A 70,026-nucleotide genomic window follows, 5' to 3' on the forward strand; every position below is an offset into this window, starting at 1 on the left:
GTTCATCTGCCTTTTTTTCCTTTTTTTTTTTTGTAATTCCAAGATCTGGCTCAAATATTCAGGATTTCCCATCTATTGTACTGGAATGCAGACCTTTCCCATCTGTAAGCTTGTAATATTTGAGCTCCCCATGTCCTCACCCATTATGTTTCAAACATGTCCCATTGAATAAAACCTAGTAAGAGTTGTGTGAATAATGCAGTGGAAAAGATGAGTATCGGTCACCTCTCAGCCTCGCGGCATCATCCCCTGCCTTCACATTCCACTTAGGGATAGGCTCCATCTGTTCGTCTGTCCATCTGTCTGCTCAAGAGAACTTCATGCACTGATTTTAAAACTCCCCTCTACTAGCTGAACAAATTGTGCAGTTAATACTTGGCGCTTGATAAATGCAGTAGTGAATGTGGAACCGAGCCTGTCTGTATATCTGGTAGCTCTTCTCGCTTTGTTTTTACTGACCAGTATTCTGCCTAAAGTTTGCTTCTGTGACGGTTATATTGCCTAGCACACGTGGTTGTGAGAATAGTATAGCAAAAAGAAAAACCTGGTTATTGATGTACTAGATTTGTGTATGTCTTTTAAACAGTTCTAGTTTCACCTTACACGAAATAATCAGGAAAGTGTAAAAGAATTCAAAAGTGAATAATAAAAAAATTTTATCAGTTGTTTGTGCCTGTTGTGTCTGCCATCCTTCTTGTGGCAGTTGAATCACCACTTCCTTTTCATTACATGCTCAGATCTTGGGTTGTGTGAGTTGACCGGTGCTTTCCCAAAGGCCCTCATGCTTCACCCAACTGCATTCAACTCTTTGAAAGGGCAGATAATAGCAGGACAAGGGGAAATAGGTTTTAAGTTGAAGGAGGGAAGATTTAGGTTGGGTGTCAGAGGGTGGTGAGGTGCTGGAACAGCTGCCCAGAAGGGCTGTGGACACCCCATCTCTGGAGGTGTTCAAGGCCAGACTGAAGGGGGCCCTGGGCAGCGTGGGCTGGTATTAAAGGGGAGGTTGGTGGCCCTGCCTGTGGCAGGGGGGCTGAAGCTTCGTGATCCTTGAGGTCCTTCCAACCTGGGCCGTTCTGTGATTCATTACCAGCTCCTTTGCAGGGAGTTTTGTCCCTCGCCCTTCCAGCTCTGAAGAGGTTCTCTGCTTGAGGTCACACTTGTGCTGTGTTGCCACTGCAGGACTTAACAGAACTGCAACTATAAATCTCTTTTTGATTTACCACGATTTATCACGTCACTGCATATTGCATGGATGAACAATGTACACACTGAAGTCAGCCAGCACTCTCTGCTGTTGGCCGGCTACGCTTAAAGCTTTTTCCTGGGGGAAACTTGAAATTCATTCTCCTGAATGAGGGGTTAGCTTTCCAGCCGTGCCTCCCCCAGTCATTGCGTGCACTCCCCATTGCACATCGCAGCCCGCACACGCTCCAGTTAAGTCCTCAGCTGGTGGGCTGCGAGAGCAACAACGATGCGGTGCACGGCTGAGGAGGCTTCCTCCAAGCAGCGCTGGAAGGCACGGATAGCAGCATCTCAGTTTGGGGAGAGCTGGGGAGGCTGTTTGGAGCCCGAGCCCCGCTTGCTCGGAGAGCATCTTCGGCTCCTGCACCGCCGTGATCCCGGAGCGCAGCCGCGGGGCTTCATCTGCCTGCTGCCGAGGTGCTGTGCTGGATCGGGTGTGCTGCCGGCCCCGCGGCGCGGCTTAACGAAGCATCTTCGTTGCGTTTAGAGCTGTGTGAGCTCCTAAATAATTCTATAGTGAACACTAACTCTCAGACTATTACTCGCGCTAACGACGTCGTCAGCTCCAGAAAGGGACTGGCCGCTTATCCCCGCACGTAGAGCGGTGCTGAGGAGCTACGTGAACACATGTCGAGTCGTTCTATCTTTTGGGGAAGGTACAATTGTTCCGCAAAGAAGAACGAAGCCGTGCCGCCGCGCGGCGCTCGATGCGCGCCCCGACGGGAGCGGCGCCGCTCCGCCCCGGCACTGCCGCCCGCCCGCGGCTCCGCCACGACGGCTCTGCGCTGCGAAGGAGAACAGCGCCGGCTCACTTCGACTTCAACTGCGAGCAGCCGGCAGAGAGCAACCCTGCGGCCCGCAGCGGCACGGCGCCCGGGGCGGGGCGGGGCGGGGCGGGGCGGCAGCTGGCGGGGGGCGGGGAGGAACCCCGGGGAGGCGCGGCTCCGTTCCGCCCCCGGCGCCGCCGCGGGAAGAGGCGGGCGGTGGCCGCAGCGGTGCTGCGCGTGGAGCCGCCGGAGCGGTCGGTGTGAGTGTGGGAGCGGGGCGGGTTCCCTCGGCTCTCCCCGCCGGGCCGCGCTCAGCTCTCGGCCGGCTCCTCCCGCTCCCCTACCCGCTGTCGTTCCGGAGCTGCGGCGCTGCCCTGGGGCGGCCAGGCTGCGTCCGAGGGCTCGGGCTGCTGGCGAGGCTGGGGCCGCTGCTCTGCTCTGCTCTGCTGTGCTGTGCCCGTGGTGGAGGTGTTGCTCTGCGCACCTCCCCGTTGTCCGCAGAACGCTTTCGTGCAGCGCTGGGGTTCCCGAGCTGCGAGCACGAAGTGTCAGGGCGGGAGCTGCGCCGTTCCTGCGCTGATGGCTTCGGGTGCTGATTTGGGGCCGCCCGCAGCGCTGCTCCCCGCCTCAGCGCTCGTTGGCGTGGAGCCGCGCTGGCAAAGGGCTGCTTACTTAACTGGGATGAAGCTCCGCTTCTTTCCTCTTGGCCTTTGAGCGCTGGAGGGCCCGGGTCCGCGCCCGCAGTGTGCTGTGCTGTGGGCTGCGATGTGTGCCGGCGACTCCGGAGTGGTTTTCCCCCGTCAAAATATCCCCGCAAACCCCGAGCTCCCCCTGGTGCTGCCAACCCCGGAGGTTCTGGCACATCTCCTGGCCCTGCGGCAGCCCGGCTCCAAAGCAAGGCTGTCGCTGCTCCCTGCGGTCCCCAACCCACGCTGTGTGTCTGTCTCCCTCTCCAGCTGAGCTTTGTGCTTGACCATGAACGCCAGTGGCCCCGGCTACCCGTTGGCCTCTCTCTACGTGGGGGACCTCCACCCGGACGTGACCGAAGCCATGCTCTATGAGAAGTTCTCACCTGCGGGGCCCATCCTGTCCATCCGGGTGTGCCGGGACGTGGCCTCGCGCCGATCGCTGGGCTATGCCTACATAAACTTCCAGCAGCCGGCAGATGGTGAGCTCTGGAACACGGCCCTGCAGGGCTGCCCCACACCTGGGGCTCAGGAGGGTGTGGGAGGATCTGGGGTGGCAGCTGTTAAGGATACTGATACCCTCACATGCTGGGTTCAGGCCGTCGTTAATCCCTGTCTGCACTCTCTTGTGGGATGGTGACCTGTGTCTGCTCAGGGGCTGGGAGATGGTGCAGTAATTGGGATTTGGGAGGATTGGTCTCCTCCCTCTGAGCTCAAGAAGGGCATCCAAGCCCCTTCTGCCCTTTGCTGGGCAGCTGGTTGCCCGTTGGCTTATACCAAGCAGAAGTAAGGTTCCTCTCCCAGTTTCCCTCTGCTGACATCCCATCTCATCCTGCTGACTGCAGCAGTTCTGCACAGAATGGTAGAATTGCCTAAAAGGTGAAGGCTTTTCTGCCAGGTGCTTCTGGCAAGAGCTGAAGCTGTCTGCCTTGTTTAGCTTAAGGAAATGCTCAGCAGTGTCCCTGATTCCTGCACCTGTCTCAGGGGCTCTGGGACATGGAAAGAGTCTGTCCCTGTGACGATCCTCCCTCCTCTATGTTCACTCTTTGCCAGCTGAGCGAGCCCTGGACACCATGAACTTCGAAGTGATCAAGGGCCGACCTGTCCGAATCATGTGGTCGCAGCGAGACCCTGGGCTCAGGAAGTCAGGGGTTGGAAACGTCTTTATCAAGAACTTGGATGACTCCATTGACAATAAAGCCCTGTACGACACATTCTCAGCCTTTGGGAACATCCTGTCCTGCAAGGTACATCCCTGTCTGTGCTACTGTGGAGGGGACCTGCTGTATCCCCACATCCTTGGCAGTGTGTTACAACCAGCTAAAATTCACTTTCTAGTTTCACTTCTTAAGTTTCCTTTGGATTTCCACCTTTTGCCTGGATAGAAGCATTCTGGGGACAGGGGAGGCTTTTCTTCCCCCACGTTTCCTTTATTTCTTCCTCCTGATCCCTGACCTGCTGCCTACAAACACCTGAACACAGCTCTGCTGCATTGGGAGCGGGCTGTAAGGAGGGTGAACACTGGAAACAAGGGTGGTTTTCCTGAGACTTACTTATGTGCAAGGATGAAGAAAGCCACTCTGTGGATTTTCTTTTCCTTTGCTCTGCTTTTGTAGGTGGTTTGTGATGAAAATGGATCCCGTGGCCACGGCTTTGTTCATTTTGAGACTCAAGAGGCAGCAACTCGGGCCATTGAGACCATGAATGGGATGCTCCTCAATGACCGCAAGGTGTAAGTCTGCCCTGGGGCTGCCTTGGCACTGCTCCTCCATTGCTTGGTGCTTGCTTGTGAGCTAATGTGTGCCCTGCTCTGGCTGCTGCCTCCTGCCTTCAGTATCTCCTCTTTCCCCTTCACAGTTGAGCAATGCAGTTCTGCTTTCCAGAGCTAGAGCCACTTGCTATTTTTACTGATGGCAGCATGATAGTGGTTTGGAGCCCTTCCTAATGATGGGGGAGGAACCTGACCTGGGGCTGTGTTTTATTGTTAAGTCAGTGTAATGACTACCCACAAAGCAGGGCTGGTCCTCAGTCTTCATCATCTGGGTGATACAGTCTGGGGCAGGAAGAAGTTTTGTCCTGCAGCAGCACCCTGCTGGTGTGATGTCACCTCAGATCTTGTGGGCTACTCTCCTCTCTGTGGCAAGGGGCTGCCAAAGAGCCTGGGGCTGCCTTGGAGGAAGGGAGCTGCAATGTGGTGGCATCTGTCAATTTCTCTTTTGGGGTGAGACCGCCAGCTGTGCTCTTGGCCTGTACCAAGGCAGGTGAGCCTGTGCTTGTTTTCCCCCTGCAGAGGACATAGAGGGTTTTATGGTCCTCTGCTTGCTTCTGCAGGTTTGTTGGCCACTTTAAATCCCGCAAAGAGCGTGAGGCAGAATTTGGGGCTAGGGCAATGGAGTTCACCAACGTCTACATCAAAAACTTTGGGGATGACATGGATGATAACAGACTGCGGGAAATATTCTCCAGGTTTGGTGAGTGTTGTTGCTGAGGCCAAATAACCAAATGAGTTATATGAGGCATGATATATATATTATCATATATATATATTATATATATATATATATAATATTTATATTATTATATATATAATTATTATTATATATATAATATAAATAATATATAATATATATATAGTTATATATATAATTATTATTATTATATATATAATAATATATATATATTATATATATATGAGGAAGTGAGCTGGGGACCCCAAAGAGAGGTGAGGAACACTTGGCTGAAACAGAGCTCTTCTCTTGTGACCTGACTTACTTGAAACACCACGTGGCTGAAGGGCTGCAGAGATTTGCATTGTCAGGATGCTGTGTGTGCTTTCCTGTAATGATGGGATGCTATTAGGTGACCCAAGAAAAGTGTTGGTTTCCTTAGATTTCTGAGTAACAAATTGTTTGTTTTTGAAATTGTCTTGAATGCTGTCTGGTTCTAAGAACCATGGAATAAGAGATGTTGAGTTTGAATTTAAAGCAAAGGTGGCTTTCCCTGTTCAGTCTATTACTGGAGGGTGCTTCACAGCAGAGCTTGGTGCTGTGCCAGCTCATAGGCCATGCTTGCCTAGTGCAAGCTCAGCTCATCTGAGAATGTCATTTATATGAACCTGACATTTGTGTTGATGCATCGAAGAGATGAGAACTCGTGGCCAAAGAGCCTGAAAAGCCAACAGCAATGAGAGCAGCATACTGGATGGGAGGGATCATCCTGGCCTCCCACAGCCTCCTTTCCCCCCAGTGCAGCAAGGATCCGGCAGTTCCTCATGCTGTTTGCCTCTTCCCCACTGCCTCCCAGTCTTCTCTTTGGGCCAGTGTCTCGTGGTGGCTTTGTTTGGTCCCGTGGCGAGCTTTCTTTACAGCGATGTTCTCCTTCCCTCTTTCAGGAAAGACGCTGAGCGTCAAAGTCATGATGGACAACACCGGGCGCTCCAGGGGCTTTGGGTTTGTGAACTTTGAGAAGCACGAAGAAGCCCAGAAGGCAAGCAGCTCCTTGCTGTGGAGCTGGTGGGCAGCTTGGCTGTCTGCTGCCGGCTCTGCTCACCTCTTGGGATCTCCCCTGTCCTGGAGTGGGAGCTCCATGTCCCCACCGGCCACGGTGTCAGCATAGCTGCGGGAGCTTGAACGAGCAGCAGCTGTACAGCCAGCCTTTTGGCCAGGGAGGGGTGGGCTTTGTGAAGGCACAGCTCCTGCCTGCTTGCTGTGGGACTGGGGCAGCGGGGAAGAGTTCTGCCGGTCTCAGAGCTGCGTTCTGCTGACAGGCCGTGGCTGACATGAATGGGAAGGAGATCAATGGGCGGATGGTGTACGTGGGCCGGGCACAGAAGCGGCTGGAGCGGCAGAGTGAGCTGAAAAGGAAATTTGAGCAGATGAAGCAGGAGCGAGTGAGCAGGTACCAGGTAAGGGGAGCGGGGTGCTCTCTGGCACGTGCTTGCACTGCAGGTGTGCCCTCTACAATACAGGTAAGCACACAGAGATCCAGTTGCTATTCCCTAACATCCAGGGAAGCAATGTCAGCACAGAGCTCTAAGTCCAGGTTAACAAACTGCTCAGCTTTTTTTTTTTTTTCCCAAAATAAAATTTTATTCTCAAAATTGGGAATTTTTTTTGAATTCTTGGAAGCCACTTCTTAGCAGTTGTCTGGGTGTGTATCCCCAGGTGAGCAAAGCACATGTTCCTCTTGAAGTCGCTGATTTCATTGGGGTGCTTTTTGAATTCCCACCTGCTGGCTGAGCTGCTGATGAAACAACAGCTTTAAAACCTGCTGTAAATCTTGGGATCCTAATCTACTCTTGGGAGGAGGCCAAGCTGCTTTTTCTGCCCCTTTGCAGGGGGTCAACCTGTATGTGAAGAACCTGGATGATGGGATAGATGATGAACGGCTGAGGAAGGAATTCTCTCCTTATGGCACCATCACCAGTGCCAAGGTAAGGGGTTGAGGGTCCTTGGGCTTTGCTGGCTGGCTGCTCAGCCCTCGGAGGGATTGGGGCGATTGTCCTTTTGAACTACAGTTCCCTACTGATGGCTTGTATCTCAAGCCAAGCATGAAAGATTTGTCACTTGTATCCAGTTCTGATTCAGCAAGTCTTGTTAACTTTGCTGAGTTATCCAAGCCTCAGTGAAATGTAGGATGTGGCTCCTTAAAGCCAAATCACTCTGAATATTGCACAGCTGCTAGCATAGCTCAGGGCCAGTGTGACGCTGCAACTCTGCTTGCTTCTGAGCAAGCATCAGATGCTACAGCATCACAGAGTTCTGCAGGGCTGAGGGAGACCGCAGATCTTGAGATGGCCTGGGCTCTGACCTCTGCACTTAGCAAACCTGTGTTTTTCACACAGACACATCCTCTCCTTCCTTGGGAAAGGCTGGGACAGGTGGGAGCATCCTATAATCTAACCCTGGGTGTGGGTGCCATGGGGTCCCCCTGTCCCGCTGTCTACATGCAGGGGGGGGCCCTGACCATGTGTGCTTTGTGCGTGGCTGTGCTGATCTGTGGACTTAGTTGTGTTGTTCTAATCCAATTTTAGGTGATGACAGAGGGTGGCCACAGCAAAGGGTTTGGCTTTGTATGTTTTTCCTCTCCAGAAGAGGCTACCAAGGCCGTGACTGAAATGAATGGACGGATTGTTAGCACTAAGCCTCTCTACGTTGCACTCGCACAAAGGAAAGAGGAGAGAAAAGCAATTCTCACCAACCAGTACATGCAGCGATTGGCCACCATGAGGGCACTGCCTGGCCCTTTTCTTGGCTCTTTCCAGCCTCCCCCAGGGTACTTTCTCCCCCCCATCCCTCAGGTGAGTCCTTTAGGGACAGCCTTGCATGGGGACCTGAATTTGCTGTATGTGGGGAGGAGCTGGGGTTGGTTGGTAGGATTTGGGAGCGTGTCTCTGTTCTGCACAGACCCAGGTGCTGTTTAGTGTCAGTACCTGGCTTCAAAGTCAGTGCAGGAAAGCTGGCCTGAGGTGCTCCCACTGGGAGCTGTTGTTTGGTAGCCCTGGGGTGCTCCTTGGGTCACTAAGAAGTTTAGTGGAAGGGTTTGAGTGTGGAGATGGAATCTCCTAATGGAATGAGGGGAGCCAGGAGTGTTGGAGAAATGGAGACTCACATGGGGAGGAGTTAAATGGACTTGCTGGAGGAAACGCAGGCGGTAAGATTAGAAGCAGGTCTTTGGCTTGCCTGGCTGCTGAGATGCTCTTTGCCATACTGATCTGATATAGATCAGCTCCCCAGTCACCTCAGATAACTTGTTCTCCTCCCATAGCCGCAAACCAGAGCTGCTTTCTACAGCCCCAGCCCAGTTGTCCCTGTCCGTCCTGCCACTCGTTGGAGTGCGCAGCCCTCCCGGCCTCCCTGTGAGTGCATCCATCTGTCCCTTGCTGTCAGCTGGGCTGGTTCAGGGATCAGAACGCTCTCTTAGAGACACCACAAAGCATGTGGCCGTGGGAAGCTGTCACCTCGAGAAGCATGTGGTGTCCTGATGTAAGGCTCACTGGTGGCAGGCATTGGGGCTCAGGCTAACCACAGAAACATTCCCTGACCACGGCCACCTCCCAGCACATCTCCTCCTGTGCTTTTTTTTTTTTCCTATCAGAAACTTCACTAATTGTGCACCATCTGTCCAACAGCGTACCCTGCAGCCACCCCCATCCTGAGGGCTGCTGTGCAGCCCCGGCGCCTGGTGTCCAACATCAGCACCATGAGACAGGCGTCCACCCAAGTGCCTCGTGTGCCCCCCCAGGCGCAGAGAGTGGGTGAGTGCCACAGGGACCTGACTCTGGCCCTGCAGTAGTGGGTGTGCATGGGGGCTGGCTGCCCTGGGTCTGAGTGGGATAGTGCTTAACAATCTCTTCCTTCCTTGTTGCAGCCAACATAGGAACGCAGACAGTCAGTGCCCGGGTGCCTTCCTCGCCCACCCTGCGGGGTGCCCCGCAGTACAAGTACTCCCTGGCTGTGAGGAACATCCAGCCCATGGGCAGTGTGCCACCTGGGGCTCAGCAGGTAGTGCCAGGCTTTGGTTTTGGTCCTAACTGGTGTGATGGAATCCCTTCCTGAGCTCCAGGTGCTCATCCTGCAGCACTGTAGATGTGATGCCTGGCTCTGGGTTTCCCCAAAAGTTTGCACTGGGATACAAGCAGGCAGTGCCAGATTTTGCAATGGTGGCTCTGGAGGACAAAATGCCCCACTGCGCATCCTTGCATCCAAGGATCAGCACTGTTCCTGTAGGCCAACTCGTGTTTTGCTTCCAGTCTGACTGCTGCTCTTCTCTGCATTTCTTCAAGCAGGTGGGAGAACCTGCTGTGCACGTCCAAGGGCAGGAGCCGCTGACGGCATCCATGCTCGCAGCAGCGCCTCCACAGGAGCAGAAGCAAATGATAGGTGGGTGTCCAGGCTGCCAGAGATCCTCCTGTCTGTGTGTGCATGGGCAGATGGACTTGCATGTGCTAGGGAATGCATAGATAATAGGAGAAGCTCTAAGCCTGTGTTGGATTTCTCTGATATTATGTTGCTTTAAAAAGGAGGAGGAAAAAAAATTATCTAGGCTGTGTTGGAAGGATATGGAACAAGCAGCCTCCTCTCTGTCTGCATTCACTGCCTGGCAGTGGGGTGGACTCTGCTGGAGAGGCACTGCTCCATCCTGCCTGTGCTGCTCCATGCAGCTGTCTGACTTCATCTGACAGCTTCCCTTCATGTGAGAAATCCCTCTGGGCTCAGCAGAAGGCTGGGAGCAGAGCAGTTTGAGGAAGTAAGAGGGAAGCATAGAGTTGGGAGTGCGGGGGACTTCCACTGACATCCTCCCTGGTGTTTTGGGCAGGTGAGCGGCTCTACCCCCTGATCCATGCAATGCATGCTTCACTGGCTGGCAAGATCACAGGCATGCTGCTGGAGATTGACAATTCAGAGCTGCTGCTTCTGCTGGAGTCCCCTGAATCCCTGCACTCCAAGGTAGGGGGCATGTGGTGTCCAAACAGATAATGTCCCAAAGGGTGTAGTATTACTGCTGCAAATGCTAGACAAGAACTCTGGCCTTGGCTGTGGCTGAGGACTTTGATACCACAGAAAGATAAAACAGCTCCTTTTCATAGTGAAAGGAAAACAGAAAGAGCCCCAGGCTGATAGCATGCCTGCCTGTCTCCAGCAAGAGAGGTCAGCAGCTCTCTGAAAGCACAGCCAAGCTCTGAGTTTGGAGGTGGATAGGAAGCAAAAGGGGGGAAAAGTGGAGTGAGAATTGCTGCCAGCAATTAAATGGCAAATTGCCATTTAGTTTAGGCATAGTCCTAGTGAATGTTTCCCTTCTGTTTCCCATCAAAACAATGCAAGTGAGTTACTGCATATCCTTGCTGCTGCTTGGAGGCAGAATTCACTTTCACTATTCTGTTGCCATCTTTTTGGAGGAGCCTTGGCTCTGCTGGGCAGTGCCAGCCAGCTTCGTGTTGGAGAGGTGCGAGTTCTCTCTCTGGCCACTTGTGACTTATGGAAAAGGAGAAATGCTCCAGCCCTTCCTTAGGGAGGAGACAGCAGAGGTTTGAGGGCTGATCCATCTTCTGGCACGGGCAGCAGACTTGGATTAGTATTTATGTAAGCTGTTTACTCCCTTGAAATGTGGAACCTGGGCTACTGCAGTTCTTGTGCACTATGTTCCCATGGTGGTGCAACTCAGCATTTCCCCAAATGTGCTCTCTCATCAGATTGAGGAAGCAGTTGCTGTTCTCCAGGCGCACCAGGCCACGGAGGCGTCACACAAGGGCAGCACGGCCCCGTTCCTGCAGTGAGCCCTGGTAGGTGCAGCGCTGCTGCATGAGCTGCCGCCTGCTCAGGGTCTGTGGCTTGTGCCTCTGAAGCTTGGGAGCTGGGTTTCTTGTCCAGACCAAGTGAAGCTTGATGAGCAATTAGGGATGTGTGCAGTATTTCACTTTTTATCAGGTGATTCATCCTCCATTTTCCAGGCTTAACTGTACTGCAAAGACACAATTCTGCATGTGGTGTTTTTTCGTGTGTGTGGTGCTTGTTACTTTTATTTCCTCACGTGTTTATGATAGTAACAACTGTGCTACCAGAAAGGAAGACAGGGAAGGATCTTGCTTTCCTGTGTGTCCGGTGAAGGACTGGTGCAGCCTCCCTAGGATTTCTCCACTGTCGTTGCAGAACCTTGTGAGCAGATAAGCTTTTAAAATGTTGGAGCTGAGTGTGGGATGGATTCATTAGTAAGCAATTAGGACTCTCGCATACCTCTTTGAAGATGATGGTTTCTTGACTTGTAATCACCAGGAATCTGTGTGTTAATCCAAGCTCAGAGCTGACCTGTGAATTGCTGTCTGGATTAAACTGTTCTCTAGCGGATGAAAATTGTGTGTGTGGGTTCTTTGTGTTCCTTGTAGACTTCATGACTGAGAGTGAACCTTGAGAACGTTGCCTTGAGAACAGCAGCAGCCGCCTCACCTCACCTTGCTTTTGGAACTGTGCCCTCACACTGACCCTGGTTTGCCTTCAATGCCCCATCCTGCTTTTTGTGTGTACTGTGTGTCTTGCAGAACCACTTCCTCCTTGCACCGCTGTAGAAGTTAATTCTCTTCTCTTCTGAAAGCATCTTGTGAAATGTGACGTGGAACTCAGTCTGACTCAGTTGCCCAGGAAATGACGAGTGCAGATGAATCGTTGCTTCAGTGAATTTACTGGGTTCTGTAGTTTTATTTGTTCCTGCAGCTGATGCTGATAAAGAACTGATGCTTCCACTTCCGAAGCCTGAGTTAGCTTCCTTTGCAGAAAGGCAGCAAATACTCTGCCTTGGTTTGTGCTGGAGGAGAGACACGTGTCAGCTAGGCTGCTGCAATTAGTTCTTGAAGCTCGTGGAGTTGGCAGGGTGACAGTCCTCAGGGACAGGAAAAGCACCATGTAGGACTACACAGACTGCTGGCCAGCAGCTCTCCTGATCCTTCTACTCTCTGAGTGGGTGTCCTTAAGCAAATTTGGCACTATTCACGTGGATTTTATCCTTTCTAGGTAGCCCTTCTAAATTTCCCTGTTTTAAGGCACTGCTTCTTCCTGCAGCTCTTCTTTTTTAATAGAGTTTGTGTGCCTGCAGGAGTGCTGGGGCTGAGAACCTTCTGCCAGTCACTGTTCTGCATGTGGCTCTGTGGTGCAGGAGACCCAGCTTAAGTTACTGTGGATCAAAAGCTGCTTCTCCTGTGTATTTTCAGGCTGACGGGCTGAAAACACCAATAATTGCATGGAGGATGTTAAGACCTATCATTAATGATGTCTGCTCTTAGTATCTCCTGGAGCATACTGCACTTGCTGTAGTCATCCTGGCCTTAATGCTCCATTCTGCATTCAGGAGTGGAATTTCTGTCTCTAGTGCTTCCTTAGAATTACACCTGGGATTTTCAATCAATATGCTGACCTTATTTGACTGCTTCCTTTAGCTCACAGGAGTACACCTCCATCGGCACAGCCCACCTTCCTTCTGTCCATCTTGTGTTGGCACTGCTGTCTCATTCTTCCTTCTGTGCTGTATCACACCCTCCCCTCAACTCACTACTGATTCATCCCTCCTACCTCTTGTTTTCTTTCCAGCATTTTAATAGAAGCACTTACACATTTGCTCTTCCATGGCCACTGTTCTGCTCAGCTGGGACTCTTTCCTGGGGCTTTTCTTCTTTCCTGCTCTGAGCTCTTTAAATACTTTGTCTCTTCATAGAGGATGCCACAGCCTGAGCTGTGCACTGCTTAGACAATTCCTTATCAGTGAGATGCTTACTTCCTCTTGGTTATTTTTCCCCAGTGTGTAACTGGCTGGAAGCTCTTATACTTTTTCTCTACAGAGGAAAGTGCATATTGCATATGAGAAATGTATATTAGGAGCTGGGATGGAATTGTACTGGTGAAATTCATTCTGTTGCCTAGAGTCTGAAGCAGTTCTTCAGGCATGGCATACCAGTTTGGAGTGCCTGTTGCATCATTGACAGCACTAGAAATCATTTCAAGAAAACAGCTAGCAGTAGTTCAGGATGAGCAGAATATGGAACAGACAAAGAAAGGATATTAACAAAGTCCTTGAAACCTTGACATGGAAATGTAAACTTGCCACTTGAACACTCATGAGTCCAAGAAAATGCTGTAGAGTTCTCAGAGTAGCTCCCTGGTTGAACTCCTCAGGGAGGTCTCAGGCTTCAGCAGGTTGAGGCAGGAGCAGCAGTGCACATGCAAGTCTGGAGTCTAGTTTGGAATAGTCACTGGTGGTACATGAGCGAGGTAGATGGAGTGCCTCTGTGAAAAGCACCTTCCAACTGCCTGTGTGGGTTGCAACATCTTTGCCTGCCTGGAAAATACTTTGTGCAGTCAGCAGCACGGTTCTGGAACAAAAGAGGAGGAGAGGAGCAGAAGAGACCTGGGCTTGAAGCATGGCATCATTTTGCTGTGTTTGGTCTGTGTCTGCTTGGTGGTATTGCACTTTACTGGGGAAGGTCTTAGAGATAAGACAGCAAAAAGGCATTGCTGTGTTCAGACAGGGCGGAAGAGATAACGACTGCTGCTGCTTAGAAGCACTGTAACGAACTGTAGTTGGAACAGTGCAGGTGTCTGCCAGCCCTGATAACACAGGGATGTTAAAAGGAGAGCTCTTATTTGAGAGCAGGCTCTTAAATAAGATTCCTCCTGTGTTCAGAGACATTCCTCTGCTTATCTGTGTATGGCTGGCCTGTGCTTCACACCCTGAAGTCCATCATGCTTACCTTGTAACAGCCTGGGGAAAGGTGGGTGCAGGGTCAATGGAGTTATAGTGGTTAGAGGGTGGGGATTTAAGGAAGCAAAATTTGCCCGGGGGGGAGGTGTTTCAAACCCTGGTGGTATTGCAGCTGAGGGAGTATAACTCTGGGACTTACAAAGAGCTCCTTAATGTCAGGCCAAGATAAGTCTTTGTCTTACAGGAGTGTAACAGCATTAGTAATGTCTGCCTTCTGAATTCAGTTCAATGGAGCATCTGCCTGGAGTACTAACAGCTGGGATCATTACTGTAAGCTGTTAGATCACATCTAGTGTTGTCCAGCATCATGACTAAAAAAGCAGCAACAGAATGAAATAAAGCAGCATGAAAGTGTCCCAGTTCCCCCATGCCTTCCATCCCATACAAAAAATACTCCAAGAGTGAAAATAAACATCATTTTAATGTGAACACTTCCAACAGATCACAGAATAACTCCAACTGTTTCTTAATCTACCATTTTAACTCAGTGCCATCAGTACCATAGGAAAAAATAGATCAAGAAGTATAAACATGCATGGAAGTAGTAAGCCAGCCCTCCATTGGGATGTCCCTGTAACACCCTGTAGCAACTGTTCCAGAAGGCACAGAAAAGCTCAACTTTTAACAGAACAAAACCTGACCAAAAACAAGCTGCAGAGTGCCCAAGCACCTGTACTGTGACATAGTGCACAGCGGACCACGGCAGGCTGAAGATGCTGTTGGTTTTCTTATACGTGCTGAATAATTAAAGATAAAAGAAAGTTGCTGCTGTAAACGCCTGCCCAGTCACACCATGCAGCAGAAACTCAGCTGAAGGCCAGCAGGTGTCAGGTAGGAGAAGGAATGTGCTCAGCCCTGTGCAAGTAACAATGACTTGGTTTTAAGAGTGGTATGCAGTGCTCAGGCAACTGCAGCATTTCTTGCAGTGCTCCTTTAGCAACCCTACTTAATAGCAGCACAAATGAAGCACAACTGTCACCTGAATAAGGACTAAGAAAACTCTCAGTTTGTAACTTCTCAGAAAGAGCAGCACTTTGTGTGCATCTTGGCCAAGTGGATCAAGTCCCTGAGGCCAGCAGGTACAGGCACATGGACTTCAAGCAGGGAAGTTCACCCATATGCCTCCTTCTCAGGCAAGTGCATGAAGACTTTGCACGATCTTAGAACCAGATACACAAACTGTATATCAAACAACTAACAACGTTCATTGTGGTGGCACAGAATGCACCACATCTCAGCAGCAATTAAAGATAGATCTCAGTACCAATCCTGCATTCAGATTGGTCCCTGCAGCATCAGAAGGGAGAAACTTCCTTCTGCAGCAGAAGCTTTCCTTGTTGCTTGGTTACCCTAGGCTCTGTTCAATTCTTGCAGTAGTCTCAGTGCAGCTGTGTTCTTTGGTTCAATTTTTAACAAGCTGTTGATGTCAGCAATACTTGATTTGTAATCCTAGAAAAAGAATTTGTAAGTGTTAGTGCACTGAAAATGCAGTCTAAGACTCCTGCTGGAGAACTACACCCAGTGACAGAAGCAAGGCAACACAACAGCCTGGGACTGTTTTTTGAGCTGCTTTTGAGCACCAGAATCAGTGTAGCTGTTCTAAAACGTGCTGAAAAGCATTAGCAGGCTCCTACCTGAAAACTGGTCGAAAACTCCTGACTTACCTTCAGTTCTTTAAGTGCCTGAGCACGTCTGTAGAATGCCTTAACGTTTTTAGGATCTAATCGCAGAGCTTCTGTGCAGTCCTGCACTGCTTCCTTGTGTTGCTTCAGAGTCAAGTAACAGAGAGCTCTGCAATACAGACACCTGGTTGGAAACCTTTGGTTAAAAGCAGTATTTACGGCTGCAATGCAGAGAACTAGCCACAGCACAAAGCTGGACTCCCAAACCAGGGAGTATGCTAAGGAATCATTGATCAGAGCTCAATGCTTACGTTAAAAAGAGCAAAAAATAGCAAACAGTTTATCAGTCTGCAAAAAAAAAAACAACCCAGCATTTTTAGAGCAACATGCTCCTTGCTCTGCCACTCTGGAACATGCTCTGCTCATCTCAGAAGTGCACTCTGAGTACAGCAGAGTGCAATTTGTGGCTCGTGGGGCAGCAGACAAATAACAAAATGATACAGTCCTGGCAGACAAGCATTAAAGGGATGAAGCCTTTAGCAGTCCTAGGCTGAGTGGCTCTAGGGCTTGTTGCAGAATCTGATCAAAGAACATTATACAAAGTACAGGGCAGATTGTACTTGGGGGAAATGTGTGGGTGTTTTGTTGTTTGTTTTTTTAAAATTCAGTTGTCTGGAAAAACCACCAGACAGCTGTGTCAGAAGTTCCAAAGTGGCTTTTATAAAATGCCAAAAAGCACTTGGGCAATACCTGTTGGTGTAAGTTGCACATTCCTGGTTGAGCTTTAAACTCTCACTGTACTTCTCAATTGCCTTTTTATGGTTTCCTTTCTTTACGAGTTCATTTCCTTCTTCCTTAAGAGTTCGAGCTCTCTCTGTGCCAGCAGCAGTCTGGGCTGGAAGGGCAAAAAAAAATACAGAACATATAAAAGCGATAAGATCAGACCGGCCTCTCAGAAGGCAAACAGCCCCATCCCAGAGGCAAGATGCAGATCAAAGGATCCAGAACGAGCGGCCAGCCCATGTTCCTGCAGCTCTGAGCCCCAGCTACGGACACCATGCAGGCACGGCAGCCTGCCTCGCTGTCTGCAGCCCTGCTGAGCTGAAGGGCTCTCACCTGGGTCACCCTGTGGTGTGTTTCCAGGGGGAGCATCTCCTGCGGGGGCTCCTGCAGAAGGAACACCCCATCTTCTCTGGGCATCAATGGGGACTGTGGGGATGGGTGGGAGCTTCTCGCGCCAGTTCGTGCCGTGCTTCTCCAGCAGAGCTTTGGTCATCCTGGAAGAGATGGCTGGTGGTTGCACTCCTGCTGGTTGATAGCATAGGAGCTGGGGGGACTACTTTTTAACCTGACTCATGCTGAGGACCTCCTCTTCTCACTGAAAACTTTACACGCATCTCAACTACAGACAGGGTGTTAAGGAAAAGTGTGTCTTCATGTTAGCAGGGCCAAAAATACCACTAGACAACGGCTGGGACTGTTAATGCTCAGCTGGGCAAGGGATGTTTGCCACTCCTCAGCGAGCAGTGAAGTGAATTGGACGCCTCCAAGAAGACAAAATGACTCCAGCAGTCTGCAATCCCATCTGCATGGGGGGCACAATGCACAGGACACCAGAACTTGTAAATTATTTTTCTTTTAAAATAAGTACTGGGCAAAGCAAGAAATCATTCCCAGGCCTCTATCATGTGCCAGCAGCCTGAAAGGAGCTGAGGGCATTAGCACATGCAGGAAGCATGACCCAGCCTGCCCTCTGCACAAAGCATCAGAGCCTCAGCCATCTTGTTAACGTGCTCAGGACACAGCATGCTCCTGACACCGCTGCAGAAACAAAACAGGGCTCTGACTCATAGGCGGGGGTTGGAAGAGACCTTAAAGCTGATCCACTTCCAACCCCTGCCATGGACTGGCTGCCCCCTACCACATGCCCAGGGCCGAATCCAACCTGGCTTTGGGCACCTCCAGAGATGGAGCACCCACAGCTGTCCAGGCAGCTTGGAGCAGCAAACCAGACTGCAGCACTCAGAGGCAGAAAGCAGCGTGCAGTGGGGGTTACCTGTTGACCCCATCGTGGGCTGCCTGTATGGAGCAGTCCACCTGCAGGGCGGTCTTGTAGTCCACGTAAGCCAGCGCGAAGCTCTCCAGGGCCTCATAGGCAGCCGCTCGCCTGAGCAGGGGCTTGATGGCAAACGGGGTCAGGCTGAGAGCCCTGTGACAGGGAGAGAGAAGGTGACAGCGGGCAGAGAGGCCTCAGGGAGCTCCCTGCTGCCTGCAACTGGACGTGTCCTGTGAGAGCTGAGCAGTGCAGGTCTGTGCTCACACACGGCGGTGCCAAACGGTGGGAAATGGGCTAGGAGCCGCTGTCTCATTTCCTACCGTAACGAACTAAAGGGGGAAAGAAGGGAATTTTTTCCTCGGGGATGGAAACCATAAGGGAAGGGCTGCAGCTCCGGAGCCGCTCCCGAGATCTCAATGCCCATCAACCCCAGGGGAGCGGTCTATTTTCCGATGCAGAGGGGACCAGAAGGACTCGCTCACCCGCAGCAGTCGGCGACGCAGCCCCGGCAGGCGCCGTCCCGCAGGTGGCAGGCGGCGCGGTTGGCCAGCAGCACGCTGCGCTCCTCGGCGGCGGCATCGCCTGCGCGGCACACAGAGGTGAGGTGCGGCGAGCCCGGCCCCGCCCCGCCCCGCCCGGCCCGGCCCCGCGGTACCTGCATCCTCCAGCATCGCCAGCGCGCGGCTGTACAGCTCCGCGGCCGCCCCGTACTGCCCGCGGCGGAACTCATCGTTGCCGGCGCGGCGCAGCTTGACCGCGCTCTCCATCCCGGGCCGCGCGGCGCCGCGTGAGGGCGGCGACTTCCGGCGGCGGGCGGAAACGGCGCGGGGCCGCGATGGAGGAGTGAGGGCGGCGGGCAGGGAGCGGCCGTTCGCGGCGCTATGGAGACGGTGCAGCTGAGGAACCCGCGGCGGTGAGGACGGGGCGGGGGAGCTGGGACGGGGCTGAGGTTGAGGGCGGCGGTCGGGGCTCCGGGCGGGCGGGAGGCGGCGGGGGCCGGCGCTCTCGTCCGGCGCTCTCGTCCGGCGCTGTGCTCGGGCTGGGGGCGGCGGAAGCGGGACGGCACGGCATAGCACAGCATAGCGTGACACGGCACGGCATGGCACGGCACGGCACAGCATAGCATGACACGGCACGGCACAGCATAGCGCGGCACGGTACGGGTGACGGTAGCGCTGCGGGAAGCGGCTGCCTCCTTCACTCGGCGTTTCGCCACTTCCTGACTCGCCGGCACGTTTCCTCCGCTGCAGGAAGCCATTGTGCGCCCAGCCTCTGCACGGCGATAAAAAGGGGAGAAAAGTGCATGTTTAGTGAGGAGCGCAGCGAGTCTGTGCGGAGCGGCGGTGTTTACTGGCAGTACAGTGGTCTGCTGTAGTGTATGTGTGCCGTCTGTCCTTGTAACATTTTCCTTAGCGCCATAGAACGGCTTGGGTCGGATGGGACATCAGCGATCATCGCGTTCCAACCCCCCGCTGTGCTGCCCAGGACCCGACCGGCCCGGCCTTGAACGGCCCCAGGGCTGGGGCATTGCCTCCCTCCCCCCAGTCTGGGCAGCTCGTTCTGGCGCCTGACATCTGAGCTAAACCTTCCCTCCTTTCATTTTAAACCATCCCCCCTTATCCTGTCGCTATTCACCCATGTAAAAGAGTTGTTTTCCCTTCTGTTTATGATCTCCTTTTGGCTGCATTGAGGTCTCCCTGCAGCTTTCTGTTCTCTGGGCAGGACCAGAGGCTCCTCCAACATGTCTTTATAGGATATGTAGTGCCTTTTATTTATAAAGATACAGCGCTCAGGTGCCGTAGGAAGTTTCTTGGTGAACAGCTATCAGCATAGCAGAGTGAACTGAAACAAGTGTAGTTGGTTTCCGTGTTGTTTTGTGTGTGGGATCTCCATAAAGTTGTACTGGGGATTAGGTTGATAAGCGAGGGGTCGCAGTACAACTCCAGCTGGCTCTTCCCCTTTTGTGCAGTATCTGTCTAGGCACAGAACCAGTGGTTAAACTAATGTCATTAAAGCTGTACAACTGAGATTAGTGCAGTACTGCCTCCTTCCTCAAAGCAAACATCTTACAGTATGTATGGAACGCATCAGACAAGGCTGCCTTCCCCTCTGCATGCCCTGCGTTCCCTTCTGCGTGCCCTTAGTGTAGTGTACTTTCCAGACAGAACTGTGAACATTAGCAGTATGGTCAGTAGCTGCAAGAGGCTGCTGTGCTGTGTTAGGGTTTGGCCACCAGCGTGCAGATCCCTTAGTGTGTTCTGCAAAGAAGGACTGTAGATGTGTGTCTGTGATCAAACCCTGTGCTCTGTAACTCTCGCTCCTCTTCTGATGTTAGATAACGCTAATGTTTGGTCTTCTGATGATGGGAAATAAACTTATTTGATAAGCAACCTACTTTATACTGAGCCTTTTGTAAGTTTAAATGGCATTTTTAAATTTTTCTGTTTCAATAGAGCCCAAACTGCCATAAAATTAAGTGAAATTTTCTATTCTTACATACGCAGGCAGCTGAAGAAGTTAGATGAAGACAGCTTAACCAAACAGCCTGAAGAAGTATTTGATGTATTGGAGAAGCTTGGAGAAGGGTATGTGCTATGTGACAATGTGCCTTAAGTACATTTATCAAAGAACAGATGTGTGTAACTAATATGTGCTTGATGGGCTTTGATTTTTCACTTTCGATGATCCTATTACTGTAGAGGTATGTGGTAGTGTAGCAGCTGCAGTGACTCGAGGCATTGCAGTTCATCCCAGTACCTCTGTAGGAGGTCTGTGTGATGGCAGGCAGCTTCTGTTTCCTAGGGCTGCTTGTGTTGGGAGCACTAAATAGTATGTTTACCACCTTAAGCACTTCGTTTATAAAACAGAGTGGGAATTCTTCCTAGCTGCTGTAAGAAGGTGGAAATAAAGTAAACAGTGTCTGATGAGTGAGTAGAGCTTTCTGACCTGAGCTGTGGTTTTTACCGTTGCTCAGTGGTACCGTGTGCCAGAGAAGGAGAGAACTGGCTTTATTGGATTCTTCCAAAGCTGTGGGCACGTAATGGTGGTTGGCTCCTTTCTGACCATCTCAGCATGCTGCTGGTTGTTACAGCGTGTGCAAGCTGTGGGTTGATTATGTAAATAAATTGAAAAATTCTCTTAGCAGGAGGGTGATTGTTTTTTCCTCTCAAGTCTGCAATTGCAATTATCATGCTTTTTGTGTTTTAAAAATATTATTGTATTCACTATTTGTTTAATATTTTGTTCCCAGTTCCTATGGCAGTGTGTTCAAAGCTATTCATAAAGAGACTGGTCAGGTGGTTGCAATCAAACAGGTTCCTGTGGAGTCTGACCTGCAAGAGATTATAAAGGAGATATCCATAATGCAGCAGTGTGACAGGTAAATGTGTACTGCAAAACCCATCATCAGTATGCAAAGAAAGTATTGACTGTGATCTGGCATGTAGTCACATAAAAGCGATGATGTTGCCTTCAATGTTTTTTGAAAGGCTGGACTTGTACAGTCAAGTTACCCCGTATCAGCTGAGTCATGTTTGGGTAGTGTTAACCCAAGTGAAGGTAAGACAACAACAATTTAGCTTGCAATGTGAGAGCATTAAGCTGACTAAGTGAAATAACCTTGCACCTGCTGCCAGCACAGAGCAAAGCGTATGAGCAGCTCCTGCAGTGCTCCTGATGCACCTTAACTTCTGGGCAGCAGTGATGAGGTTGTGTGTTAGACCAGTTCCCCTGTCCAAAGGGGCAGTGAATTGCACACGAGCTTCGGGATATGAAAACGCTAGGAGAGAGATTTTTTTGGTTTATTCTGTTTTCAAGGGGCATGTGGATGAGAGCTGCTAATGCATGACTGCTCTTGCATGTGCGCAGTGTACGTGCTGTCATCTGCTTTAGGTGGCAGAATTGTACTTACAGTGCAGGTTGCAGTGCGTGACAAGCTGTCTGCTGATGTTAGCATGCTGAGAATAACTTATGGGCTGATGTTTGGCTCTTTGGTTGTCTGCATGTTTCTTATGGAAAAAGTCATTTTATGAACTCAGCTGGACAAGGGCAAGGGCTGCAGAAGACCTTCTGTCAGTGACTGAAGAGTAAAACATACAAATTTCTTCCTGTGGTTTGAGTCCAGCCTCAAGAAATGCTATTTTGAGGAAGTTTAGGCATAGAAAACCATTTAAAACAAATGATATTAGCAATATAAAACTATGTTCCTAGTCATTCACTCTATTGCTCTTCACTGTCACTATTGTTAAGTGAAGATAATTGGTGGCAGCTAAGAGAATGAAACTTCTAACAAATTTAGTCTTGTGAAGTCGTACTGTGTGAATCAACAGAGCATAAGATTTTCTTCTCAAACATTAAGGAATACACTGGGGTGGGACTGGCTTCTCAGTGTTGCTCGTCTTGAACTTCTTCATTAGAAAGTATTTGGCAGACCTTAGGTTAAGTGCACTTCTGTTCTTTAGCTTTGTCCTCATTAAATCAGAAGGGTTCTCTCTCTTAGCCTTTTTGCTTTACCTTTCCCAAAGGATAAATGGTCGTTCTGACTGTGCTGTACTTTGCTGTTCACCCTCTGGGCAGTCCAGTAGTTGACTACAAGGGAAAGATTTAGGTTGTACTTAATTCCTAAAATAACTTGCATTTCTGGACTGAATAGTAGAAATAAGAAGGTGAACATTCCTCATAATCACCACAGCGGTTATTTTCCAGCTTTTGACCTTATTTAATCTTTCTGTTTGGTTTCAGACACTCTGTAGCAGCTTTACCAGGATCTTGCCGAGGTCCGTTTTTCATTCCATTGATGCCCTGCCTACTTGATGGCCACAGTTCAGGGAGCAAAAGCAGACTGAAAGCTAATCTCTCCTTGTTTCTGCAGGATTTACTTTCAGACGTTTTAGCTCCCTGAACTGCTGTTGTGACAGGTCACGTGGACACCACTGCTAGGACAGGCTTGCAGGACTGTGGTTGCTCACTGCAGACTCAGGCTGGTGCAAAACACTTGGTCAGGGCTTCAGTGGCACTTCCATGTCTGAATTTTTAGAACCTGCTTAGGGAGGCTGCAGTATTGTTCGCCTTTGCTTATTCAGTTGTGCTGTTCTCCAGTATTTGACCCTTTGTTCTCATTTTGTCACGTTTCATAGCCCTCATGTGGTGAAATATTACGGCAGCTACTTTAAGAACACAGACCTGTGGATCGTCATGGAATACTGCGGCGCTGGATCCGTGTCTGATATCATTCGGTTACGAAATAAAACTGTACGTACTCTTTCTTCTGAATGCTATAAATGGGAAGCAGGAGTGGTGGCTCAGGAAGCTGAGCAGCACATTCAGTGCTTTTGGTGTAATTTTCATGAGGTGTTCAGTGTCTGAAACAACCACGGGCTGCCACTGCAATGTGGGTCCTTTGTTCCCCTGAAGATAAGAAGGCTGGTTATGTTGATCAAGTTTGGGTTGTTTGGCTGATGTAATGAGCTTGCAAGGTTTTGGTGAGGTGTTTGGTTGGCATTCCTGAAAACCCAGGCAGGTTCTGAATGACAGACTGCTTTGCCTTGCTTCTGGCTTTGCAGGGTAAGAGTTACTAGGTGTGGAAGGCTGTGGTGCAGATGTGCAGGTATGCTGGTCAAAAGCTAATTCTCATATTTAATGCTGAAGGTTGCTGCCTAGAAGTATGCGTATTCCTCTACTAGTCAGTATGGCAACCTTTCATAAAGGCAATTAAATAACAGTCTATAAATCTTAGGGAGGTATAAACTGAAACACCACTGTGTTCCATCTCAGAAACCAAGAGGTTGACAGTAACGCTTCTTTTTAGCTTACAGAGGAGGAAATTGCTACGATAGTACAATCAACGCTGAAAGGGCTGGAGTACCTGCATTTTATGAGGAAAATACATAGAGATATCAAAGCTGGAAATATATTGCTAAATACAGAGGGACATGCTAAGCTTGCAGATTTTGGAGTGGCAGGACAACTCACAGTAAGTAAAACCAAGATGGTTATGTACCCCTCTGGTCTTCTTTCTAATGTCGTGTGCTTGTGGAGACTTTGAGACATTCAGAAGTGTTTTCAGCACTTTACATCAACATAATGAGACACTATGACAGCAGCAGAGCTTCCTCTGTGGGAGCTGTTAGACCTAAGTAATGGTTTGTAATAACATTTGCTGTTTGCTTCAGTTCATGTCTGATGTCTGCAGCATATTTCAGTTTCTCTCTGCAGCTTTCCGTATCTTTGTCTTGCTTAACCTGGTAATATATACATGTGCAGATGGAAGATAATTAAGATTGTAAATCATTAATGAATATTTGTAGCTAATAACAGTTGCCATGGTCTGGATTTTTATCCTGCTCTTCTTCTCAGGATACCATGGCAAAACGGAACACAGTTATAGGGACCCCGTTTTGGATGGCTCCAGAAGTGATTCAAGAGATTGGATACAATTGTGTTGCAGACATCTGGTCACTGGGAATCACTGCAATAGAAATGGCTGAAGGCAAACCACCCTATGCAGATATTCATCCTATGAGGGTGAGGACTGTGACTTTTTAAAATGTATTGCAGTGCAAAATCTGTGATTTGCTACGACAGCTGGATGAGTGACGTATCAAGATGCCCTCTTGTGTATAATTTAGAGAAAATGATTTGCTTTCTGTCACTTTGTTGTACTGTTGATTAAATGTAAAATGGAGAAGGAAAGTCGTGATCCTCATCTATCAAGGCACGGCTGAGTCTTCCAGTGTTGAGTGTGAAGAAATATATTTTATGCTGTGCATTATACAAAATGTTTTTTTTGTTTTCAAACCAGCACATATTTTTAAGACTTTAAAATGGCAGATTCACACCTCTTGGTGCAGCTAATGGCTCAGACAGACGTGTAAGCTCCTAGTCAGAAAAGTCTGATTTGTTGCTCTATCCTCCCTCTGTGCAGTTTAATATATAAAATATTGGTAGAGACTCTTCTGAAGCAGCAAACTTAAAACATGTATCATTCTTTAGTGCCTGTATATGTTTTTATGTATTTATGTGAGGAGATTTTAAACTTGGTTTAGAAACCTGGCATATCCTTCTGCTTTTAGGCAATTTTCATGATTCCTACCAATCCACCTCCAACGTTTCGGAAACCAGAGCTCTGGTCGGATGCTTTCACAGACTTCGTGAAGCAGTGTCTTGTCAAGAGCCCTGAGCAGCGTGCTACTGCAACACAGCTTCTGCAGGTCTGCCTCGTCTTGGGAGAGCGTGAACTCTAGAGCAGGCTTGCTGTAGTGCAGGCAGTGCTGTGCCCCTTGGGCTGATGTCATTTCTTGGGTTATCCTTCTCATTACAAATTTCACTCTCTAATAGTGATCTAAAAACCTTGTACCCAACTTCAGCCTTTCAGTTCTTCCCTAAGATCTGATCTGATTTCATCTTCCTGTCTTTGTGGATGTGCTTTTTTTTTTTCTTTTTCTTTTATCCTTCAGATTCTCACCAGCAATGCCAAGTACCTGTCTCTTAAACCACCAGAAAGCAACTAGATGAACTTTAAGGTCTCCTCCAACCTAAGCCATTCTATGATTCTAAGTGAAAGTAACTGCTCAGAATGATGTATGCATTTGTAGTTGGTTGTTGACAGTTCAGTTGGTGAGGAGTAAGTGGGGCTTGTGGGTGGGGAATGAGCCCAGGTGTCACAGCAGTGGTGCCTTCAGAGTGTGATCTTGTCTGTGCGGACAGGTCTCCCTCCTGCACGATGCAGAAGGTTTTTTGTTTTGTTCTGTTTTTAGCAAGGGACTGAATTAAACATCAGTTTTGATTGGAAATGGGCCACAGTAGCAGTGTTTTACTGTCACGTGCTGGTTCAGGTGCAATGCTTACTAACTTTAACATACTACACAGCACCCATTTGTTAAAAGTGCCAAAGGAGCATCAATTCTGCGCGATTTGATTAACGAAGCGATGGATATCAAACTGAAACGCCAGGAGGCACAACAGCGTGAGCTGGATCAAGAAGATGAAGAAAATTCAGTGAGTATTTCATAGCTCCAGCATACAGAGTTCAGACTCCTGGACCTTGCATAATGCTAAGCTGCTTTGGTCCTTATTTTTGTAATATTTTGTTTAAGTGCTCAAAGGTTTTACGTAGCTCTAGAGTTTTGTACTTATGGCTGCTTAACTTGATATTTGAGCTCTGCTCTGCCTTTGTGTTTGAATGGAGCAGTCAGCAATTATGACTTTGTATTTAGCTCAAAGTGTAGCTAAGACCTGCCATTGGCTGTGAGTGTGTAGTAGCACATGCTAAAGACTCAGTACGGGTTTCTAATTGGATAATATTATTTATGCAGCAGTGAGAATGTTTCACAGTAGAGTCAGATCTTACATTGCTGTCAATACAAACGAATATCTGTGATGCACTATGATATAAGTGTGTTATGTTGTTTCACTGTTGTTGTGCTTTAGAACACCCCTTATAGAAACTTTGTACTACACAAGAGCAACCGCCAGAAGTATGAGGTGAGGGCATGACAAGTGTGCAGGGGATTGCTGTGAATTTCTGTCCTGGGTGCCTTGTTCCAGTGATTACAGCATGTGAATATGGAAAGCATGTTGAAAGCTGTCTCGTGAGCCTCTGCTTGCTTCAACCTGAATAAATGACACAGGCAGCAAAAGGCACTGTGTGCCACAGTCCTTTCCAGAGGTTGGACACGAGGAGTGTGTTGCACAATAAAAAAGATGTATGCTGTTATAGTTTTCCAGCTTAGGACTGCATATTTATTCAGCGTGGAAGTAATTTTATTGGTTCTGTTGCCATGATGTTGACCTGAAGAGTATTGTCCCAACTGTCTCTCGTTTGTTTCTGGGGTGCAGAGAGATGGCGTCTCTGTAGAGGAGCAGAGCGGTCTCTCTCTGGGCCTGTTTGTTTTCCTGAAGCTTCTGTACTCTGTGTCTGCTAGCAGAAAAGTGTTCTCAAGTGCTTTCAAAGTGCTGTGGAAATTTCTGCAGTAGTTCTTTGTTAAATGATGTGTAGCAAAGGAATTTGCTACTTCCTCTCACCCACTCATCTCCACATAAAACATACTTCTATTAGCTTCTTATGGAGTCTTTCCCTCCTCGTGCTGTTGGCTTTGAGATTGGAGATGCATTTATATCGACATGCTTAGCAGAGCAAAGAAAATGCATAGAACACCAGAATACACCAGAATGTGAAAAGGTGTTCTTCCTTCTGCCAGTGACATGGAGATAGGTCTGCAAGATGTAACACTGTTTTCCCTCTATCAGTAATTCAGATCAGTAAGGCCATGTTTGCACATAGGTTAAAGAACTGTGAACTTAATTCTCAAAACAAAATATGAGCTTTATTTTTTTTATGTTTTCAAGATGAGATGTCCAGAAATTTGTTCTACTGGATTTAATAAGTACCACTGCTGTAAGCCTAGGAATTGGTTTCTGTTGTTCAGCTGCACATTGCTGGTAAATTAAGTAGATCGTAGTCATTCTGACCTCACTCTTCACTACTACTACAACTTGTTTCAGAAGTTTCTTTTCCTGCAGGTTCTGCCACTTGAATTTTGGCAGCAATAATTCAATTTCTGCAATACTGATACACCTTAATAAATGTTAGGGTAAGAAATAGTTTTCATCTGAAACAAAAAATGATTAGGCTTTGATAGTTTAATTCCTTCTTGGTTCAGTTTTCTTCAGTGCTTCTGAATTTTATAGAAATAAAATGACCTAAATGTTGAAAGCAGACTTCTAAAATGGAGGGTAATGGCTTTTCTTTGGTATGCCACACAAAATACAGACTGAGGACTATTGCAGTTTTGTAATTAATACCTCCTTGGTGAACTGTATCACTTAAGACAGGGTTTTAGATCAGCTGTTACCACTGGCAGAGCGAATAGGAATATTGATGCCTGAATGAGTATTGCAGTCTGTCTAGGGCTGGCTCACCAGGTCAGCAATGAGATGCTGGTTCAGTTGAGAAACTTCCAGTGATTCTTTCTGTTTTTATTTCACACTTTGGCAGTATGAACAGCTTTCCTTACTCATTTGGAGATATCAGGGAGAGATCTAAGGGCATAAAACAAACTGCTGCTGGTTTCTGTCTGTGTCTGTCAAGATCTCTGAGTTAATAGGATTTTCCAGTGTCCTTGAATGCAGCCACTTTTCATTGGACCTCACCACCATCAGTAAAAATGTGCTGCTGGTATCTCTGTACAGGAGGAAGATGAAACTGATTCAGGTACCATGGTGAGGGCAAGTGGAGATGAAACTGGTACCATCAGAGTGGTCAACACAATGAGCGATGGAGCCAACACCATGATAGAACACGATGGCACCTTGGAATCCCAGTTGGGTACAATGGTCATAAACACCGAAGATGAAGAGGAGGAGGGCACCATGAAAAGTAAGAACGCACCTTTAACTTGAGCAGAATTACTGGTGGACTGACACAGTGAATGAAGGGCCACACTTACAGCAACAGATAGCTTACACGTTTCAAAGGCAGCAGGACATGCAGTGTGACGAGCTAGCATCTCTAGCATTTGCTCATTTTCTTAAAGTTACTTTTGTTAGCAGGGGCACTTGAACAAACCGAGGCGCTCAAGTTGAAATTTGTTCCACCCCAATAGAGAAAAGCTTGATGAGACTTATCACAAGGTGTAAGATTTAAAATGATGCCATGTTGATAGCTGATAGTCTGTGTAAGACCTCAGAGCATGATCTGGGGGAGAGTTGAAAGTGTTTATTTAAATGAAAAGCTGGTAAGGAGAATGAATCTCCTTGGCAAACTACGAGTAGAAGGAAAAAAATCTTGTCAATTATGAATTCTCATAGAAATCTGTGCCCACAGAGTTGACAATCACCTCTGCCTTAGACTCTTGAGGTCACAGATGGTTCGGTTGGCCGGCATGGATGTTTGTTCAGGGACTGAGTGCTGACTGGGGGCTTGGTGGCTGTGGAACATGGCTATCATAGGCAGGGCTTGTTCTTTAGACTCTTGCAGTGTTTCCAGAAGCTGCTTTGGCTAGCTGATTTTTAAACTTCAGCTATGATGGGAAGGGAAAAAAAATTCTCAGCAGAAGTTCAGAAAAATAATTTTCTTATGAAATTTTGCATTGAATCCTTTTTCTATGTGGGTGCACTCTAGGGTTTGTGAGGGGACACTGCTTTCTCCTAACAGATGAAGCTTCAGCACAACCTGCTTCAGGGCTTTTGCAGACTTCAGCAAACACCGTTTCAGTGCTTTAGAAATGGATTAGAAATGGAGGTGTCAGCCCATGCAGCAGAGCCAGGGGAGTAATGCTGTTGGGTGTTTGTGGAGTGAGGTGACCAGCAGGAGGCAGGTGGATGCTGAGAGGACTTTAAAACTCAGCGAAAGAGAACAGGACTTGTTAGCACCTCTATATCAAATGAAGTTACTATTTCTGCACAAATAGAAACAGTCTGTGCTGTTCTGTTTCATGATTTACAATAGCAGAGGCATTATCTGTGGAGCTCCTGCGGTGGCCATCAAAGCTGTGCCAGCAAAGCAACGGTGCTTCAGATGATCTGTGTGCTTAATAGGTGCTTATTTTCTCATCTTCTTTTTAAGAATGCGCATAACTCAAAAGCTCTGGTGCTTTCTACAAGCTCGTGTGCAGAGCTTTGAGGAGACACTTTTGATAACCTTTCCTTTGCAAGGATTTAGAGTAGAATCAGGAGTATATTGCATATTAATATGGTTCAGCATCGAGCCTCGAGAGGGAGCTCCAGAACAAGCTCTAAGAGCGTAGCTCTGCAGCTAGGATTCGCAGCCAAGCGTGGAGCAGAAGTGCTTGAGCAGCTCAGCATCCCACAGGAGGCACTTGGAGGCCCAGGGACCGAGTGCTGTGTGACACTGGTACCACTGGGGCCACAGTGAGACGTTCTGCACAGCGACGTCCAGTGACACCTGGCTTGCTCAGCATGCTGCTGAGGGTTGTGCTGCATTGCTGTAACTGATAGATGTGATGCTAATGAATATGATTGTTCCAAACTGAAACTTAACTTTTCCTTAGCACGTTACTCTCTTTCTCCCCCAGTACCATACGCTGACATTCTTGCTTCTGCACACAGAGTTTCTGCAATGGTTTCTTAGGCACACTGCAGAGCAGTGTCTTTTAGCAGCTTGCAGATGTCTTTCACGTGAATTGCCTACAGCTCTGTGTTTCAGCCATCTCCATATTCATGTTTGCTTAACATGCAGTTAAATTGATTTAACTGTAAAGCTCATCGGCCTGCTGCAGAACTCTCTGGAGCAAATTCTTTTTGTAATCCCAAACATAAAAGTAATAATGGTATTTGGAAGCAGCTGAATGTGAAGAAGCCTCATTGATTCATGTTTTTAAAGAAGTCAGTGTTTTACTTGGCAGTTTGTGTTATGACTCACAATAAAACCTGCTTTAAATCAATAAAGAAGTACAGACATTTCTTGCGTGGCACTAGCAGGAGAGATGAGCTTTCCTGGGCGGCTGCGAGCCACCTTCCTGACTGCGAGCTTCTGAGCTACGCATTTTGCTCTTCTGAGAACAAAAATCTATCTTTAGCAGCTTTGGCTTTTTTTTTGATGTGAAAATATTTGAGATGTTGCAATACAATGCTTTGGACAGTGTTGTCTTAGAAATCTCTAGCTAACAAGTTCTGATGGCCTCCCAAGTGATTCTTGCTTGAATCAGCTCATGACACTTCAGGCTCAGAGGAAAAGCTTCCTTATGTTGTAGCATTGTACATAATGCAGAGAAGTTCTTTTTGCTTTGAGTCGACTGAGCTGTGCTTCCATTTGCTTAAACTCTTTCTTTTGCTTGGCTTTTTTTTTCTGGACGCTCAACATAAACATTCAGGCAGCATTGAAAATGTCACCATGACATTCTCTTATGCATTTCCAAAGCACTCAAGTGATTGCATGAAACTGCAGATACTAAATTGTGCTGTGACACATTTTACTTACAAATCAATAGCTACCGGATTACTTATGGATTGCAGTTCAACTGTTCTGTGAAGACTTGAGCAGCAGCTGAAGGACTGCAGGCAAACAATGATTTGCAGTGAGCCATTTCCATTGTGTTTGGCAGTGCAATAAGTTTGAGCTATGGATATGCCTGCAATCATCTTTTTAATTATTCTGTGTGAGGAATATATGGTGCTGGTAAACTCTGCAGCATGTTCTTTTACTCCACTGTTCCTTCATTATTTGCTGTAGGTCTTGAGTAGGTCTGTAGGCGTGAGTTTGTCTTTTCCATTGAAAGAGTGGAACATAATTTTATAATAAAGCAGATGAACATACTGCCTTTTTGGACTGTAATGTGATTTGATCCGAGAGGAATAGGGTCTGGTTTGTCTAGTTCTTGAATCTGTCCTATTTTCATTGTTAAAGTACCTCTTGTTTAAGCACGAGGTAGCACTGCAGAATGAAGAACTGTCAGCAGAGGTGTGAGTTGAACTGTTTGGTTTTGGGGTTGAGAGGAGTGAGGGACTGGGAGAGGATGGAGTTGTGGGTGTGGGGTTTGTTGTTAACGTGGCACACGTGGTGATCATCTGGTGTGGAGATGGACCTGAAGCCCTAACAGCACTGGTAATACTGCCCTACTAATGACACGTGCAGGTGAATGTTCTGAATAGCAAGTGTTTAAAGTAAAATTGCTGGGCTCAGCCCTTAAAGTTAGGGGTGGTCTTGGTTTTGTTATGCTTTTACCATATTCACACTGCTAAGCTTGGTTGTGTCCTCTAAAAAATGTCTTCTTTTTGAGGGGAGATTGGATTTCATTAGCAAATTAAATGAGCTGAGATGCAAACTTGGCAATTTCCTATTAGAAGAATGATCCAGAATAAGCTTGCTAGTCTTGGTGGATTTGCAGGGCGTACAGTGGATGATGCTTAAACTGGAGAAGTGTTGCTGCCAAGGTTCTGGAAGCTTTCCAACCCTCAAATTAACCTGTAATTTGTCATATAAAGCGGTGGCTGCTTTAGCAGTAACTTGAAATGAACGGGAAAATGAATACAGATAGCGAAGCGTTTGTGATTGCGTTAATATAATATTCAAATAAATATGAATGGAAAGCAGCTGAGGTAGCAATAGGTGGATCCATGCCAGTAGTTGACTGAGGTGGTTTGGGTGCACGTTACCCAGACGGATAATGCAGGTATTGGAGAGAATAGCTTCGTGTTTTATCAGAGACACTGGATATGTGTTGCATCCATTTCCCCCTGCAGACATACCAGCTTCGTACTACTTAGCATTAGTAATGTCCAGTGGTTTTGTATCTAAAATAAATGGGTCCATTTAGGCCAAATTGGACCATAAAGCATTCTCCGTGTTCTGCATTTAAATAGCACACTGTTTATAGAAACACCTCCACTGATTGAGTTCTCCTCTCACTGTAAGAAGCATTACGCTGTCACTCTTGGGTTGTGGAGAATATAAATCTCCCCAGATAAGTCTTCCATACGTGCCTCTTTTTTTTTACTTTCATCTTAATAGCAGGCTTGCTGGCAGGCTTTACATTAAACAGCAGGCTGCCTCATTTGTTCAAGAATATTAAGTTGAGTGGACACGAGGACAGTACTTCTGATCAATGGGAGGAGTTGTATATACTCTCATTTTTAAGGAATTTTATTTTTCCTTTACTTGTACTGGCAGACTGTTGGACTTGTGTATGGCCTTCGCTAGTAAAACAGTGGTTGTGTTCAGACTGAAGCATCAAGAAGTTACCTCTGGGATCGGAGCTGGATGCTCATCCATCTTCAATTGCTGTGTGTGACAGAGCTCTAAGATGAATCTGATGATCTGTTCGTATTTTCAGACACACTGAAGCTGGAGAGAGAGATGCATGTGTGCAGCACAGCTGTTCTTGCTGTTCGTAGCTTATTAAGCACTCCTGCATTGATGATGGCGGGGGTTTGAAAGCAGAAGGGATGTTTCGTTTGATGAAGATGGGAATAATGACTAAGTATTGAATGGCATATAGAAGGTAATACATTTCAGGAGACTCAACCACAAGGCAGGGTGGTAGTGCACCACTCAAGTGCATCTGTCTCTTATGCCCAGGTACATTTGCACATACATACAGGAAAAAGGTGACCTACCTTTCTCTTCCAACAATAAATTTCCTTCCTGCTGGGTCAGAATAAAGCATGGGGAAAGCTTTCCTCCCAAGCAGGAAGCAATCCCTCTGTAAATTACTATGCTTCTTATTTGCAGGAGTTGAAAAACAAATGCTTTTTACCTGCAGCCTTTGAAGCTTTGGGGAAAAAGTGTTCATTGCTATGTTGTTCTGTGCTCTCTCTAGATAAGCATGAGTTCCTAGGTTATGAACTGAAGTGGTGGTAGCAAATGCTTCCTGGTTATGTGCCATGTGGGGAGCCTGAGCTGCTGCTCGTTGCCCTGGCACTAACACTGTTTCTTACTGAAGTTCATCAGAACTTGACCCAGGTGGCGTGGGATATGAAATGTGCACCTTTTGCACCTTCACAGTTCACTGCTGGTGTGATGTAATGTAGCTGGTGAACTAAATTAGCAATTCAAGCATATGAGATTTAAAGATACAGGTGTTCACTGGAAATCTGTGGAGGAGGAGAAAGGAAGCTATAAATTTGTAGTATTTTTGGATTTTTTTATGTAACAGAAATTTTAGGTATCCAAGAGGAGGCAGTCTGGTCTTGAAACCCTCACGGTAATGAAAACCTTTTCTCCTCTTTCAGCAAGAGTCCTCAATACTGTACACCACAGATCAGAATGAGTGTGTGGGTGCTCTTTTCCTTACATGTCTCCGCCTTACATTCATTACAAGGGATGATTTAGGATAGCCAGCATTGATACTGATGGTCATTCAGGAGCTTCCCCGTAATCACAGGGCCTGTCAGACACGTTCTGCTTTGATTTAGTTTGAGAGGGGCCATAATTATGGGAGGACTCATCCTCATAAGCTTTGACATGTATCAAGTGTTATGCAGTCTGCTTTTAATGTGAGGAGATTTCAGCTCGTATTGCCACGGGTTGAATTCGTTAGTGATGGAGCACTTTTTGCTCTGGTTGAATAAATTGGCATCTCTCTGCTGTGCTGTATGAAATGACTCAGTCCTATTCATACTGTACAAATTATGCTGTCCAGCTGCTAGCGTTCATCTGTGATCTTGAAGAAGTAGCCTGAAGCAAATAAAACTACAATTCCATTGGAAATGTTAATATTAATGAAGTGTTGCTTGCACGTAATGATCAGGCACTGTCTTGTGCATCTTAGATATGTGAGCAATTTGTGTCAAAGTTACATAATTCAAAACAAAGCAGGCAGAGAGTGCTAAGGCTACAGGGAACTAAGGCTGTGAAATGAGAGGTCAGTGAAGATCTGTGCTTATTTTAACCACATAAATGGAGGTTGAAAACAGACGTGAGAACTATTTAAATTAAAGGAAAAAAAGGGGACAGTGGTAAGGAGAGAAGGTGAGCTCTATAGAGAATAATATTTTGACTGCCTGAGAGTTGAGACTTGCTCTGGAACACATGCATGTGCACAAGTGACCAGTAAAATTTAGACTGAAGGTGAGAGGGCTTATAGCTCTAGCAGAACTGCAGGTTTGTTGACAGCAAGGACAAACCAAAGCGATTGCCTTACAGTACATCTCGATCCCTCAGTGAAAGGGTCTGTGTAGTTGTGTACATGACAGCAGTTTCTCCCAGGGGACTCTGTGGCCTTAAGTATGACAAAAGACAGCTGTAGTTTTGCTTTCTTTAGAGTTAACAAGAGCGGTGCTCTCTGTGGCTGTGCAGAGCTCGGTTCTGAGCTCGTGCTCACAGGACTCATGGAATCATAGAATATCCTCAGTTGGAAAGAACCCGTAAGGGTCATTGAGTCCAATTCCAAGATGGCTTGTCAGCCTGTGGGAGCTTGCTAACATCATGTAAAGAAAGAACAAACCCATGTACTCTCAAATTCAAGAGTATAATTTGTTATATGAAAGAATGTAATTCGTTCTTTGCAGTTGAAGAATTACAAATTGTTTTTTTGTAAAAGCATCTTCCTGAGCTTTTTTCAAGGAGTTGGTTGTACTTTCCTTAGTGCCAGTGAGTTGGTTTAAAACGTTTGATCTCATTGCTGCTGACATCCTGTTAAAACACAGGTATCTTCCAAAGCTGACAACAGTTGTCTTGTTTCAGTTGTCTAAAGATTGCAGCTTCCTGGAATCTTGACAAATACATGTTCATGTACCAAGTATCTGATTTTAGTTTGATATTGCTAATATAGTAATTCATCACTTCATGGTTGTTGATTTAAATTACCTTCCTTATAGATGAATGTTCCCCTTATGAAACTGTTAGGAGTGCTGGTTCTTAAAATCTAGCTCGATCCAACAGTAGTTCAAACCATATTTGTGGTGGGATCTCCTGGCTGCTCCCAGTCACTGGGCTGCTTCCATTTCTGTGAGAGAAGGGATAAATCTCTCACTGTGGCTTCAAGAATAGGTATTTTAATTAATGCATATTAACCTAAGTGCCTTGAGTAAAGAGTGAATATGTTCCTGAGGTTAGGGTTCTGTCTCGTGGTAGGCTGTTTGATTCTAGAATTTACTCCAGCTGGTGATAGGTATCTCTGTGAAGAGTAACAAAACGAGGATTCTTCTGCTGTCAAATTGAGTAGAGAAGAAATCTTACAGAAAAGCAGAAATTATAGTTTCATTGCAAGTTTCATTCACAGCAAGCTCCTTCAGTCAGATAGAAGGATTATAAATCTACTTTCCTTTTGAAGGTTTCCTTTGAAGCTCATGAGTTTCTGATATTTTTCGATTGTGAGAGCTAATTTGGCAAAATCAACAAAATGAGTACTTTCGTTTCTGGGGCTGGATGATACCGAACGATCTGGTTGCACTGGCACTCTTTGCTCTCGGAGGACACGCTAGATCTTGTGCTGGTTTAATTGGCTGTGCTATTTCTTCTTTATCATTTCACATTCCCTGCAGCACCGTATGGAAGCACTGATGCCTCCTTTGTCCACTCTTGCTCAGTGTGAGAGGTCTGTGTGCTGCACTCAACCTTTGTCATCTTTTGGCTTATCTGGGCTGATGTTTTTCTGGTATTATCTAAATACGAGTTGATACCAGGCAACACTGGTGCAAGGAAGGCTTTATGGCATGTATAAGGCTTCTGTCCATTACTGTAGGGCCGATCTCAGCGTGGCTGTACGAGTGCCGGGCGCTCCGTGTGCCCAGCCCAAACCTGCAGTTCTGCAGTCGGCTGGACTGTTTCCAGCAGAGCTGTGGTGTTCCATTTGTGTAATTAATACAGCTCCTAAAAGATGACTGCACATCTTGATGGCAGGCTGCTAATGGCTCCAGAGAGCTCTCGCAGCACAACCGTATACGCTACTCCTCAGCTTTCGAAATAAATGCCCAGAGAAGCCTTTCTTGTCACTGCAGGATGACCTTCTAATAAAAGGTGCTTTTCTGCCACAGCTGTGATCTCACTTTCTGTCCATTATTTGTATTTTAGTCTAACCTTACAAACGTGGAAACTGAAATGCTTTTTGGCACAGACGTGCTTAGTGCAGTGTCATCTTGGCAGCAGCTGATCCTGCAAATAGCGGCAATAGAGTTTTGTCTTCGGCTGCCTGGCTCATCTGTGAAAAGATGGCTCTGCTTAGATGACAGGAAGGCCTCTCCGGCTCCTGCAGGGCTTTAGGAGGCCTCACTGGGCTTCTCCTGCCTGGTCTGGGCTGAGCAAACTCACAGCTGTTCCCCTCCATCCCAACTTCCAGCCCGTTGTTGCTGCACCCTTCTGCTGTGTCCCCTTGGTTGCTTGCACTGATGAGGCCAAAAACCTGTGGTCCTCTCAGGATTATAAACTGCCACTGCTGCTTTGTTTTCTTCCTTCTTTGCCTGTTTCGTATCAGTGTGAAATCAGAAGTTTTAGTAAATAAAACTTATTTTCAGATGCGCCTTGCAATAATTCATGGAATCATTAGGGATGGAAAAGACCTCTAAGATCACCAAGTGCAATCCCAACCCGTGCCACATCTCCATGGCTCTGGAGCACCTCCAGGGATGCTGACCCTCCACTCCGTGGGCAGCCTGACCTATCACCGCTCTTTCTGAGAAGAAATCTTTCCTGATATCCAAGCTGAACCTCCCCTGGTGCAACTTGAGGCCATCACCTCTTGTCCCATCCTGACACAAATATTGCAGCTATGGGTAAAACATGAACGTGGGGAACTGAGAGTGATTAAGTCACACAGTTATTCTCTGGTATGAAACAACAGTCGTAAAGAAACTGTCTAATCCAAAGTCACTTGTGTGGGGCATTTGCTTTCAGATTCTCCCGTGCTAACAGTTGTTTTGTAAGTGTGCAGTGCAGGCTTAATGTAGATGGCTTTTTCATCTAGGAAACCCAAATTAAATTTGAGACCTAAGCTGGCCCTTGGTAAGCTGTGTATGGATTAGCCTGGGTCATTAGGAATTCCTTTATTTTGATAAGCTTTGTCAGTGCTAAACACTGCCACGATTGGCTATAGCATTGACTAACCCCTGCTTTATGCCGGCTGGGCTGCCGGGATGCAAGTGGTGTATTTACTTAGCTCTAAATAAATGTTTTATCACTTAGCTGTAATTGGATTGCTATTGTATTTCAGTAATTATTCCCTATAGCAGATCTGTTCTCTCCTTCGCAGACATTTCGTGGCTGACCTTCACGCAGTCTCTGTCTGAAGACGTCTTTCTTGATCTAATCCTGCACAAGTTATTTTTTGTTGGGTGTGGGTTTTCTGTTTTTGTTTTTAAAGGGGAATTAACGCTAGGGATAGGTGAGATGTGTTCCCTTTAGCATGTCTGCAGACAAATAACTTGCTAAGTATTCAGTGGCTGAACAAGGAATTGGTACACTTGTATGAGGCTCAGACATCTTGCCAGGGGAGTTCTGGATCACTGAATGGCAATTTTATGCTCAGGAGTGATATTCTGTGATTAAATCTTAATGGATTTCCGGAGGAGGTAATAATTTTTTTTGAGAGGAAGGCAGTGCTGAGTCGCTTGCAGCCTGGCACCTCTTTTGTGATAGTCCTGTCTGCACACCCTGCTGTGCGCTGTGCGGACCCAGCGAGCCGTTCCAAGGACGGCTCTGTTTTCTCTGTGTACTTCTGGGACTCTGAAGAGCTGGTTGGGTGCCTGCCAGGCAGATGGGGTTTACTTCAACTGAATGGCATCTGGCAGTGAACCTGTTCTCACAGTCTGGAGTTGTGCACGTGCTCGGCAGTTCTGCTGCCTGCTCCTGTTAACTCTGGTCCTCAGACCCCCAGTCCTGCTTTCTGAAAGTTACGGTTTCTGCATTGGCTAAAAATAAGTTTTAAATAGGTGGACCTACTCCCCGGTCTAAGAACAACATTTTACTGCAACAAAAACACTTGGTATTGTCACACCTCACACGCTCACGGGTTTTTATGAGGCGTTTTATTGTGAAGAGGAGCATAATGGCATTCAGTTCTGGGTAGTTTTAACTGCATGTTTGGTGCTGGAGGCATGTTGCTTGATGGCTTGCTAGGCTCATTTGATGTAATGGTGTACTGAGGCGATAGGAGTAGGGGTTCAGATTGCATGAAGGCTGGAGGAAGTGGGAGAAGTGCTCGTATCCATGATCTGACCAACTGTATGACATCCCTGGTTACCCAGTGGGACTACAATTGTGCAGGTTCACTGCTCTTAATGGTCAGCAGTCGTCTTCCTTTTGTTGCTTCTGCTTGTTCTAAAAGATGATTTAGAAAGGCTAGAGCAAAGTGAACCTCGTGCTGGGACGTTGTGCTCATGGCTGTCTGCTGTGCTGCCCTATGGGTGAATGCATTTCCCTGTTACGGTGCTTGGGAGGCTTGGGAGGCTGCTCTTCCAAATCAAAGTGTATTCAGGCATTTACTGAGACTGTTCTGTTTCCCTTTGTTTCCTTACCTATTTGTTACTGACCCAAGTTTCTTAAATGTGGTCTGAACTTGGACAGTTAATTTATGTATATGGCTTGTTCGAGTAATCCAGTAAGTTCAGGGGAATTAACTTTAAAAAAACAAAAGCAAAACCAACGAAGCAGGACAGTTAACTTGATAGCTTACTGACTGTATCTAAAAAGAAAGCTACGTATCAAATTAATGAATACTTTCTACCCAAGAAAACTAGAACTTAACTTCTCCTACCCAAGACAAACTGGGACCTGTTTGTGAGGCAGATGTGGCAAGGCTTGCTTTTGTACTGCTCCATTCATAAATATAAATGTGGGTTGGTTCTTGGAAAATAATGCTGTTCAGTTTTGGCATGTGAGTATTTGCAGCCTGCAGCCTGGCTGGGATGTAGAACTGCAGCAGCAGGTGGCAGCTTCCTTGCAGCATTCAGTGTGCAGAGCTTGGTTACCTGGTGGCATGGTTTGAGGGACAGATTGCAGCTGTAGGGCCCGAGGTTCCAGTGCTGTCATCACAGGTGTGGTGGACCTTGAGCTTCCCTTCTGCATTTCTGGATGGTTCAGAATAGCTTTCTATCTGAACAGCTGCTGAAAAATAGTACTTCAGCAGTACTGTGTGATTTAGTGTGTGCTAAACAAATGAACTCGCTTTTGGGTGCCATACAAGGCAGCATAACTGAAAGTATATTTTTAAAACTACTGTGCTTTTTTTTTGCTATTTCCAGGGAGGGACGAAACAATGCAGCCAGCCAGACCATCATTCCTGGAATATTTTGAGCAGAAAGCAAAGGAGAATCAAGTCAATAGCTTTGGGAAGAATGTATCTGGCCAGACAAAAAACTCATCTGATTGGAAAGTACCACAGGATGGAGACTACGAGTTTGTAAGTCTATACTACGAAATTCAATCAATGTGACAATCTTTAAGAATTTTAGTGAGAGCTTCTGTAATGTTACTTCTTGTTTTGACAGACTAATGGGAAACCTGAGCAGTTTGTAATTGCCAGTGCATTTGGGTGGGTCATTTTGAAAAATTCATTTTCTATAGGTATTTCTCAGTTATCGTAATCAGCCATTATCTGTTTACTTTTCTTGCTGAAGAACAAACAGGAAAAAGAAAAGCCCGAAGACATTAAGGTAGAAACCTTGATGCCTTCATTCCTCTTCATTTAAAATAAAGTAGAAAAATAGGATTCAGGATGGTAGTTGGAAAACGTAAATCCTGAATGCAGAGTGTTTGACAAACAAACAAACAAATGCAGCCACAGTGTTACAACCATTGAATTTCCTTGCTTTTCTCAAGCTTCAGTGGTAGATTTTGGGTTACGATGTGAACATCAAGCTAATCTTCTTTTTTCTTACAAATGTGCAGTTTCATTCTGATCACTCGTACCATGGATTTTCAGGAAGTTTTCAGAAGTCAGAAGAAAGTTCTGCGTTGCATTATTTATAAGCTTTATGAGGGAAGCGTTCTGATGTGAGCTAAAATGCCAGAAGAAACGTGGTCTGCTGAGCACCACTCCCCACACCGCGTTTCCTTTCAGCAGTGCTTCAGTGCAAGCCCTCCTTGCTCTGTGTGCATTGCACACCCTCACAGCCGTGCTGCTACCTCCTGTGATTCAGGTTGTCACGCTGCACTCAGCCCTTGGTGAGCTTCGCTCCACCTTCACAAAGCTGTGCAGGAGGCAAACTCCTCTGCTCGTCACGACGCAAGGCAGCAGAGGAGGTGCTTCACTTTGTGCCTTGAGCAGCAGCAGGAGCCCTTCGTTCTGGTTGTACAGGTGGGCAGGCTGTTGTTGTTATGTATGTTCTGTAGTTCTTGCTGCTGCATCTCTGGTTTTGTTATTAGACTGGGAAGAGCAGCTGGCAGAGGGGACCTGCTGCACTCTTTCTCTGTAGTCCTTTGCACTACGTCACGCATAGCCTGAAGGCTCAAACTGACTGCGTGGACATGCTTTGCAAAAATAACCTGCAAGCTGCCTTGTCAGCCTGTGTGTGGCAGGGGCCGAGCGCGCGATTCCGGTCTAGCGAGGTGCCCGGTATGTCTCATTAACTTCACATTCTGTAACTTAATTTCATGATAAGTAATAATTTTTTGATGTGTGGCGTTTCCCAGGAAAGACAGAGTCTTAAAATTTTTTTGTGGTCTGCAGAAGATATGGCCCAAGGGAAAATGTGCTGTAACTGTTTTGTCTTTCTAATTTGGGTGATATTCAGCAGTTGCCCTTGTTTCCAGCAAGAAGGATATGCTCTACCCTGTACCCAGTGAGCTGTAGGTGCAGGCTATAGGATGTGCAAAGCAGCTGTTTGACACAAATATGACCTTGTTTACTCATTTCCATTAGTGCTGAAGTATTGCCACGTGCATAGATTACCAGTGTGCTGTGAGCAATAAAAGCAAACCATAAACTGTAGGAATAAATCAGGCCTTGGGTCACCTTCACGTCATAATTTGTAGGCAGCTGTGTGTATTTCTCTGGTTTGACTATGAACGTGCCGGCCTGTCCTGCATGCAGATCTTGTAATGAAGCTGCCTTCACATCTCATTGCTTCCTTTTTTTGTGGAAGGAAAAACACTTGAAAACAACCTTATTTAATACACACAGGGTTTAAATGGTCCTTCTCTGGGCTGTGGAAGTGATGACCGCATGGTGGAACCTCATTCAAGACTTAAAACTGAGCAGTTTCTCCTGTTTGGCTAAAAGGGATCCATGTGATGGCTAGCAGTGGGTAAAAATCATGTTTATTAACACTCAATAATTGAAAGCATCAATGCAATAGGCTTTGCAGAATAAGAAGGAATACAGTCATTAGGTGCTTCAGGTACATCTGTCCTGGACTTGGCTGCAGCTGTAACTTATTTCTGCACTGCCAAGGAAAATAGGTTTGTGCATTGTGTAGAGAGTTTGCAGGATTCCAAGCAGACGAGATCAGTGAGGTGCTCAGTGTGTGCGAGTGCCTCCAGAGCCTCAGGAAACCATTGAAATATTACTGCTTTGTGCTGCTGCAGCCTAGACAAATATGCCTTGTCTTTTGTTATGAGTTCCCCTCCTTCCTCTATGAGTGACATCTGGGGTCTCCGGTCTTTAAAAAAAAAAAAGAAAAGAAAAAAGGAAAAAAAAGGACAATATCAAATTACTGAAGATTTTTCTGTTTTCCACTGTGGTAAAACCATTTGACCTTTTGACTAAAATTGTTGCTCTGAAGCAGGCAAATAAGAAGCTATTTATATCACAAGGCAACGTCATGTTAGATAAGGGTTGGATCAAGCCCCGTGTGCTGTACAGCAGAAAACCCAAAGGTCCTGTTCTGAAAGGTGATGAACTGTGTTACCCCAAAATACGGTGCTCTAACCATGCCCTGCTGTTCCTCTAAGTTGGCATCAGCCGGGTGTATCTGCAGCCTCAGATTTCTGAGGTTGAAATTAGGGATGAGCTGATGCCCGGAGTTGTTATTGCTTCTCCCCACTGAGGGATCAACAGGGATCTCTAAAGATTTTAGCCCTGCTTGACTGCAAGAAATGTTTTTGAAACATCATGATTTTTACCATGGACAAAAGTTCTGATTAAGGGCTGGACTTCCTGCTGTGAGAAGGAACACAGGAATAGCTCCAGTCTGAAGGTGCTGCAGGGTGGGCTGCTGATGGGCAGGCTGCGTTGTGCGTGCAATTCCAAACTGCCATAATCACACCTCAGCATTTTTGATGTTGAATTTCATTTTGCCAGGGCACATTAGTCACATGTATTATAAATTAATAATGCTCCAAGATTTGTTTAGACAGTGTCACACAGGTTTTTTTCCATTCTAATCTTTCAGTGGTACCACAGTGTAGCAGAATTAATTGTGTGCTGTTTCCTACTCTTAACCACTTCTGAAGGGCTATTTATTCCTAGTTTTAACTGCTCTGAGCAGACCAGTATTGTAGTGTTACTTGTGACTAAAGGGGGATCATTTACTATTATTATTACCATTCATTTTAATATTGACCTGCTCAAAAGACCCTCCTTCTCTTCAACCCTGCTGTAGCAGGTTCTTATGGATCATTCAGGCACTATAGCACCAATCACTTTGTTGGAAGTCTGTTTCATTAGGAAGTTATGGTTACAGCCATTCATGTCTTATGGGACCTGTGACAATCCTGAAACCTTTTTGGTTCCATTTAATGATCCCAATTTCACTGGGGAGAATAAGCAGCAGTGAGTGCCCCATCAGTCCTCAATGCTGTCATCCAGATGTGACTTCTTGAAGGGAGCATATAAACAGGAGGGGAAATGGGTGTTCATGAGGGTGGATAGTGATAGGACAAGGGGAAATGGTTTTAAACTGAGACAGGTGAGGTTCAGGTTAAATATTAGGAGGAATTTTTTCACACAGAGGGTGGTGATGCACTGGAACAGGTTGCCCAAGGAAGTTGTGGATGCCCCATCCCTGGAGGCATTCAAGATGTGGCTCTGGGCAGCCTGGTCTGGTGGCTGGTGACCCTGCACACAGCAGGGGGTTGGAACTGGATGATCGTTGTGGTCCTTTTCAACCCAGGCCATTCTGGGTTATTGTTAATGTGTAATGCACTAGAGTGAGAGCACAGCGTGCATCACATCATTCCGCAGGCTTTACAAAAGATGTTTGCTCCAAGGCTTTATGATTCCATCACTTGTGTTATGGGTGCAGCCTGTAAGGCAGTCTGTCAAGAGCTGCCCTGGTGCAGGTGCCTCTGCCAGGGGCTGCCTGGAGCAGGAGGCTGAACTGGGAATGTGGAGCTGTGGACACCAGAGGGTGAACAACAAACGCCTTTCACATTTGGGGTTGTGATTTGCTCAGACAAAGCATTACTCTTTTGGGGTAACTGTCTGGGAAGCTGTCAAGGAAGTGTAACTTTTTTTTTTTTTTTTTAAATAAAGTACATTTTCTGGAGATGTATTCACATCTCTTGGAGCTCTGGTATTATCTGCACTCCAAGAGCTGGTGTCCCAACTACAGCCTCTTCTATGTAATTTTGTAGGCTTCAGATTCAGAAGGCGTTACATCTATTTCTATTTACCTGATAGAATGTGTCTCTATTTAAGCTGGTTCTAGGCAGAGCTATTGCTTACATCTTCTTACAAGTATAACAAATGAAAGCATCCTCTTCCTAAATGAGGAAATAATTCTATTTGCTAAAGTAATAAAGAAAACTTAAATTTTTCTGTGTATTGAGATAGCGTGCCATTACACTGCTCTTATATGGTATGCGCTGTTTTTTAACAACATCCTCATTTCTGCCCTTCTGGTTAACATGAAACATTACATTGGAAACAATGATAAAAAGACAGAAACTGGTCTTTACCAGCAGAAAAGCATACTAGTGTCTCATAAGTGTCTTCAGCTTGTTCCATTGCACATCAGGCTGTTGGTTGGTGATACAGTCATAGAATCAGTCATAGGGTCATGGGATGGTTTGGGTTGGAAGGGACCTTTAAGATCATCTATTTCCAACTCCTCTGCTACAGACAGGAGCACCTCTCTGTGATCATGTTGCTCACAGCCCCACTAAGGAAAAACCTTTCCTTCCAGTTTAGGGGAATGACTTAATGTTGAGTTGGCAAGAGCATGTGATTCTTACAGAAAAGTGTATAGGAAGTGTAATTCTTTCAAAAGCAAATCAAATCACAGAAGGATCATGATGTATTGGTCAGACTGATACCAACCTAGAGATGCCTGCAGATCAGGATCTCCATCTGCACATCAGGGATGGTGCAGCAGGAAGGGTGCTGGCCACGATGGCTCAGTGTGGGCTGCAGTCATAAGCCAGAGAGGTGCAGCAGCTGCTGTGAACCAAGCTCTGTGCTCTGCTCAGCCCTGCTATGAGTTGCTGCTGAGAACTCAGAGCTGGGGCTCATGCCTCGCCCTGCTGCTTCTGCTGTGCAGCTGCAGGAGGGCAGTTTGACGTGCAGCTGCTGGGTGCTGTGCTTCCTCTCCCAGCTCTGCGCTGAGTGGCTGCGTGCTGCAGCCATCTGTTTCTTCCTTTGGAAGTGATTTATAGGGAGGAACTGCTAGGGGGCAGGTGATTTATTGTTTATCAATAACAGTAAACACGTTCTGCTTTACAATGACCAAAGGCTCTAATTTATTGTATTCTGTCTGTGAAGATGTTATTTGTCTTGTGAACAGCTTGTTGTCTACCAATACCTGGAACATTCAATGCCTGTGGTTTCTCTGAACGTTCATTTGGATAGCATTTATTAGCCATCTTATGTTGGTGCTTTATGGCCATGCTGCCTGCTGTCTGTCCTTTCTCAACTGATTAAAAACTTGGGACTATTTTCTGTACAGTTGCAGGCTTTGAAAACAACAGCAGACTCAGTAATTGGTCCTTGTTTCATTGAAGCTGGTCCTTGGGTCTCTTCTAGCAATAGGAGAAAGGGATGCTGAGGATATGTGGGTGAGGCAAATGCTGGAAGGAAAGAACTTTTGTTGTATGAGGGAACTGCTGTTGGGTGACTTTTTACAGTTTATCAGTTTGTAATGTTTCCTGCCTCTAAGATGATCCAGCAGGCTTTATCTCCTTCTTACTTACCACTGTCTTTTAAGCAGCTTGGTTTAGGTGTCTCTGCACTAATCTTTTTGTTTTCCCCCACCCAAATTACTCAAGTGAATAATCTGAGCTGGTTGCTGAGGCTCCAGAAAGTCTGTCCACTAACAAAAAATCCTTCAGAGCATGCAGATCTGCAGGTCATTCAGAAGTTCATTGAGAAGCAACTAATCTCAACTGCTATTGATCTGTGAATCTTGTGATACACTCCTTATTTTCTAAGGAAGCAAGTTTCTCTAACCCGTGCGTGACGAATGAGGGTTGGTTGTACCAAAAATTAGCTTAAATATATATGGTTTTGTGTAGAATAAAAGGGAAGTTTGGTTAAAGCCAAAAGAATTGTTAAAAAGAATTAAAGAATTGTTTTTTATTGTATCATTTTCTAAGGCTGTTGACCAAACACTCAGTGAACCTTCAGAATTTTCTGTTCAAGAGTTTCTCCCCTTTGTGTGCTGTGAGCTCCCCTTTTCCCAGTTACTTCTCAAGCACCCATTGATTCAAAATGTCTTACTTCAATCCTAAAGTAAACTTATTTACTAGAATTTGGATCAGTTTGAGAGGGAAAGCCAGATCTGGGATGGCTGATAGGTATTCCTGTCCGTGTTTGCCAGACCTACGGCAGATTGCTGGCTGGGATGCAAACAAACTGAAGGGTACTTATTTGTTTGTTCTCTGCTGACTCTAAAGTAAGGCTTGGAGAGCATTCAGATCATCACTTCGAAAGACTCCAGAAAAAAGTTCTTTTCTGACAAAAGAAGGCAATCCAGAATAGAAAACTCACTTCCAAAAGTGCACCCCAACCGTATATCCTGCTAATTGAGTAAGGTCTGGAAGTACATTGCCTGGATGTAATTTCTGCTGTGAAGTATGATTTATACAAAGAGACAGCTTTTTGTGATGTTTTATTCAACAGTTTTAAATGTCACCTGCCTTGATTTATAGCATTGATGTCCCTTAAATGGATTTCCTCTTTTTTCCTTCAGCCATCTGCCAAAATTTTTTAAAGCTCAGCTAATTGTTTGTTCTTCACTCAAGTGTTACCTTGCTGGCATGTTCTTCCCAACAAATACTTTAACCAGTGACATCTTTATTAAGGAAAAATGGTTTATTTTGTTACCTCCTAATCAAACATACAGTTATTTTAAAAATAAGCCTTGGAACAGCTTGCTTATCTTCTCTTTTCATCTTTAAGTGGTCTTGAATCTTTCATAGTGTTTGCATGGAGGAGGCACTCTCAGCCTTGCTACAAACCTCCTGAATTTATGGCTGCTTCCAAGCACTGCTGTGATTTACAGCAAGCTCCGTACCATGTAGGTTTCATAAACCTTTCTCAGTTCCCTTTGTATTAAGATGAGAAGGCACGCGTTTGGCTTTATAATTTGTTAGCAGTACTTGAAATGGGAAGAATAGTGCAGTGACTGGTATTTTCTATCTGCTGTAGAAGAGAACAGCTTTCTGTCCTCTTCCATTTTATAACAGGGTCATTGTTCACCACCTGCTTTCACTTTGGTGCGTACTGACATTGATTGCAAAGCACTTAAAGCTACGACTCGCTGTCAGAATTTCATTTTCCTGTGTTTTTGTCTGTAGCATGCCTTCTGTGACATAAGGCTTTTAAACAAAACTTGCAGTGAGTGGGAAGTAAAGTGAGTCGCTGCTGTTTGCGTTGCATTGCTGAGGCCGCAGCCCTTAATGGAGACAGAAGTAATGCAGCCTGAAATCAACTTCTTACAAAAGTATTTAGGGTTGTAAATGCAGCATCCTGGCTGTCCTTTCCTGACTGAGACGCTGACTGAAAGTTGTGTGGATGATTGAAGTGCCCAGCTGTGTTTTGGGCAGGCAGTGTGAGTGCTGGTTTTCTCAGTGCTGTGTGCTGGCGGTCAGGCTGCAGCGTGCATTGCTGCACTGGGAGGAAGAGAAGAGGAATTAATAATTAAAGGTGTGACGCTGGAAAAATCTCACAACATACTGAGTTCTTTAGAAAACCTGTTCCAGCCTTGTTATGCCTCGAGACCTGTTTTCAAGCCTGGGTGTGTTCTTGGCACAGTGTCTCCTTTGAAGAGCATTGCAGCTCGAATGAGATCGATTGGAAGTGCTTCTAAAATCTTCTTGCAGCTCATCTGTCAGCATGAATGTTGGTGAAGGTTAACACCACTAAAAAAGGCAGGTTTGCTCTGGTTGTCTTCAGCAAGGAGGGCTCCTCTTGGTGGCTCGTCATCAGGAGCCCAGTAGAGCTGCTTGGGATCACCTTGGAAGATGGAGTCTGTGGACAGAAGGATGAGGACAGGGTGAAGCCTGCCTCCAGCCATCTGTACTTCCCAGATCCTCACCCAGAGCACCGCCTGCAGCTGTGTTCTGTGCAGCGGCAAAGTCAGCTCTGACTTCTGGACCTGCCTTCTGCCTTTGTGCATATAGGAGTAAATCCTGAGGAAGAATCAGATGATGCTCACTGCTGGCGTGTGGTGCCTGGAACTGCTGGGTGTCTCCGGTTTACCTCAGCAGAGGACTTTGCAGTGGGAGTTTTGTCACCTTTGAGGCATCTCCAGCAAACAGAGCGATGGAGTTTGCAGTGAGCTGTGGGCATGCTGGGAGCTTTGCCCTGCCCGTCTGTGCTGCGCTGAAGGTGATCCCAAGCTTTGCTCTTCAAGAAAGAGGGAGGAAGAGTCACTTAGCGTGCACACAGTCTGAAAGGAATATTACTGAGAAATAGAGTGCTTAATTCCTTGTTCTGCAGCTCGCCTTCACACGGTGTCATTATAAATAGATGCCTAAGTCATAGCAAACACTTGAGAAAAGCTCGCATGGCACAGCATGCGGGTTTGTGTGACAAGGATTTTAAGGAGATGGCTCATTCACTAGAGGGCCGTTCTGCAAAAATATTTGTCTCTGAAATACCAAACATATGCCCTTGTTTTCAAAGCCTGCAGCCTCTCCTGGGGTCGTGCAGCTATTCATTTTCAAAACGCCCTTGAAATCCCCAGTCTTTCTGCACAAAATGCTGAATTCTCCTGCCACCTTCCTCGCGTTCACATTGCCAGATCACATTTCCTTCCCCGTGGCGGAGGAGAGGCAGAGAGTGGCAGTGCTGCTCTGTCACTTGCTGTAGGGCACATGGCACTGGGAACCTCTGTGGCCCTGCTGCAGGCCAGCCCTGCTCAGAAGCAATCCTGGGGCAGGGAATAGATGAGGAAGGACTAAGAGTGAAATTAAAAACATTAATTGAGTAGAGATTAATATTTACAGGGATGAGTTAGTCTCAGAAGATGAAGCTGCTTGTCCTAAGCTGTTGCTGTGCCTTAGGGACTGCAGTGTTGATGCATTCAGATAAGTTACTAATGCCAGTGCAGTGTCTTAACGTGCTGTATCTCACTAAGCCAGCTTCAGTCTTCCTGGAAAAGCAGAGAATTTCAGGTTGGGGATACACTTGCCTTCTTCTTGTGCCTTACCTTTATTTTCCCCAGTAGCTCTCACTGAGTGGTTCTGAATGTCTTTCAGCATCTTTGTCTTCCAGTAGCAAAACGCTCCGTCTGCGGTGCAACGCAGGCAGCATTCACCTTCTGAGCAACGCCAGGTGGCGGTTACTGCTCGTGGCTGCTGGTGGTGGTGTGCTCTGGGGTGGAGCCGTGTGGTATGAAGGAATCCTTCGGACTTGTGGTGTTACTGCTGCTCCTGCAGGCCTTCTGCTGCACTCAGGATAAGCGATCTTGAAGAAATACATTGATTTTTAATGAGTGAGCGAGTCAAGAGCCCATAGGAGTTCCTAAACAAAGAGTGAATTTGACTGAGAGAGAGATCTGTTGCAGACACACGTACCCTTCCAGGCAGAGCTTGCCTCACGTTTCTGGAGATGTGTATTCATTTTAAAGGAATCAGCATTTTCTGACAGATTGCCTTTCTTAAAAAGAAAGGGGAGAGGGAGGCAACTTGACCAGCTGCGCACTTTGCAGTTGGTTTGTACAGCTAGCAGGATCTTCAGTGAAATGATTTATTTTACCATGTCCAGAGGTATTGTCATACTCTTACTTAAGGAAATTAAAGCATGATCACTTAGAGGGGGGTTGGACCTGCTGTGTTTTTTCTTACTCCAATCTCTGGTCAGCAAGTGTATTTTATAAGCAAGCGATGCTCCTTTTTTGCTGTTTTTTTTTTTCCTCCTTGTCCAGACAGGCTGACCTTTTAGCTTGGTTTGTAATTCAGTTACTGAAATAAAACCGGTGAGATAACCTGTCTTTGTGGTTATAGGATTACTCAGCCACTGTCTAAGTCTCTGAAGGTTCTTAAGGTTTGGACCTCCTGAAGTTTCCTGCTGCAGAGCAACAGCGAAACAGTTTGTTATTCCCTTTGTTTAGGCTAAGTATTTATAGTACTTGGGATGGTTTTGGAAGTGAATAATTATTTAATAATTTATTGATAATAAAACTAGAATACGAGGGAATTTAATCTTGGAGCTCAGAAGATTAAAATGCAAAAAAAAAAAAAAGCAAACAAAAAGAAACCAACCTTTTTTTTCTGGCCAGTCATATCAATGAGGATTCCTTTGGATGTTGATTTGTTTTTTTTTTCCCTGAATACAATTTCTGTACATTACTGAGGCTAGTAACACTACGTAGATGCTGTATGGATGTGCTGGCAGTGACACTTCCTCGAGCCTTTTAGGGATTGCAGTAAGGAAGGATAAGGTGCAGCTCTTGGCTGTGAGCAGCTCTGGGATGCCAGCACTGCTGATGTGCAGCGTGATGCTCTCACAGCTGGACCATCTCTGCCCTGGGGATGCCGCTCTGTGCCTGTACGTCTGCAGAGCCTGAGCTGCCAGTGAGGTCTGTGTGTGCTGTAGTCCTCTGAAAATTGTATTAGGAGTTTTCTGACACCCTGCCAACAGCAAAGCTCCCCCTGGCTCTGCAGGCTTCAAGGAAACAGGGCAGAGCTGCAGACTGGAGAAGGGCAGCCAGCAGAGGAAAGATGCCTCATGGGTGATGAAGGAGCAGATGTGTATCTGAAGTGTATCTATTTATCTCTTCAATAGCAGTGACAGAGTTGGCAAACGTGCTGGAGCAAGGTCCTTGCTGAACCAGCGGGATCAAACCATGTGGATATAAATAAAGCCTGAAGAAAGAGAGAGCTTGCTGCAGAAGAGACAGATCCTGAGCTGGAGGCAGCTTCTGCTTCAGAGCCAGAGTGAAGGAGCTGCTGCTGTGAGGTAGTGCTGGAGCCCAGACAGTTGCCCAGAAGCCCATCATTGTCCTGTGATTGCTTTAGCAGCCTTGCTAAGCGAGCTGCTGGGCTGGAAGGAGGTCCTGCAGAAGTTCCCAGCTCAGAGCTAGCCCTGCCTGGCAGGGAGTGGGCCAGGGGGGCAGTGGCTTCCAGTAACTCCATGTGCGCTGGGTTCAGGCACCTTTATTGCAGTCATATCAGCAGAGCTGCATGTCAGATAGCTGGGATCCTTACCGGTGTTGTACCAGGAATATGTTTCGCTTCCAGGAGCCTTAAAACTCCACCACTGCAGAAGTGAGATACAGCTGTCCTGAGCACACCAGCTGAGAAGGGCTGGGTCTTCTCCAGTACATTTCTCCTAAAATACTTCTTTTCATTTCAGCTAGGATTGAATGCTGAGTGCATTAGTGTCTGCCTGTCCTCCCCAAAAAGGCACGTTGCCATGTTACTGCTGTAGCTGCTTGCCTTGCACTGACTTAGGTTGACTTGGCCTCTGAAGCGTGTGTTGATCTGCTTGAAAGTTGGGGTCATCTGTCTTGTGTGGAGTCATCTCTTGTCCACATAAGAGTGTGGGTGATCTGAAACTACTGTCTCCAGATGTGCACTCACTGCATCTCACCGCAGTCCCTTTCTTTTAGAAGTTCTGGCTGCAGTCTGTTTAACTCGTGCTGGATGCTTGCAGCCCATGATGTGTTTTGCTAAATAATTAAGATGCATTAAAAGCAGAAGCTTGTGCTGCTGAGACTTATTTTTCAAATCCTTTGAAAGATTAATATCTGTGTTTTTAATCTTGCATGAAATCCCACAATGAGTGCATTTCATCCTTTGCTTTTGTAACGGTATGAAACTTCTCATGCCAAAAAGGGGGGAGAATCAAGGTAATTAATATTTGTGTTGGTGCTGGGGTTCTGATTTACTGAAGCCCCTCCGTAGCACAGCTACAGACTGACAGATGTGTGAGGCTGTGGGGACCTGGCAGTCAGGAGGAGAAGTGGGCAGGGAGTGCCTGCAGGTTCTTAGATCCCTGTGTCCCTTGCGTTGGGCACACGGTTATGGTGAATAAGTGGTTAATGCCTGCTCGTACGTTCCATCGAGGCCTTCTAACGCTGGGAACATAAATGAGAACAAGGCACTTAATTTTTAGATCAGTGATTGAAAGGACGCCAAATGGGACTGAGCCAGCATTTCAGGAAAAACGCTGAGGGAAAATGGCATGCTATTCCAACACCAATTTATATCACCATTTTCAGGACCTGGACTCCAGAGCACTGCTTAGCAGGAGAAATCACCCTCTTCATTTAATTTTGGCCTGAGAAATTGAATGCTTTTTTTTTCTGGCTTTAAAAAAAAACGTGCATGGCACTATTCTGTGATCTGCTTCCTCTGGGTGTATTTGGTGTGAGCACTTAATTGATACAGCACTTGAACAGCCTTTTGGGTTGCAGAAGGCTAATTCCAGAATAACCTGAGTTCTTACAGCCATGAGAGCTCGTGTCCATGGGCTGTGATCTGTGACAGCTTCTCCCCAGCTCCTGGGCTGCTCTCACACGCAGCACTGCGCTCCGAGGTGCTGCCACAAATAGTTGCACGTAGCACCCAATGAGTGTCTGCAGCCCTAAAATAAAACTCTGCTCGAGGAGGTGATAAAAGAAGAGTTGGAAAGTTGAGGTGGATGTGCGTCAGTTGGAGTCGCCGGATCTGACAGCGAAACGTAAGCATTGCCCTAGGATTTATTGGAAGGATTTATTGGAAGGGAAACATCCTGATAGCATTGCTGCTGTTGTTCCTTTAACCTGTCTGTCGCTGTGCCTTTTTCCTTCCTGCTCCTTGTCCATAATGATTTCATCACGTAGTTGGAGCGGCTCTCAGGTGGTTTAGTGTTATCTGGGTGACTGCTGTTCTTGGAGGAATCTTGTCTGATTTTGGAGTGTCTGGCCCTTTTTATGTAGCCTTTACTTCCCCATTCCTCTGAAAATCAGAACCCTGCTGACACCTGATTCCTGTGGCACCCAGGAGCTGGCAAACATCCTTAGGTACTCCATGGTCTCAGCAGGTTCCACATGTCTGCATGTCCATGTGCCGTTTCCATAAAACCCATTTTAATCTGAAAGTTTACTTTAATTCTGAGGTTTGTTATGACAGTAGTGGCGGTTTTCGTCATCTCTAGCAGCAAACCCCTTTTTGGCATTGACTATTTAGCATGGCTTGGATAACTTCTTTTGGATGGACACCCTTCTGAAGCCATGCTCAGCGTTGCCTGCCTGAATGCAAAGCATTGTGCTCCTTGCTAACATGATTCGAGATGCTTTGAGTCTGTTTAGGGGCTTTGATCTCTGGGTGTGCAGTCAAGAATTGTTAAACAGCAGTGTAAAACCAGGAAGAAAGGGGAGGGAGAACAACAAAAGCTATGCTCAAGCAAGAATTATTTTTTTTCTTTAGTTCCCATCTAGCTGATGTCTTTTCCCTGTGTGGCGTGGGAAGCTGCAGTTTCATTATTTCTGTATTTCAGTCTTCAAACTCCCACTGGCCCTTATGAAGTGAGAATCGCTCAAGCCACTTTTTCAAAGGGTTATTTAAAACTTCTAAGATGACATCAAGCTCCAGTGGATGCCAACTGGAATGTTGGGGTTGAAGGCAGGCTGGTAGCTGGTGTTCGCTTCCTAAACAACCCACAGCTGGTGGTGGTAATTCTGCAGGGCTGCTCAAATGTTTTCACCGTGAGGAAATAACCCCATCTCACCACTGGCATTTATATTCTGGTTGTGCTCCAGAAGGCAGCATCTGTCTGCAGATCTGCGAGGTGATAGGATAAGTGCAGCCCCTCTCTGTGATGGATGGGTTCAGGTTGGGCACCAGCTTCAGGAATTTTAAGAGAGTGTTTGGAAAACAAGCCGACGTGTTGTGCACAGTGGGGGAGATGCAAAGAAAAGGCTTTGCACTAAATCTTGGCATCTGATGCAGCGTCGTCAAAGGAAAGGGAAACGCTGCAGGAGGGCAGTGCTCAGGGTTCCTGTGAGCCCAGTGGAGAGGTGGCAGGAGTTTGTTCTCCATTGGAATGTTATAGTGGAAGAGAAGAGCGTTACAGCTGCTGGGAAATGGCTTTTCTGTCAGATGCTTATAATTCATGCAGCAGATGGATGTTCTTGGCAGTCTTTTTTGCAAGAGGAGCACTAGGAATGGGAGCTGAGGTGGGACTGCTGGGCAGCACTGTATTTATGGCAGTCGTTTGGGCTGTCCCAAGGCAACAGTGCCCACATATGGGGACCATACTGCTATGCTGGGCCCCAGACTGGCTGTGCTGCTGCCCTGCTGCAGGAAAAGGGTCTGACATCCCTGCAGAGAGCCTCCACATGTTCCCCTTTTGCTCAGGTTCAGTTGCATTCAGCAGAATATCGTGTTGCAGCCACACTTGCCTGGATTGTAACAAATGCTGGGGATGGGTTGTTTTATGATTTTTTTCTTTTTTTTTAAATGCTGATTTGAAAGGATGGTGACTCGGGGAGGCAGTTTGCTGAGGTGAGCACTGTGCAGTGATTTGTTATCAGTGATTATCTGAACTGCTTGCGAGGGATGTCAGTGGTAGCTTGTGGATCTGTTACTTGAAAGAAAAAATTGTGCCTCACAACCTTGCATAGAAAGAAAGCTGTTAATCAAATAGTTAACAATTAGCAATGGGACCTTGCTCGAACACTGTCACTGCTCTACCCCCTCTCCCTGTTGTGAGATACACTTCATTGTAAGACACTAACCTTAGAACAAGTGTTTTATCAGCCTTTACGTTTGAAATGCAATTCCTTCCTTTAAAAGGTTGTCATGGCTGTTTGATCACAGCGGATGAAAATAGATAGCTCTGACAAAGGCATTTGGGCTCTTTACCACAGAGGAATCGCTGAGGAGTGAGGAGGGGATGGGGCTGAGCCCTGGGGCTGAGCCCAGCTCCAATTGCAGCTTGTCAGCACTGAGACTTCACCCTGGGCATCACAGAATGCTCTGCCCTTGTCCTCTTCTTATTTTGCTCCTGGCGCTTCGTTTGGAGAATAATGAAGCCTAACCCTACAGAGACAGATGTGCCAGCCTTTAAAAACTTCATTTCCAGGAGAAAGTGTGTCTATGGGCTGGTTTATGAGGCAAGGCCACGCAGCAAAGTGAAATGGAGACGGTCAGGTTCTAAGCACTCCTGGTTTTCCTTTCAAAGATGCATTTGCAAGTGAGAAGATGACGTGTGGGTGCGGGGCCAGGCATCCCTGCTCCCCTTCCCCTGCCCTGCGTGAGCACTGCTTCTCAGCTATGAGTAGTTGCACGCCGTTGCTGTCATGGGGAGCATTCACGCTCTGCACCTTTCAGCTGGGGCTGCCCTCTGGCTTCTCTGCTTCCGTTAGCAGCAGCGTGGCATTCACAGCCACATTGATGCTATTCCAGATGAACTGCCTGCAGGTGGTTCACCATCACCCAGCACTACACACAGGACGTGTTTCTGTGTGCGTTGACTTCCCTCTCCTCCCTCCCCAGCACCTCCCTTCTGTTTAACCCATGATCAGCAGCCTGGTTCTGCATCCCCTGTCTGCACAGTTAACGTACTTCAGATTTGTTCCTATTAATCATAGAGTCATTAAGGCTAGAGAGGACCACTAAGCTTGTCTAGTCCAACCGTCTGCCCATCACCACCGTGCCCACTGGCCCTGTCACTGTGTCTTCCTGTTGCCTTTGTCCACTTCAGACTTTGACATCTCTGCTGTAAATTCCTTGGACTATGAGGGAAGGGAATGTTGAATGATCACCTGCTCTGTAATAAATTATTGTGAAAAGGTAACTGGTGCCATACATCAGCTTAAGCTGCTGCCTGCTAATGTTGCATGACTGTGTATAAATAATGTATATTTTCTCAGTGGAAGTGCTTTGTCTTTCTAATGAACAGCTTGCTGATTGGAGAAGCAGACTGTACAGCCATACTGAAAGAGTTTTGTTTTGCCTGGACTACTAGATCAGATTTGTGATCCTGTGGCAGCACGCAGGCATACAGGCAATCATCCCCACTGTGCTGCAGTGCCTGTGAGGCAGCACCTCTCACGTGTTTCTGGACGTTTTCTTTTTGTCTTGGTTGGGAGAAGAACTGGCACCTGGGGGAAGCACACTCAACATCCCTGTTTTTTCAGTGTTATCCTAAAATCCTCTTGTTTTCCAGGTTACAGTTTCACATAAAGGACATAGCTGTGGACAATTCAGGCTGTCCTGGGCAAACTTTGGCACCTTGAATCACAGGATATAACTTTTCTGTGCCAGTTCTCAGCAAACAGGCACTCACAAGAGAACCAACTAAGCCGAGGGCAGGCACATAGTGAAGTCAGTGCAGGAGGCTTGTCCTGACCAGCCTGACATCTGCACAGTGAAAGACAGCAGTTCTGTAAAACACGAGTTGTGCTTGCATATTGTATCAGTGCAGGGCTGACCTGAGCGACCCGACGTGTGTGCTCTGGGATTTCTTACTCAGCAGAGGAGTCTGAACTCCTCACCATGACTGATGTTCAGCCTGAGTGTACAGAAGCACCTGTGGCTGTGCGTGCGTTCAGTTCTGATGCCAATATCTGTTGTTTCCTCTCCCTGCCAGCTGAAGACGTGGAGTGTGGATGAGCTGCAGAGGAGGCTGTCGGCGCTGGACCCCATGATGGAGCAGGAGATCGAGGAGATCCGCCAGAAGTACCAGTCCAAGCGGCAGCCCATCCTCGATGCCATTGAAGCCAAGAAGCGGCGGCAGCAGAACTTCTGAGCCACGGGTAGAATGTCCTTCCAGCCTCCAGCAATCAGCTCCTTGCTTCTATGACTACTAAACAGGTTGATTTCTATTGAAATACGCTAGCAAAATAGAGGGCAATACTTCTGCTCATTTATTTTTCCATAGCACCTTTGTGAACTCAGGAATGCCATTAAGTGGAGAATCCTTGTGGTGTGTTTTAATTTAGGCACATATTTAAAGCAGTATCCGAAGGAGTTCTGTTACTGTTTTTAGATGGATTATTTTTAAGTCAGATGAGTGGATAGAAATAGACCAATGGAAGGTGGCTCACACTCTTTTCAACTGAACCTTTCCATACTCCGTTTTCTTTAAGTTAATATGAATTGTGTATTTAATGGCTGCATCTGTTGTGGGTTTTTTTAATTGTTTTTGTTGTTCTTTGTGAATGCACAGACTCTGTTTCAAGCTGATGACTGTGTGGTTCTGCTGTTAAGGTACTGATAAGTTTTAGGTCGTTGAAGAGAGTAGATGAGAACACGTACAGACTGTCCCAGCTGTTTGGAAGACACTTAAATCTCATTTTTAAAAAGCTGTAAAAGCCCCATGCCTTACACTTTGTGCTTTGATCGAGTGGGATTTCTTCAAGAACTTGGTTTTGTCCTTTGCTTGTGTACGTTAGGAATTAATATGAGTAGATGAAGTGTGTTGTGCCTCCAGGAGAAGTTACATTCTGTAATTTAAAACCCACTTTGACTTAAAGCCGAAACCAATCGATGATCTGACCTAAATCAAAGCAGATTCCCCTTCGTCTGTCCTTCTGCTGACAGCAGAGTGCTGGGAGGGCACGATGTGTGAATGGGTGGAAGTCATTGAACCTCTCTCAGAATTTGGTACTTCTGCTGTGTCTGAGAGCACTGAAAGGACTCTGCAGTGTGTGAAATATTTCATACACTTCATCATTTCACATTTACCTCTTTAGGTGCTGGAATGAAAACTTCACAATACTTTGCATTTCTGCCAGGCTTAGCACGTCAGAAAGTCAAACAGAAAGCAGACATTCATTGGGTTGTCAGAGATGTGCATTGTTGGATGGAGTGGGGGCAGAGCTGATCCAGAGAGGCCAATGGCTGATGTCCCTGTAGCCAATGTCTGGGAAGAGATTCATTCTCTTCAGTCCCTCTGAGTGCTCCTTTCTCATTAAATTTCCCGACACGGGTCTATGGCTGAAGATGCCCTGCTTGTACAATCAGTGAGGATGGTGCACTTCGCTCCCACTGGTGGAGCTGAGGAGGAAACTGAAGCAGCGTGAGGTGAGCCCAGATCTGGGCACAGAGCGAGTGATGCCCCTGCACAGCTTTAGGTGTACCTAGCTTATGGTGAAATATTTGGACAGAACCACGTATTGCTACTGATTTGTTTTTGTTATGCTCTGACGGAGAGAAGAGTTTCCATGCAATCCTCTGAAACAGGCCTTGGTGCTTCCCGCAGGTCATTAAACAGCACTGTCTCCTGAATCAAATGCTGCTCATTCCATGCCTCGAGAGGCTCTCATTCCCTGCTTGCAGCAGACTGCTGACTACTGTTAACAGGCATACTCCATTGCTGTGAAAGGAACCAAGCCATTTGTACCCCCTGCAGATCTGGCTGCATCGGTTTGTCCCAGGGTGAGCAGCACTGCTCTGCAAGCCTGCTTTGTACCTCTAGTGGGCATAGAGATGTGGCACGTGGCAAACCGTGCGCTGCTGGGTGTAATTCCGGTCAGGCAGATCCTGCTGGGAGTAGTTTTACCTCTGCACTGTGTAGGTAACTTTCTGGTCATCGTAGGGCATTAGAAAACCTGAGTTTTAGGTGAAGCACCACATTGTGGTGTGTGCTTTTGGATTATGCAACCTGTGTCTGCTGTAACTGAATGTAAGCACTGTTGAGATGCTCTGCTTTGCTGGTGTGATTGTCTTAAAATACAGCAAATGAACCAAAATAAGTAAAACTGGCCCAACTGCCTTTGAACCTTTCTTACAAGCTTGCGGTGGCTGAGGCTTGGTGATATTTCTTGCACTTAGAGTTCGAATTATTTTCTCCTTCACTGATTATCAGGTAGAGAGAAATTAATTCCCTTTTTGATGCCCTTGTAGAGCACTGTACCCTCTTAGTTCTCAGAGCCCTACCGACTAAGACCAAGGCTCCCACCCTCCAGGAGAGCTGTTCTGACAAGGTTTTTAAGCAAAGCAGTTGCTTAATTGTGAAGCTGCATTCAGGTGCTCCTTGGGCCCATCTGCATTGCTGAAAGCGTTCTGGACAAACCGTGATCTTTGCTTCTGAAACCCAGAGATGCTGATGATGTCAGTCACATGAGACTTAATAATGTGAAGTTTGTAGCTTTAACTTTTTTGTAACAAATTAGCAACACTGGCATAAAGTGCTGACTTGAAATGCTATTTTGTAAGGTCTGCCTGTTTGTATATAATAGTGTTGGGTCTTTAGTTTATATATGTATGAAATAGTAACTTTTATTGCATTCCTCTGAGTTTGATACAGGAGGTTGTGTTTGATCTTTCTCAACATTTCTTGCCTTATTTGTTTAAAGGGGCAAATAAACTGTCCTTACGGAAAGCTTCGGTGTCCTGACTGTTATGTACGTGTGCACAGAGCTGGCAGGCAGTGACAGGAGTGCTTTGGGACCTGGTGTGCTCTGGGGCAGTCCACCCTCCCTACACAGCAGGTGAGGCTCGAGTCACACTCCTAATCCTGGCTGCACTCTCAGCTCACTCGTTCAGAACGCTGACAGTGAGTGGGTGCTGCCTTCCACGGCGAACTGTTGGCTTTTACGTGGTTTCCCAGAGCAGTTACTAAATCTGTCCCAGAGGGATGACTAACTGAGGCAGAGACAGAATCCATTCAGGAGGCAGCTTGTGTTAGCAATGCCGGAAGAAATAAAATAGATGTGAGCTTTTAAATGTTAGGAAGGAGTGTGGAATCCAACGGGAGGGAGGCTGCAGGCATTCCTAGTAGCTAGGAAAGCCCGGAGCACTTACGTGCTCTCAGCAGCATCACCATGAAACTGCAGAACACCTCCACGAAGGGAGGGCTGCACCCCAGGGGAGTCCTCACCTGCACTCCTTTCATCCATGCACGGTGCCCATTGTGCAGAGATATGAATTGCATGTGGCTAACAGACAGTGGCTGATGGATAGCCCTCATTTTGCCCTCTTTCCTTCTGTCTGTGGGCCAGAGGAGCCCAAGCAGGAGCTCAGATAAATGCTCTCGGCGTTGGCTGACAGCCCTGACTTGAGAGCTGATGATTTCTCATTGCATTAATCACTCTAGCAAAATTTAATAGTCAGACCAGGAAACACCCATCAGCTATTTCCAGACTGAGAGTGACTTAATTACCCTTTAATTTAAGAGCCCAGGAAAGCAGCCAACTTCTTTAAAAACTTTAAAACAATTCAGTCCCATCTATGAATCGCATCCTGCCCTTCTCCCTGCCAGCTCATTGCTGTTAACTTAATAGAGGCTGAGTCCCACCCAGAGCTGTTGGAGCAGCAGGAACAGCCCTTGTGCTGTGGTGAGGGGTCTCCTATCCCCCAGGTCCCAACCCTTAAGATCTCCCATACCCAGCACAGAGCACGGTCAGGGCAGCCAGGGCTGTGGCAGCTGGCAAAGGGAAAAAAGTTTGAAACGAGTAATGAAGTTTGCTTTTCCCTAAGCAGCAGTGACCAATTCTCGGCTGCATGGAACAGCTTAATAAGGTCACTCCTTAATCACCATCCCCTGGAGGTAACTCAGTCTCTCCTTCATCAATCACTTTTTGAGTGTGGAGGGCGATTTATGTGGAAATAACCCAATACAGCATTTAATTGATTTACCCACTGTGCCAAGTGAGAGCGCAGACGCTCTTGGGAAAACCGCTGCCCCAGGGACGTGTGGTCCCTTCACTCTGATGGGCAGTGGTGGAGCTGCTGTGACACAGACAACCAGCTTCCCAAGTGGGTCACTTCCATCTTTTAATAAAATACACCATATGCATCCCATGCATAGATAGAAAATTAAATTACATGCTCTTTTAATGATTTGCATAATGCTTTTTTAGTTATTACATGTCATTCAGTCTTCCTATTTTAGTACGTTTTGCTACTGGAATATTTATGGAGAGAAGGGGAAATTCCTTCCTTTGTTCAAGTAACAGTGGAGTGGGAGCCGGACCGGGGCAGATAATGCTGGAAGACACGGACGTGAGCACCAACACCCTGCTCCCACCCATGCAGAGGGGCTGTGTCTGCACCAACTCCATCTTCTCTTCCCCGAGGTCAGCAGTCCCTGTGGCAGAGCCATTCCCACCCACCGCCGTGCCCTGAAAGCCTTCTGCGTGGCTCTGGGCTGGTCGGGTGGCTGCAGGGTGCACGTTGCTGAGGGAATTGATGCTGTGCTGAGATGTGCGCAGCCAGGTGGGGAGCCAGATGGGATGGGGGTGCCCCAATGCCTGGCTGTGAGGGGTCAGGCAGGAGCTGGTGAGGAGCAGTGCAAGGTTCCCTCTGCAGGAACGTGCAGGGGGTCACGGCAAGGCTGCTCCCTCCTGCAGAAGGGCTGCAGCCCCAGCTCCTCCTGCACCAGGAGTCAGGGGCACACGGACACAGCAGAGGCAGCTGCTCTGTGTCCAGCAGTGTTCCCCATGCCCCGGCAGCCCTCGGCAGGCTCTGTGCTGCGTGGGCTGGGTGCCAGCATCTGCAGCAGCCGCTCCTCTGGAGGGAATGCGGGAGCCCCATGGACAGGGATGGGGACACCTGCAATGCGAGGAGGGCCACGGCCAGCCAGTCCTGCTGCAGAGTGGGTCCCACAACCAGGCACCACCGTTCCTCCTGGGCTCATTCTGCACCGACCCGGACCCCCTGTCCTTTGCACGGGACTCAGGGAGCGGGGAGGGCACCGGGTGTGAGACTGCGGCGGTCGGGGCTGCCCCTCCCCAGGGAGCTCTCGCTCAGCACCTCTGAGTCCTGCTCGCTCTCCAGCTCCTCGGGCTGCTTCTTCTCACTGTTCCTCACGGCGGCCTCCAGTGCCTTTTGCTTGCGGTAGAAGTGGGAGAACTTGTTGAAGATGATGGTGATGGGCAGTGCCACAACCAGGATGCCGCCCAGGATGCAGCCTGAGGCAGCCAGCTTCCCTGCCACAGTGACGGGCACCACGTCACCGTACCCCACCGTGGTCATGCTGACTGTGCCCCACCACCAGCATGCCGGGATGGTGTCAAAGCCAACATCCTCCTCCTTCTCTGCGGTGTAGGCTATGCCGGAGAAGACAGACACCCCCACAGCCAGGTAGAGCAGCAGAATCCCCACCTCCCGGTAGCTGTGCTGGAAGGCAAAGCAGAGTACAGTGAGTGAAAATGAATACATGTAGGGCATTGAGTTCTGCCACTCTGCGGTCCCAAATCCTGTAGGTAGCATCACCCAGCACCTGCCTGCCTATAGGCAAGAAAGGTGCGTCCCTGCAGGGTTGAACATCCCCTGGGCTGGGCCCAGGACCCATTTCCATGGGGCCCTGGGGAACATCTGAGCTCGCAGATGGGGACTCAGGGTGGTGGCAGTGGGACGTAGGAGTGCACAGGGTGGGATCCAGAGGCAGCACACAGGTTTGAGCCCGGGAATGTGGGCAGTGAAGCTGGAACAGGGCTGGGGCAGAGCAGGAGCGCTGCAGTTCGCTCCCTTTCTGGGCGTCACAGGTGGATTTCTTGGCTCTTTTTGCCTGCTTATCTGCTGACTTGCTCTTCATCTTTTAGGGAAAAGGAATCAGAGTTCTAAAGGTATGTTATTTGCAAAAGCCCCACAGCAGTATCTGGGGCTGCTCCCAGGGAAGGACGAAGAGCACCGAGCTTCACAGACATGTCAGGTTGCTGAGAAAAATGCTCTGGGCTGGAGCTCAGCAGCGTGTCTGCAGGTCCCAGCCACATAACCCCATGAATCTTTAAAGAGCATCAGTTACGGCCCTGGGATGTGTTGGAGGACAGAGGTGAGGGGAAGGCAGGCTATTTTCCCCTGCTGCAAGCACATGGTGCAGTGGAAGAAAAATGAAGCAAAGAGCCTGGATTGAACCCAGCCAGAGTACCAGCATGGTAACCAAGCCCATAGTGACACATGTCCCATCTAGGTGACGCAGATCCCCTCTGAGATGTGCAGCTCCAGCTCTGCCACCTTCATGTCCAGGCCACCAAAGGGACATATGACAACCCACGTGTTTCCCCAGAGCCCAGACTGCCCAGTGCCAGTGGCACCAACCCTGCACCTGGTGCCCAGTAGGGAGGGGGACGGGGATGGCTCCTGTCAAATTCAATAGACCCTGGATCAAACCCCAGGTGGTCTGAAGACCGCTCAGAGCTTACGATGCACAAATGGCAGCAATCCCTCTGCTGGCACTTTGGTGGCAGTGAACGGCTCCTCGCCGTGCCAGAGCCATCCGCTCCCTGGCTGTGAGCAGGCTTTGTTCCTCTGCTGCTGCTTTATGCAGTAAGAACTAAATTATGATTAACACCATGTTGTCATTTTCGTGCCCAGTGAGTCCCAGCACCAAGCTGCTGCATCAGCTCTGTCTGTGTCCACCCTGGCTGCAGCTGGCTTGGGGTCCCTGAGAAATGGCACTCCATCACATCACTGTGGGGTTGGTGGGCAGAGCCGAACAGTGCTGCTCCTGCACCTTGGTGACGTGCAGGTGGGCTGGACAGCCTCATTGCACTTATGTGGAGTGCAGAGAGGGCTCAGTCTTTCCCGCATGTGCAATTTTATTTAAATTCTGTAAGCAGTTTTATGTGTGGTTTTCACTTGCTAATTGCTCTTCCAAAGTGAGTTGTCAGATACAAATATGCTGCAGGCATCTGCGTTGCAAACAATGCTCCCAGGACTTCATTCTCCTCCCCAGCCCTATTCAGGGGCTGCTTCTCCCCATGAATCCAGCCCTTGCTCCCATGCCTGCCAGTGGCAGGATGCCCTGTGCCATTGGTGCCCCATCGTGAGTCCCAGCTGGCTGCTTTTGATCTGTGCTCCCCGTGCACAGCTCAAGCCTGTGCTGCTCTGCTTGGCCCTCTTCAAGGGCTGGCTTTGGGGTTTGTTTTGGAGTGATCAACAAGAAGGAGAGAAAATCAGCCTGGGTTTAATTGGCCTCTGTATCTAGCTGGAGTTCCTTTGTGAGTGCAGGGAGGGAAAGGGGCAGCTTCACCCTCCGTTGGTACATCAGCTCAGAGGGAATGGATGAGGAAGGGGCAGTGGGGACAGCAGAGACCAGACAAGGTGCCTGAGCTGCAGTGATGGAGGTGCAGTGACAGGTGGTGTGGGGCTCAGTGCCTTCATGCTTCATCTTTTATCACAAGAGGGCATGACATGGGAGATGAGGGCCCTGTCTCACCAGACCTGCATGAGTGCTGCCTTCCAGCGTGCCAGCACCCTGCTCCTACACTGGCCCTCTGCAAGCCTTGGCTCTGTGTAGAAGGAGGATTCACTCAGTGTCCTTCCCTCACAGCTGGGAGATGGCCAGCTTACCTTCAGAGTGGCTCCCAGCGACCGCAGCCCGGTGGAGTGCCGCGCCAGCTTCAGCACGCGGAAGATGCGCATCAGCCGGAAGACCTGCACCACCTTGCCCAGGTTGCCCAGCTCCGAGTCGCTGCCCGCCGTCACGTCCACCAGCAGCGTGAAGTAGAAGGGCAGCACCGAGACGATGTCGATGAGGTTGAGCGGGTGCTTGAAGAACTTCTTGGGGTTGGGGGAGAGCAGGAGGCGGGAGGACACCTCGAAGGTGAACCAGGAGATGCAGAAGTACTCCAGTTTGTGCAGGACGGGCTCGTCGAGCACGGCGCCGCTCTCGTCCACCCGCTGGTACTCGGGCATGCTGTGGATGCACATGGTGGCGATGGACACCAGCACCACGCTGATGGACACAAAACTGAACAGCTTGCTGGGGATGGAGTAGCCGGGGTTCTCCATGGTGAGCCAGAGCCGCTTGCGCGCCGTGCCGCAGCGCAGCGTGCTGTAGCGCAGCAGCTCGTGGTTGATGTCTGAGATCTCATCGGGCGACGTGTCCACGCTGCTCACCTCGCTCTCCTCATCCCAGGTGTGGTGCCGGCCCTCCAGCTTGCGCTCGTGGTAGCGGTAGCTGCAGCACGAGTCCAGGAAGAACTCGTTGATGCCCCAGTACTCGATCTCCTGGCAGAAGGAGAAGACGCACAGCTCGTCCATCACGTGCAGCTTGCCCGTCTGGTAGAAGTGCAGCACGTAGAGGAAGAAGCCGGGGTTGCGGTCGAAGTAGAACTCCCGTGCGCTCACATCGTAGTCATCGCAGAGCTGCAGGATGGACTCCTCCGAGTCACAGGACAGCAGGCGGCCCAGGCGCGTGTCAGGGAACTTGGAGAGAGCGCTGGGGCTCAGCCGCCGCCGCAGCCCTCCCACGTTGATGTTGATAAGGTCCTCCTCGAAGGCGGCACCCCAGTACGTTAAGGTCTTGTTGACCATGATCGGCAGAGCGGGAAGCCCTCCACCTGCAGGGGAGATGCAGAGGGGTGGGATGGAGGGGGTGCAGGGAGTGGGGAATGGGATGTGGCTCTGGGCTTCGTTCTTTGGTGCTGCTGGGGGAAACGAGTGGGGAATTTCCACGGCACAAGTGCCAACACAACGCACCTGCCTGCTGTGTTCGTACGTGTCTGTCCTGCCGTGTGAAATATTACCATTTATTTTTATAGTGCTGAAACATAACAGGGACGTGACTCAGAATCACTGATGACCCTGAAATAAGAACCTGTCTGTCGGGAGGGATCAAAACGTGAAGTTCTGATTTCAGTGTTCTGACATTTTGCAGGTTTTGGGGAGCCCTGCTTTTTTGCACAGCAGCAATGCCATTTGCCACAGAGAGGCAGATCCCCAATGGAGAGCAGCATCCCCACACCCTAAAGTACATTTACCCATCCTGACCCGAGGTTTAAATCAAGAAGATAAATGCTGCTTGCCATCCAAGTCACCTTGAGAACAGATGCCACTCACCTTATGTGCTCAAGTGCTGCTGTTTGCAGGTGGCGGAGCTGGCAGAGTGCAGCCCCACAGACCTGGCGCCGGGTTTGCTCTCAGTCTCCACAACCACATTTCCCTCAGTACATCTGCTGCTTTGGGCGGCCTCTGGGGGCTCCTCTGTGACTGAACGTGGAGCTCAGAGCAGAGCAGGTGAGAGGAGGTAGCAGAGCCCTGAAGAACGGCCCCCGATGGGGTGGGATGGGGCTGAGCGCAGCTGAGGGTGCAGCACGAGGTTCTCCAGTGGAGATTCTCCTGTCCAATGTTTGTTTCTGCACAGAGCAAATGATTTCTGCCCACATCTCGCTTTCATCTAGGAATCTAAGGCAGCAATTAGGAGTTCTCTAACTTAGTGGTGAGGAGCTGAGCTGAGCCTCAGGGCTGGGTTTGGACCCAGCGCTGCGTGATCTCCCTGTTGGATCACCGACACCTCATGGTGTCTGCGGGGCTCTCTGCTGCAAAAGGATGGGGAAGGTCGGGTGTGTTTCTTTGCAAAGGCACAACGGCAGAGAATACAAATGCGTCTGTCTGGAGTAATGTGAATTTGCAAATTTCCCTTTTAGTTACGCTGCTGTCTCTGTAAATGATGGAACAGATTAAGCCAGTTTCTTCCTGCTACACTTGGAAATACACTGTAAGCTGTTTTAAGGAGCAGCTATTGGAATTGCATGAGCCCAGCATGAATTGGGGCATTCACTTGAATACATACCTTGTAGAGAAAAAATATCTCTAATACGTCCATTTATGACAGCAAAAATTAAGTATAAAAGCAGATTGAGTCTATCTGTGAGAAATGCTAGAGGAGTTTCCCTTGACAACGTGTTGGTTTTTTTTTTTTCTGAAAGGCTTTCCAGTGGAAGTTCTGTACACGTATTCCAACTGGCAGAGGGGACCCAGGGGGGCGGGAAGAGAGATGCTCATAGATTTACAAAGGAGGATGCGGTGAGCGCAGGGAGTACTGCACGAGGGGGTTTTCCAAACAGGTACAATGGATTTAGATTAACAGTCCAAATAAAAAGCCCTGTACTCACCGCTCAGCACGGCTTCCCAGCGGCGTGTCTCAGAGGAGCCATTGGGAACACAGAGTGGAGGAAAACCTTCAGCCCCAGCTGCAGCCCAGCCCTATGCACCCCTTTGCCCCAGGTGTGCTGGCAGTGGGGTGCCCATGGGGCAGGGCTGGGGGCACTGTGGGGCTGAGATCCTGTCCTCAGCACCGGGGACAGCTTGGGCAACACTGGGGAGGCACTGCTTTACCCATCATGGAGAAGTGCCCCATACCTGTCACTGTCACTGAGCATCCCCATGCCTGCTGAGCAGAGGATGCTCGGCAGCACGCCTGTCCTTGGCCGGTTTGCCTGGGGGACACGGGGAGGGGAGAGCATGGAAGGGGTTTTCCCACGGCTGGGAAACACAAAGAGTGAGCTCCTGCTGCACGCTGAGAGGCCACCGAAGTGCCCAGGGATGGGAGGCAGATGGAGGGGGGATTCCCTGCCTTCTCTGGGGTGAGGGGCTACCAACCGCTCCGATGTCTGCTCAGAGCTGGCAGCCTAGCGCTGCTGCAGACGATGCGCTGCCCTGTGCCACCCTCCGCTCCCTGGTTTTGGGCAGCAGGCACACAGATCCGGGGTGTGGAACCCGGGCCCCAGAGCTTCTTGGGGGGGGGGGAAGTGAAGAGAAAGCCCTTCGGTGTGAGGGGCTCCCCTACCGCCGCCTGCAGAGGGACCGGGAGAGGTATTCCCGATCTCCGGCTCCCAGCAGGAACCCAGAATGATGACGCCGGCACACCCCGCTCACCCACCGCTCCCTTCCCCGCTCACCCCAGGATGCCGGAGCCCCGGCGTGCCGCTCCCCGCAGCTCCCCGGGATGCGGCTGCCCGGTCCCCGCTGCTCCCTGCATTGCCGATCTCCCGCTCCCCGCGATGCCGCACCCGCAGCCGAAGCCCGGCCCGGCTCCGCTCTCACCTGCCCTCGGTGCCGCCCCCGCCGCAACGTGCGCGCCCGGCGCGGAGCCCTGCGGAGCCCTGCGGGGCCGGCGGCAGCTCCGCGGGCCGGGGGGGCCGCCCCGCCGCCCCCCGTCCTTCCCCTACAGCGGGGTGCCGCCCTCCGGCCCCGCCCGCCCGAGCTGCTGTGCTCCGAGCGGGGGAAAAGATGGAGGGGGGCTCTGGGGAATTCCCCCCCTGTACCCCTGGGAAAGCTGGAGACGGGCGTGAGCTGGTTCTGCACGCCGGGGGGAACCCGATTTTTGGCAAAACCGGCTTGCTAATTGGAACAGCTCCGGAGTGAGCGGGCAGTTTCTCCCTGACAGACGCACAGGGACAGGGACAGGGCTGGCAGCGGGACAGAATGGGAGCCGTGGCCAAGGATAAGTACCCCATCCCATGTCCTTACCTGCTCAAAGTGCTCAGAGCAAGCTGTTGAGGTGGGCAAGGACCTCCAAATCAGCGTGCCCCTCCACGCCTTGCAGGCGTTGAGCCTCGGCCTTCCTGGGATCCCATCACATCATCCGGCTCCATCCTCCTCCTTGCCACGAGGCTCGTGTGGGGCACCAGGGCAGCCCCCCCAGGCTGAGACACCCCGGGCACTGGGCTCCCGGCTGTCTCCGTGTCGGAGGTGGGCAAACGGGGTGAGCCCCGGGCATGGCACACGCTGCACTCAGATCACTGGGCCACCTGTGGGCACTCCGGCACGGCAGGGCGAGCACCCGAACTGCCCCAGGAGCCAGCTGGCAGGGCGGGGAGATGGCAGGGCGGTGAGCTGAGCCCTCGGCCGGGCGCCGGTTGGGGCCGCGTGGCCATGTCTCATCGCAGCCGTGTTGGAGCAGCACAAGGCGAAGCTTCACACCGCGTCCATCCTTTCAGCTTGCAGCACTCTGCAGGCCTTCAGCTCTCTCTGGGTGTGCACGGAGCCGTGCAGGATCTGCTCTGTGGGGAGAGCATCCTTCCCCTCGCCGTGTGCCCGCCTCCCGTGGCCGTGCCAGCGCCGTCCCTGCGCCAGGCAGCGCTGCGGGGCCGTCAGCGGGCTGCCATGTGTGTGATGTGTCAGGCTGTGTGCGCCCAGCGCTTGTTTACATGGGAAGGAGGCGACGGAGGGAGGGAGGGGGGGAAGAGGAGACTTTGAGGGACGCCTGGGAAAAAAAAAAAAATCGGAAAAAATACCCAAGTGAGGAAAATTCTTCTGTTCTGTGACACGAAGCAAGAAGCGTTCATTTTGATGGCAATTAGGGATGGCTGAGCTACGAGATGAACGCCGCCACTGGCTGCTTGCACGCTGCTCCCTGCCTGGCTGCAGGGAGATACTGTGGGATGATGCTGTGGGGCGATGCCGTGGAGTCTTTGGAACGCCATTCCCATGCATCTGCTCTGCCACCAGGGGGAATTGGTTTTCCCCTTCTGTTCTTCTGGGAGAGAGCACTGCCTTCGAGAAGCTGTGGGCTCACCGTGGGACGTGCTCAGCGCACACTCTGGGCAGCCTACACATACTGCCAATGCTCCTCCACAGCCCTATTTGTGCTGTGCCACTGGGAAGACCCAGACCTGTCTCCCTGTATGGCTGTGCCAGCAGCAGGGAAAAGGCATTGGGCAGCCCTGCATGCCCCTGCACTCTGCTCCCTGCCTGGGACTGCTCACCTCCCGACCTCTCCTGGTTTGGTTCTGGCATCGCTGCCATCCCTCCAGCTTTGCTGCAGCACAAGGGGCAGGTGCACTGTCCTCCATTGCACAAACCCTGCTGCAGAAGGACCGGTTCTCCCATCAGCCAGCTCCAATCTCCTTCTAACACCCAGAAGCTGGGGAGGGATGGAAGGACTCCCGTTTCCAGGCTGTTCCCCAGCACAGGGCCGTGCTCACAGCACCATCGGTGTGACCACGCCACGGGATGCAGCTCCCACGGCCCCAGCGACCAGCATTGCTCCTGAGCTAACTCACAGTGATGTGCGCAGGGAAACGTGAAGAAATCAGGTCAGCTGGAAACGCCATCCCCTCCTTCACGTCTCCCCTCCTGCCTCTCTCAAAGGTGGCCCTCCTCCCGCTGCTGCCGGGGGGGGTCTGTCCATAACCATTCGGCGATGCTCCACGCGGGGCCAAGGGACGCAGCCATGTGCCACGCTCTGTGCTGCACAGTGAGTGGAGCCAGCAGCCATCTCTGTGCTGCAGTGACTCATCCCGTGTCAGCTCTGCTTCTTTCTTCCTCCTGCTCTTTTTTTCTTTTGTTGTTGTTATTTAATAGCTGACGTAGCAAGAAATTAAAATATAGGGGGGAAATATAACTGGGTACAGTGTGTTAGCAGAGCTGCTTTAATTAAAAGGGATTTACTGTCTTCAATACACCTGGAGGATGCTCACCACCTCCAACCTCACCTTCCAGCATCTCTGCACCTGGTGCTGCACCCAGGACACATCCCTGCACTGTGCTGCTCCATCTTTTGCTTCCATCACCATCACCACACCGAGGGCAGCCTTCACTTGTTGCTTGTCTTTCACAGCCCAGGGACTGTGTTCGCTGCCAGATCCAGGCACAAAGAGGTGATGCATCTCCCTGATCTCCAGAGGTCTGGAGTGATGGTAGAAGCATTGTGACCCAGGATGATCCCTGCTGCTGCAGCGTGGCACCCGTGCCTCTCACTCTGCAGCTGGAAGGATCCTCCTGATGGCATTTCAGAAGAACCATTCCTCTACTTTCAGAGGCTGTACTGAGCCAGGAGATGGCTCCATCAGCCCTGAGCTGGCTGTGCTCACTGCATCTCTGGGGCTGCTCCCAGCTGCTGTGCCAGCTGCCCACGCTCATTAGCAATGTGAGTTGCAGCAGCTCCCAAAGCAGAAAGGTACCAGCAGGCATCGGCCCATTGCCTGCGTTTGGTGTCTGCCCATGTGGGCTCTGTGTGTGTTGGGACCACGCTCTGCTTTCACCCTGATGGACGTGGAGCCATGCCTCATGAATCATGCATGAAGCTGTATTT

General features: G+C 48.4%; 4 protein-coding genes across 4 annotated transcripts; 2 read left to right on the plus strand and 2 right to left on the minus strand.

The window, feature by feature from the left end:
• Positions 1-2,984: 2,984 nt before the first annotated feature.
• Positions 2,985-10,970, plus strand: PABPC1L (poly(A) binding protein cytoplasmic 1 like; the record flags this gene model as incomplete). The annotated part of the gene is made up of 14 exons (XM_079543534.1): positions 2,985-3,177; positions 3,749-3,942; positions 4,312-4,427; positions 5,027-5,166; positions 6,087-6,181; positions 6,462-6,599; positions 7,032-7,127; positions 7,728-7,994; positions 8,462-8,552; positions 8,826-8,951; positions 9,065-9,201; positions 9,483-9,576; positions 10,013-10,143; positions 10,887-10,970. The coding sequence occupies 14 exons, from the start codon at positions 2,985-2,987 to the stop codon at positions 10,968-10,970; spliced, it is 1,902 nt and encodes a 633-aa protein (XP_079399660.1).
• A 4,319-nt stretch (positions 10,971-15,289) lies between these two features.
• Positions 15,290-18,384, minus strand: TOMM34 (translocase of outer mitochondrial membrane 34; the record flags this gene model as incomplete). The annotated part of the gene is made up of 7 exons (XM_079543428.1): positions 15,290-15,388; positions 15,604-15,730; positions 16,312-16,456; positions 16,678-16,838; positions 17,618-17,770; positions 18,100-18,199; positions 18,273-18,384. 7 exons carry the CDS (start codon positions 18,382-18,384, stop codon positions 15,290-15,292), a joined length of 897 nt encoding a protein of 298 aa, XP_079399554.1.
• A 114-nt stretch (positions 18,385-18,498) lies between these two features.
• STK4 (serine/threonine kinase 4) lies at positions 18,499-56,067 on the plus strand (the record flags this gene model as incomplete). Its single annotated transcript, XM_079543176.1, has 11 exons — positions 18,499-18,530; positions 20,122-20,202; positions 20,868-20,996; positions 22,753-22,867; positions 23,424-23,588; positions 23,972-24,139; positions 24,688-24,825; positions 25,484-25,612; positions 27,806-27,992; positions 39,251-39,408; positions 55,909-56,067. The coding sequence occupies 11 exons, from the start codon at positions 18,499-18,501 to the stop codon at positions 56,065-56,067; spliced, it is 1,461 nt and encodes a 486-aa protein (XP_079399302.1).
• Positions 56,068-60,938: 4,871 nt separating this feature from the next.
• KCNS1 (potassium voltage-gated channel modifier subfamily S member 1) lies at positions 60,939-64,532 on the minus strand (the record flags this gene model as incomplete). Its single annotated transcript, XM_079543549.1, has 2 exons — positions 63,558-64,532; positions 60,939-61,382 (listed from the first exon to the last, which is right to left on the minus strand). The coding sequence occupies exons 1-2, from the start codon at positions 64,521-64,523 to the stop codon at positions 60,939-60,941; spliced, it is 1,410 nt and encodes a 469-aa protein (XP_079399675.1). The 5' UTR covers positions 64,524-64,532.
• Between the last annotated feature and the right edge of the window lie 5,494 nt (positions 64,533-70,026).

This window comes from Tetrao urogallus (genome assembly GCF_951394365.1).
Source record: "Tetrao urogallus genome assembly, chromosome: 16".
Lineage (NCBI taxonomy): Eukaryota > Metazoa > Chordata > Aves > Galliformes > Phasianidae > Tetrao > Tetrao urogallus.